Source organism: Amblyomma maculatum, chromosome 1, assembly GCF_055883805.1.
Source record: "Amblyomma maculatum isolate TAMU_Amacu chromosome 1, ASM5588380v1, whole genome shotgun sequence".
NCBI classification, from domain to species: domain Eukaryota; kingdom Metazoa; phylum Arthropoda; class Arachnida; order Ixodida; family Ixodidae; genus Amblyomma; species Amblyomma maculatum.
Window position 1 is genome coordinate 442286638 of NC_139344.1, and position 72089 is coordinate 442358726.

At 46.0% G+C, this 72089-nt stretch overlaps 1 protein-coding gene and 1 long non-coding RNA gene across 2 annotated transcripts; one reads left to right on the forward strand and one right to left on the reverse strand.

Annotated features, from left to right (window-relative positions):
* The first annotated feature begins 26752 nt into the window (after positions 1-26752).
* Positions 26753-27622, forward strand: LOC146209581 (uncharacterized). Its single transcript, XM_084580541.1, has 2 exons — positions 26753-26999; positions 27120-27622. The coding sequence occupies exons 1-2, from the start codon at positions 26753-26755 to the stop codon at positions 27620-27622; spliced, it is 750 nt and encodes a 249-aa protein (XP_084436667.1).
* Positions 27623-37598: 9976 nt separating this feature from the next.
* On the reverse strand, positions 37599-47109 carry LOC146209582 (uncharacterized). The gene is made up of 3 exons (XR_014703455.1): positions 46957-47109; positions 46112-46321; positions 37599-37818 (listed from the first exon to the last, which is right to left on the reverse strand). It is a non-coding gene; the product is annotated as an uncharacterized LOC146209582 (long non-coding RNA).
* Positions 47110-72089: the final 24980 nt, after the last annotated feature.

Consider the following 72089-nt stretch of genomic DNA (forward strand, 5'->3'; position numbering starts at 1 on the left):
TTATGACTAACGGGGCCGACAAGTACTGCAATACTCGTTTCGAAACGCAATCAAAACAAAGAAAATAGAACGAATGGCATTGCCAATCAATATGCAACTTGAGTCCCTATCAACTTTATTTCCTTGGTAGTGTACTGAGTATATATTCCCAAGGCACGAGTTGGTGATACATCATCAAAAAAAAAAAAAAAACAGCGCGAACAAACGGGGACGACAGGAAGAAACAACAGGAACAAGCGCTGACTCTCAACTAAAGTTTAATCGCAGAAGACACATTTATATAAGGTACAGAAACAATAAAACACCAAAACCAGACCGCACGTGTTACTATGTGATGTCCAGATACGCAACTTCGCAGTCACGCAGGAGCAGGGAAGGTTTGCTGACACACAATCTTTCTTAAATTTCTGGCTGTTTACAGAAACATTTGGCAGCTTTATCTATTAATGATCCTTTTAAGGTACCAAACTCTGAGTGTGTCGTCAAGTTGTTACAGGAGCAAAACCCAGACTCATGCTCAGCTTTTAGCATAGACGTGGTAGATTTGTTCTACTCTCTGCCGCACAAGGAAATGATGACTGTAGTTTTCGATTGCATCACTTCGGGAAATGATGAGTAACAATTCAAAAGCTTTTGCGGTATTTCAGTGTCTGGGTTCCTTGAGCTGTTGTCGATTTATGTGAACTCTAGTTTTGTTGAATGGGAAGGCACACTCTATACTCAGAAAGCGGGCGTTTGTATTGGGTCTAGAGTAGCGCCTGCTCTTAGTGAAAATTTTTTGTCATTCGTGGATCGAGGTATCCAGAAAGATTTGGTTCGGATACAGTCCCAAATTTTCAGATACGTTGATGATTTTTTGATTCTCATTAAAAAAATGGACTTTGCTAGGCACATGTGTACAGTGTTAGAAGTATTCAAAGCTAATTCGTGGGGTTTGCAGTTCACCACTGAGGTACCGGTTGATAACAAGATACAATTCTTAAATTTGTGTTTGACTGAAGGGAAGGGGCGCATGTGTTGGAATTACGCACCACGGGCCAATAAACCGCTGCTGAACTATAAATCGCATCATTCTAAGGTAGTGAAATGTGGAATTGTTGTTTCATCATTGTCTTCTGCGTTCTCAAAATCCTGTCACCATGTTATGAAACAAAGTTTCGATAACCAGGCTAAGAGACTTAGGGAAGCAGGTTATCCCGCTGAGCTTATAACTCTGGGTTGCAATAAAATAATCAAAGAGCTTAAATCGCCGGCATTGCTGCCGCCTTCACAGAAAGAATAGAAACGGAGAAAGTTCGCAGTCCTTCCCTATGTTCATCGCCTTTCTCATGGTCTTAAAAATGTTGCCCATAGGTATGAAGTTGATGTTTTTTCGGCCCCTAATAAGCTCAATAAAATTTGTTCAGTAGTAGAAAATAAGTGCCGCAATCCTAATAAATCTGAAGCGTGTTGTGCTGTTAAACACGATAAAATATTTGTGCCGTGCTCCAAAGGGGTAGTTTATAAAATTCCCTTGTCCTGTGGTCAGATATACATTGGGCAAACGGGACGATGTATTAACACACGTCTCAGAGAACATCTCAACTCATTAGAATCTAATCGCTCCACTAATCTAGTTGATCATTGCCGTGAGTGTCAATCCTGTTTTCCGTCTTTGCATTTTACTGACATTTTGTACAAACACCCCGACCAGTTGACCAGGGAAATCATAGAGGCGTATATTATGGCTAAGAAAGAAAGATTGTGTGTCAGCAAACCTTCCGTGCTCCTGCGTGACTGTGAAGTTGCATATCTGGACATCACATAGTAACACGTGCGGTTTGGTTTTGATGTTTTATTGTTTCTGTACCTTATATAAATGTGTTTTCTGCGATTAAACTTTAGTTGAGAGTCAGCGCTTGTTCCTGTTGTTTCTTCCTGTCGTCCCCGTTTGTTCGCGCTGTTTTTTTGCAAGAATTTAATTCTTTTAAAGTGGTACACTGACAATTTGATCCCTTCGATGCTTCGGTACCTTCTGAAGTACAATGATGGGAATTGATTTTCATTCATTCAAGCCTATCACATTTTGTTTTCTTTTTATTCAGAGAATACATGCCGCCTACTGCGGTATCAACTGTCTTAAGCTGGTCTTCTTTCGATGTTTCCATAATATTTATTTTGGTGAATATATCGTCTTCTTGCTGGCGCAGCATCGACATGGTTTGGTTTGGCTTGTGAGGTTTAACGTCCCAAAGCGACGTTGTAGTGGAGGACTGCAGAAATTTCGACGACTTGGTTCTTTAACGTGCACTGAAATCGCGCAGCACACGGGCGCGTTTCTTTTTGCTACAATCGAAAAGGTGCCGACGAGGCCTGCATCATTTCTTTGTAAGCAAAATGTGATGGATATGCGTGCCTCATTCTTCTTTAAAGTATGTTTTACTCTGCTCTTCCCTATACCTTGTTCTCAGGAGCTAGCATGCTCTGTGAAATGGCAGAAAGTAGCACAAAAGTATGCAGTAGAGAAAAGATTGCATATTGGCATATTTTGCAGGGACCACGAAAATGACTAATATCGAAGTGCGATAGCTCCTGTGAAGTCGTTGACTCGGCTGGAACTTCACGGGGCTTCTAAGCATGAGCCGTTCTCAGCGGCTGAAGATTGTCATGTGAACAACGTCCTGCCGGTCCTTTGTACATCCCTCCCCTTTCGGCGTGCTCATTTCGGGCAATATAAGCCCGTTCTCGCATGCTTGTTCGTCGTTCCTGCAGGGAAGTTTAGCATTTCGCCCTTATCGCACTGGCTCCGCCCGAGTAGCTTGCGATGAGGCCTGCCATCCATCTTTATTTCGGTGAGAGTGAGTGGTGAGAGACCAACGTACGAGTACAATAAACAACCTTGAGTAGCACTGGCGGAACTTCTTGTTCTCAATATTGGGACATGAATAACGGTAAGGAGGATTCGTGCGATGATTTTATTTGAAAGAAAACTATACATGTTATGAGGGATGTGTGTTTATTTGAGCTTATTTCGCCTTATGATGTACTTTTAACCGTTTACTGCAGGTGATCATTCCATTTCTCCTGTTTCATTTCGCTAGCCACTGTTATCATGCGGCCTTTTAAAATACCGAGGGTACGACTTTGTGCTTGGTTTTATTTTATTTTCTTGTACCACCAAAGATGCCTCCGCTTCCTTAAACTTCGTGCGCCCTTCAAGAAGATGTAGTGGTGCAAAGCCATATTAAGACTCATAATTGAGTTCGACTTCGTTTGTTATAAAAAACTGTTTTTTAATAGAATATCGAGTGGTTCATTGTGTATTGCAAAATTCGTTAAAATTGGGAGAGTCAAACAAAACAGCTATGATTTTAGCAAATGCTCTTATTTTTGGCAGATGTAATTTCTTTAAAGATCTAATAATTTGTAGCAAATTGATTAAAAGTTACTGTCTGAACGAGCGGGGGGGGGGGGGGTGGAGACTGCTGTCTATTGGGAGTACGGAGCGCCGAATAAGGCAGTGCAACACCAACAATTGCCGGCAGAAAGAAACATTTTTGAAAGCCCATGCAGCCCGAAATACAAGCTAGCCCTTTTCAACATGCAACTAACACCAGATGCATTCGGACCACAGCAAGCTCGCTAATAACGGCATGTCCACTGCCGACGTCTTACAACCACTCTGATGTTTAATCCTAATCTGCCTTCTCTGGTGTGCGCTGCAATCCACTTTCTTCCGTCGATCTGAGAAACGAAGAATACATAATCGCAATAACTATTCTGTTCTGTGCTATACGTGACGATACTCGACACACACAACAGTAATTATTGTGATCATTTGCACAATGTGAAGACAAGGTAAGAAAACTTTTGTAGTAAAGAAACAAATGACAGAGTAGTTCATGCTCGTATTCAACAAAAGCTTGGACTACGTCGGAGAAAAAAATAATCCACAAAATATTAGGAGCTAAAGCAGCCTACAAGTCTCTTAAATGTAAAAGACCACGGTGTCAAGTCTTGTATCAAATACTCGCGGAAGCCGGTCTTCCAAAATTTGAAGACCATATGTTGTTCAGAATGTTTTAACATCCAACATATTTTATTGCTTGTCTTGTAATATTCTTCGCGCTTGTTTATGCCTTCGAGTTTTTTTCAATGAAAGATGCATTATTCAAGAGTTGTTGCTTAAGTGTTAATGTGAAACAATAGCCATACAGTTTTGCTACTGGAATAGATTTATGCTTCAGAAAAAATTTCCGTGTGTGATGCTCCCTAGGCAATTTTTTAACAATACTCCGGGCCTTTGTGCATTATAAGTAATTTATTCACATTTTCCTTTCCCTGATAAGGCTACAGCAATTAGGAGTAGATTGAAATAAAGTATATTAGGCTAACAACACGACTGAAGACGGCAAGGTATCACTGCTCCGGTAAAGAAGACCAGTAATTTGTGAAAACAGAAATAACGTGGGACAAGCGGTCATGCCAGGACACATGCTGCCTAAATACAACGCCAAGAGTATTCAACTGCGGCCCTACTTCCAGTTGACTGGAACTAAAGTATACATGTTATGTTGAAGTAACCTATTTATTCTTGTCTCGGAAAATGACTCCTGTTGTTTTGTTTACAACATTCTCCTCAGTGCTTTTTTTTGTTCATTCGTCTAGATGTTTAAGCATACAATTTGCAGTATCTAACAAATAATTGACATTTTCACCGTCTAAAATATGCTCGTGTCACCAGCATATATCATAAATTTTGCGAGAGGAGATATATTGATATCATTGTGCTGATGATGTCACTGCGATGAATTTAATAGCGCCTGCTATTCGAGTTGTGCGCCTTGCTTATAAAACAGGTCAATGTGCCAAACAGAGATTTCATGAAGCTAGTGCGTAACAAATCATGAGCGAATGGCAGGCTAATTGGAAAAGTCAAGCAAAGAACGAGTTACACTCCGTAAAGCCCACATTAGGAAAATCGCTATCATGTAAACATCAGAAGCGATTCGTCGAAATAATGTTTTGTCGTCTAGGCATAGGTCACACAGACATCATCCATAATTTCCTGCTAACTAGAAAAGATAAACATGTATATGAAATGTGTGGTGAAGAGCTCGTAGTTAATCATATTTTAATCTCATGCTCAAAACTTGAAGAACACCGAAAACATATTTTACTGTATTTTACAACGAACGCATTCTTTTTCCCCCTGCATTGCTTTTACGCGAATAAGCACTCGTAGATTTTTCTATGTTTCGCGCATTTCTGAAGAAAGGCAATGTTTTATATCAAATATAATATCACAACTTTAGGCATCTGATAGATCATCTAACCTTATGTTTGGCGCATGATAGCTACTGATGCTTATGCGCTATAAAACTCCATATAGCTAACTAACTAAGCTTATTGTCACCCATCATCTTGTGTTGTGTATCTACTGAGCTACCTGTACATAAAATGCGCCCAGTTTCACTGTTGTGCAAAAAGAAACGCTGCATTTCCTTGAGCTGCTAAAGTCTAGGAAATAAATTCTCCTTCATTACAAGAACTTATAAGGAACTGCCTTGTCCACGGCTTCCAACTCCCTTTTGGCACTAGCCGCTGAATCCAAAAAAGAAAACAGTTCAGCTTAGAAAGGAGTATTAGTTACTAGATGCCTAATAAAGATATTTTGCAAACTAAGAAGATTGTAACCATCGCTCCCGTAGAATTTTCTCGTTGAAATATTTTCTTTGCATTTCGAAGAATTTGTTCAAGATTTCAGTTTACCACATGAGTTATCAAACAGTTGGTCTAAATTCATCTCCCCCCCCCTCCCCTAAGGAAAAAGAGAAAATAGCCTGTCTCGCTGTTTCATTTGCTATGCTGTGGTGGTGAGGTTAAAAGGAGCTGTTCACATAACAAGGAATCAATGCGTCTCTAAAATAGTCATATAAAAGCTGTAACATTATGTCGAGCATGACGACTTCAAATCGTCAACACCTAAAATCTTCACGCATTCTACGCGAACATTTATCAAAGGTTGGCACCGAAATTAACATCGTTTTTAACTACACTATTGTTTTTTTGCTTTCTGCGTGCTTTTTAAGATTAGGCATGAACACATGGTAACGCTAGAGCCCTATAAGAATGGGCTCTCGACTAAATAAGGTGATAGAGCACGGAAATGAATTCGTCTGAATCACATTTTGGGTGCAGGTGCGACTTTAAAGCGAAAAGTGATGTCCCTGTAACTTCAATATGTGTTGTGTACAGCTGAAATAAAGCCCGCTCATAATAAATGAACAAGAAATATTAAGGCGAATGCCTTTAATGGCTCATCGTTCTCGTCACTAAAAGTGTCAAGCTTTTGCAGCGGCTCTGATACTTAAAAATAAATTTATAAACTTTGTCTCCCACCGGGGAATCGAACTTCCATCCCTTGGATACCATAACGGAAGGCAGGAACGTGAAACAGTAGTCAACCTCTTTACTCGAAGCATTATTCACCGCCACATTCACAACTAAGGCGTAGCAGAATGCGGAACTGAGGCTTTCGCCTTTTAGCACTTTAGTCGCCAAAGTGTCTCGTAATTTCTTTCGTTCTTGCATTAATGTCTACGCATATTTCTGACTGTTCTACAAGGGACCATGCTGTTAATTTCGGGCATGTTCAGAAATAGTTGTGCAAAACAAGTAGGAACTTTATAAACTTCTGCGTTTATAAATGAAGAAGGGAGCACTGACTACAACCAAATATATTTAAGCGGAGTAATCGGTCTAAGAAAGGAAGCAAAAATCTGACCCACGACTAAGGTACTTAGTAATAGACGTTCGAGCCCAGCTCTTCTTTACATAATGAAATATGTAATTTAAACTTCCGCTGACATCCTAAACCTGTGCTTGAATCCTTGAATTGGCTACTTTCGGAGGTCAGCTTATATTCCCTCATTGTGTCAGCCGCCAAGAAATGCGATAGGTGAAACGTGCCACATACTGAAATCTTTTCTGAATACACATAACCCGTCCATCTCATATAGGGGCACCATAGCAATCTGCTGAGTGGTCGTTTTCGAAAGTCCTCCCGGCTCACCTCACGGGGTGCCGTTGTTCTCTCACCGCGGCGGCGATCTTTGTTTTTGTTTTTTCAGCGCCTGCCAATTGCGTTTATGGTAGCCTGAAGCATGCAATATCAATGAATGATAGTGCATTTATCCAGTTATCTGCTGCTAATTTCTATGCCATTTTTTTTTCCTTCTTTTTCTTTTTTTTGTGTAAGACAACAAACGAATCAGCTCCTCTGTCCATGTACTTTTTGAGGCTGAGATGAACTTATTAATATTATAATTAATATTATTATAAAACAAAGATACTCTTCAGTGAAAAGGCGAGAACTATGGTGCCGGTGCACGTATCGGCGCAAACGCACGAGGTGCCTCCTAAAGACAGGCGCTAAATGACCAGCTCCAAAGCTGGGTCCAGCAGCATTGCGAGTATGCTGCATCGAGTGAACAAATACTTGAGTACAGGAATTCGCTGTTTTATTTTTCATTTAGCCTGCCTTTGCTTTCCAAGCTAATCTGACATGCGCTCAAACTGACGCACCTCAACCCATTAAGATAATTGGCTCTGCCCGCCAACACAACATGCCGGCATACCGCTCTCTTACTTATCGCTGCATCGGCCGAATTAGCTAGACTTTAGCGTGACGTCGCATAGGGTTACCGTTTCGCTGGATATCCGGCGGCGTTTTCACCTTTAGCGTTAGCTAGAAATCTCGATGGAACATAAAAATTTGGAGGACGCTTAAGCTTCGCCTTCAAGAGTGGAACGCGATAGCGTTATTGCACCTCGTCGAGAAAACTTATTAAACGCAAGTGTATTTGGGGGATCCTCGCACCGGTACCCGCGCGGCCCGAAGGGGAGAAGCGGGTGAGCGAAGATAGTGATCTAAAGAAAGGAAAGATGCTTGATTCTACAACCTGTGAGGGTGCACGGCGAAACGTCAGGGGCGAGTGGCGCGCCACGTGTCGAGCAGCGCCGCATATTGCGAGCAGGGGTTCTTCTGTGTTTGCCGCAAGATGGCTCTGCATGTGCGCAGAGCGCAGAATTGTAGCGGAAACGTACTTCGCTACTCGTGTAACTGCGACTTCTGTAAGTAACATGCTCATAATTACCGATATACACCGTAGTATAACGTTCTACGGCACGTTTCTAAGGCAACACCGCATTCACTAGAAGCGCTTTTGTGCCGCTTTCAAGCATCGAGAGGCGAACGAATTTATTTTTTTCTTTAAAAAGCGGAGGAGTCGGTTTGATTCATTTGTTTCTGCGCCAAGTGGTATCGCGCTTTTTCTTCGCGACCAAAATGACACCTTTTTAAGAACAGTCATGCAAGTGCGGCTGCAAAGGCTGTTACCCGGATTTGTTGTCTCCTCAAGTGAAAACATGCGTGGTGCTGTCACAGGATATTTGCGCGAGGTAGTTGTCTCTTACAAGTTGTTAGAGGTGCGTTTTTCCCTTGAATATTTGTACAGTTGGCAAGAAAAAGCTGTATAAGAACCTAGTGGAAATCATGCTGCCGGCACCTTTGTATCGGGAGCCTTACCGTGGAGGCCTAGGGCAGGATATTTTAAAACGAGCGAAGAGGATACCAGTTCGACCGGCTGCCAAAACGTTCTTTTTTAAGTTGCACTCGAACACTCTACCCGTCAAAACCTGGCTTCACGGAAAAGGAATCTATGTCCCTTGGACGACAAACTGCCAGCTTTGCAAGAAGCCAGAGACAATCGAACACATATTCTTAGACTGCTGGGAAGCAGTATTTCATTGGGACGTGCTACAAAGAACAATTAAAAAAGAGCTGCCACTAAACCCTTATGGCATCCGGTTTTTACCGGTGGAGAACGAGGACGTACCCTATGATTTAATAATGCTTCTAGGCCTCCACAGCTTGTGGAAAACACGAATGCAAGTAAGGCATGAAGATATTAACATTCGCAGTGTACGTGAACATTTTGTTGAAAGTGCTGTTTATCTACGGGAATGTATCTGCGCGCTCCCTGACCCACCTCAGTGGGCAGAAGTTCTGGATGACCTGGTAGAATTGAAGAAATTTTAACCTCACACGCGTCAGCTCAAGGGCAGCTGAAGCGTTTTATTAAGTGTGACCATTTGTTGTTCATGTATACTTCGGAAATAAAGAAAAAAAAGAAAAAAAAACTCGTGGCTGAGTGGTAGCGTCTCCGTCTCACACTCCGGAGACCCTGGTTCGATTCCCACCCAGCCCATATTGGAAGTTGCTTTTTATTTATGAAGTGCACCTTTATTTATGAAGTGCATGCCGTGATTTATCGCTCACGGCCAACGCCGCCGACGACCCCGGCTTTTCTGCGACACAAGCTCCTTAACACTACCGCGTTAAAAATTTGTGTGAACATATAAAGATAACCTGTCGATTGACGTTGAATTTTTCAAAGAAATCCCGTAACCAAAGGAAAGTAATAGAGCGGAAATAAAAATTGAGTTAACATTAACGTGGAGTGGAATGTGAACCAGGATATTCGGGTTGCGAGACAAGACACGCTGCTCAAAACCATGAAGGCTTGCGGTTCAAGCTGAATAGAGGTAGACCTAATTAACGCACACGCAATGCGAACCGATCTGGACAAAGCAATAGTGTTCTTCTGTGATATGTTAAAGGCGATACTTAATTAAACGCCTCTGTGTCTAAGAGTACCACACATCGGCTTAGCAGCGACGATAGATTGATTCGTGACACCGGTTGGGTGCTTGAAATGCTGGCACTGGAGGAAGCTGGCCACATGACATTGAGTAGTTTGACGCATCGTTGGCCAATAAAAACATTTTATAGTCCTGTGCAATGTCATGGCAGAATCCAAGTGTCTAGCCGTGGCATCGTCATGCATTACCCGAAGAACCTGACACTGAAGACTTGTAGGAACTACCAGAGCACACCGCGCAGCTACTGACGAGTAGTTCTTCCTGTATAGTAGACCTTCACGAATGCAGAATGAGGTCTCAGTGTCCCGGGAACTTGTGGCATCAAAACGTAAGCCAACACGCTGTTGTTTTACTGTGCAATCGTGGAATCACCAACTTCGGGTAAGCATGGTGTGATAGCATCCATATATTCATCCATTAGCACATTGTCGCAATCAGTAGTTTCAAGGGGCAACCGTTGCAGGCAGTCAACATCACTGTGCTTACGAACACTCCTAAAAAACGGAGTAAAATTGATATTTTGTAGGATCAAAGCCCACCGCACGAGGCGTCCTCAGGTGTCGCGAAGATTTACAAGTCAAGATAACGAATGATGGTCTGTCACAATTTTAAATGCACATCCATCACGATATGACTGAAGCCGTTGCACACCAAAAACAACAGCTAGGCATTCCTGTTCAGTTATGTGTAATTGCGCTCAGCCTTACTTAAAGAACGGCTTGCATATGCAATGACATGTCGATTGCCATTGTGATTTGAGCACTGCACCAACTCCGACTGCTTTGGCGACAGTGTTGAAGTTCTGTTGGAGCTGATGAGCAGAAGTGGCGTAGTACAGGTCCTGATCTCAGATAAATTTGAACTGATGAAAGGCAGAGTCACAATCGGCAGTCCACTTGAAAGGCACCTCTTTTTGTAGATATTGATACGTGTCAGAAGGTTAGCTTAGGAAAGCAGAACAGCTGATTACAGACATAGATTTGTTATCCAACGTTGTCCACTTCAGTGGCATATAATAACATTAACTTGGCACGAAAAACACAGTCCCGGTGCGTACTACATCTGGGAACTACAGCTGGAGTGGTACGGCTTCAATCGAGCGACATGAGCGATTTCGGTACGTTTCATACTGAGCTGTCGTGGATGCACAAGGCTGATCTCGGATGTCACGGAAGTGACTGGCCGTAAAACACGGTCGAGGCCTGTGTAGCGCGGCAAGAGCTTCTCACAGAGCAGCTTTACGAGCGGGAGTCCAGAGCAAGACGAGAGAGTACGGAGAGTAGAGGACATTCCCATGGCGAGAATCATGATGGCCTTCAGAGAGTTTTGGAAGGAAGCCAGTCGGCGGCGAGCACAAACACTGGCGGCGTCAGCTCGCGATATAGGGTCACGAACATGGAAACTTGTATTAGTGGTGGGAAGCAGTACGCTGTCAAACGGAAGAGAAGGGTCACGGCCGAACAGAAGATAGAAGGGAAAGTAGCGCATTGCCGTGAAATCTTCAAAACTGTATTTGTTGTTTTTTAAAAGCCACCGGCATGCGGGCTTATCACTGTGATCCTGGCACGCGTATCAATTCTGTATCCCGTGTGTGTTCGTGCTCGTTGTCGCGATAACACGCGTTATCATTTTCTTTGCCGCGAACGATGCGCCGAGATCTTTCTCGAAGATTCCGGTCACTTGAGTATGTTTCTACAATGTTCCAGGGGGTATAACGCACCGCTCTCAAACGGATCGCTATCAAAATCGCTCTCAAAGGCCTATGTCCTATTGGTCAGTTCTGACCGGTCAGTTCTGCGTCACCGGTGGACGTCAGCAGACGTCATGAACACGAAAGAAATGATGACGTTGAGCACCTAAATATGGCCGCCAATTGAGAGCGTTTTTTTGACAGCGACAGAAGCAGTCTCAAACGTTTGAGAGTGAAAATGGCGGCCGCGTAAATTGCGATGCGCCGCTTTGAGGCATTGTACCGGCGATCCACAGCGAAAAATGAAGCACGAGGACGCGTTTGACTTGCCGGACAAGTTACTCCGGCTCTGTTCAACTCGGGAACAAGCAGAAAGTGTAGTGACTGCGCGACGATTGCCGACGAACATCGATGAACGGCGGCTTGCGGGCGAGTGCGTCATCACCGCGGCGGCAAGCGCACCGCATTTTTTTGCTACCGGAGGCTTCCAACCACGATTATACCGTGCTTCCAACGTACGTAGGGAATGTAAGATCGTTCGCATCACGCAGTGCGTCGGTAGCGGAAGCCATCGGGCGGAACGATGATTGCCGTCAAGGATACGGAAACAAGTCGCTAGGCAAGGGGTTCTACGCACGTTGTGAACATCACAATAGTGAGTAGATTTTGTTATTGACTGCGTGTGTTTGCCGAAGAGTTCTGAAGATCATAGTAAACTTGTATTGTGCCTGCTTTATCTCAGATCTGCGAAGCGAACACGCGCATTTCGTGACCCTGGCTGCCCCGCCGGACCAACGCCTCCTCCACGGCGCGTTCGTCTAGCGTTTGTGAATGCGCCGTAAAAACGCCTGCTTCTTTTCATTTCATCCTTCTGTCAATTATATATGCGCGGATCAAAAGCGTCCAAAATAAAGTTGTAAGTTCAGTGCAGTTGTGTGTGTCCCTAGTCTTGTCCTTGTCTGCCAGCGCTGCGACACCATAATGTTTGATAGCGGTGCTCCTGTGCACCGAAAGGTGATCGAAGGTCTGCTGAACACCTGCGTCTTTTTCCTGATTAAGCTCTAAAAACCCGTGTTGGTCATCGAACGATCTTGATTATATGCATTGATGTGTGCAATACCACTTGCTGTAAGTTGGCTTCTCTGCAAGGCTTTTTTTCCAACCAAAAGGTCTCGTTCCCACTCGCGCATTGTTTTTTAACAGTTGTCTTCAAAATGACCTAGCGAGAGCTGTTGAAAGGGTTCTGTATACCTGCCCTTTATATGTAAAGCACAGGATGAAGGGACTATTGATTGTCCAGCGCGCCTTGCTCCTCGATGACTGGTTTCGGGCTATTTGTCACGCTCCCTGCCTGCGACACATTCGCGGCTTGAAAGTGAATGCGCCGTAAAAACGCCTGCTTCTTTTCATATCTGCAAAGACCGGGAGTCTGTTCTGAGGACAAGACTTTTTTTTTTTTTTTTGAAAACAAGCCTTGCAGGGAGAGACTGACTTAGATTTCGGCTCCTGCAAGAGATACATTTCCTGAATATGCTGAGACGGGCTATATGCCAAAGAATGCATGTTGCAGTGAAATTTTGTTAATGGCAATAGCAATAGGAGACAAATATTTATAGTGTTTAAAATTATTTGCTGCCTAAGAAATCGGGGTGCTTCTGTTATGCAGGTAATCATCACTACCAAGTTACAAGGCTGTCCTTACAATGATGCTTGTCTAAACAGCATTGGCACACGTTGTAAGCATTCCTGCGAATGTTTACGATTCTGGCTGTGGGCTACATAGTATGGATCTTCAATTGAGTGCTAAAGCATGCTCAAAAGCTGTTGAGATTAGCAAAAGATGGGCCTAAGTGGATGTCATATTTTGGTTACCCATGAGACGGCAACTACCCACTGAAGTCATGGCTGATTACACCAGCGCCAAGCCATCCCAGTCCCAGCTCGCTGTCTCTTCTCTGCTACCGTCTTGCAGCCTGGTACAGTTGGCTATGGTCACCGTGGTGTAAACGTGCTTGAACTGAAAAGTGCAGTATTACAGCAAGGCAGTAAATGTTCATGATGCTGATTGTAATCAGAAAGTACTACCAACAAAGATCTTTTTTTTTTTTTTTTTTACTGCCGCCTATATTCAGTAGAAACACTTATTTCTTGGCAGCAGCATTTCACTTGAGTGTTTTTACTGCAAAAGAGGCAGCATATAGAGAAGCACATGTACCTTGATATAAATTGACCATACAAAATTGACATGTACATTCGAGAATAAATTACTAGGCCTAAAGAGGCCATTCCATTGCATATTGAAGCTACCTATACAAATAGGTACTGTATGCATGGTGCAGTATACAAAATGTTCATATATCAGATATAACAAAGGTGTAGCTGCTGCTCTGCTGTAGCAGCTGCTAGGAGAATAGTGCATTTTCCTTGGCTTCAGTGCCCAGAATGACTGCTGAATGACAAAAATCTTAGTGACAATAAAATAACTGCAATCATAACAAATCCATTGCTGGGGCTATGTGTGAATAAAGGTTATTTTACACTAATAAAACGTGTGTCGTGTTAGCCCAGGCAGGGGGGGGGGCGCCGTTGCACCCGCGCCGGAACGCTGCCAGAGAAAGCAGTCCAGACACCGAGCTCCCAAGCGACGAAATGAACCCCCGTTTATTCTCGCACTCCGGTTTTTTACACTTGCGCCACACTTGCGCCACAGATACACTAGCGCCACTATCGCAGTCGCAGCTGCCAGCCAAGCCAAACCAAAACAGATGATAACAGCACATCCCCCTTTTCAAGCACTATTAACTTTACATGCATACACTTCAAAATAACATTGGAACACACCCAAGAAAACACGACAGAACACAGTCACTCCAGCATCAGTCGTCCACGCCCAGCCTTATGGGTTTGCGAACAACTCTTCCAAATCTGGGTTTGCGAACAACTCTTCCAAATCTGATTTTAGAATGAGATTCTTTACCGTCTTTACCATACGTTCGACTTCCCCGTTTCCCTGGGGGTGCCTCGGACTCGAGGTGACATGACGGAAGCCATACAGTTTTGCAAATTTCTCGAACTCGGCACTGACAAATTGGGGACCATTGTCGGTCACCACACACTCGGGAATGCCATGTCTCGCAAAAATGCTTTTCATTCGGCTTATCACGGTAGCAGACTTTGTTGACGGAAGAATGGCAATCTCTGGGTATCGCGAAAGATAGTCTACTACGACAAGATATTGCCGTCCCTGAATTTGGAACAGATCGACCCCTACTCTCTCCCAAGGAAAAGAGAGCGTTGGCGATGCAATCATCGGTTCGATCTGTTCTGGCGCATGCCTCGCGCAAACGCTGCACTGTTTCACGAATGACGCTATCTCAGTGCTAAGTCCCGGCCACCAGACAGAACCTTTAGCCACACTACGGCATCGCGAGATGCCTTGGTGACCGTCATGCAGTTTGCTTAGCGCTTCCTTGCGAAGGGTCTGAGGAATGATAAGCCTCATACCTTTGAGCAGAAACCCGTTCACCAAAGTAATGCATGCACGTTCCTGCCAGTATGGCAGAAGATAACAGGGAACATTTTGTTTCCTGGGCCACCCCTTTTTGCACACTGTGCGCAAGCTTCGACACACTTCGTCTTTTGCTTGACCTTCTTTTACTCTTTTCAAGAAATCGTCGCCTGTTTCTAAACCCAGTAAACAAGCTTTCGAGTAAGCGGTTACCTCTGAGACAGTTAAACAGCTTTCCACTTTCGTACGAGCTAACGGCGAACGTGAAAGAGTATCAGCAGTGGTTAGCGATTTGCCTGGTACATATAATACAGAAAAACTGTATCCCATCAGGCGCAGACGAAAACGTTGAATTCTTGGGGGCATAGCGTCGATTGCCATGTGACCCAACAGCGACACCAAGGGCTTGTGGTCAGTTTCAAAAACAACTTCCAGACCACGTATATACTCATCAAACCTTTCCGCTGCCCACGTCAACGCCAGCGCCTCCTTTTCGATCTGGGAGTACCGTTGCTCGGTTTTGGTGAGCGAACGAGAAGCGAATGCAACTGGTCTACGTTGCCCGTCTTTTTGCTTTTGAAACAAAACTGCTCCCAGACCAAAAGACGATGCGTCAGCTGAAAGAGTGGTTTGTAGCGAAGCGTCGTACAAAGCCATGCATTGCGCTGAACAAATGAGCTCTTTGAGTTCTTGGAACGCTTTTTCCTGATTGCTCTCCCAGACCCAGTCCCTATCCTTGTGCAAAAGAACACGCATGGGAGCAGTCACTTGGGCTAAATGTGGCAGGAAGCGGCCCAAATGATTCGCCATGCCCAAAATGCTTCTAAGCTCAGTAACGTTTCTGGGAGCTCTTAAATCTTTTATAGCCCTGACCTTCGCTGGATCAGGATGAATACCTTCCTCATTCAGAATGTGACCCAAAAAACGCACTTGCCTAAACCCGAATAAGCATTTCTCTTTGTTTAATGTCACATTTGCCCTTGCTAGGCGTGTGATCACGTTACTTAAACGCTCATCGTGTTCAGCTTTGCTTTCGCCAAACACTCGGACATCTTCCATGAGATTAACGACTTCCGGCAGGCCACCTAGTATCTCAGACATTCTCTTTTGGAAGTACTCCGGAGCGGAGGTAATTCCAAAGGAGAGTCGCGTGAAACAGTATCTACCGAAGGGTGTTAAGAACGTGGTTAGCTCTTCCGAGTCTTTACTGAGTCGCACCTGGTGGAAGCCTGAGTTGGCATCGAGCTTTGAAAACCATTTCGCTCCCGACAGTGACCCTAGAGCTTGATCTACAGTTGGTAACGTAAATCGCTCTCGAACTACGCATTTGTTCAATTTAGTGAGGTCTACGCAAACTCTCAGGTCGCCTGAGGGCTTCACTACCGGAACTATTCCGGCGCACCATTCGGTGGGCCCATCCACTTTCCTGATTATGCCTAAACGCTCCATTTTATCTATTTCGCGCTTCAGGGACTCCCTCAGGGGAATTGGTACCCTGCGTGGAGCGCTTATGGCATGCGGGGTAGCGCCAGCTTGTAGCCTGATGGTGTACTGCCCTGGCATCGTACCTAGACCGCGGAACATTTCTGGAAAACGCGTCTCGTACTGCAGGTTTCCCGACTCGACCGCGTCTGCAAATTTCACGATACCTAAGACCTCAAGTGCAGGTAATCCTAGAAGGACGTCGCGTAACGGACTGACAACGTAGCATGTTTGATACACAGTTTTCTCTTTCCATGCGATCTCTGCTACGAATTTGCCTAGTACGTTAAGCTTACTGCCTCCTGCACCTAGCAAGATTTCATCGGTTTTTACCAGTCGGGACGGTAATCCCGGAAACGTTGCTGGTAATACTGACACTTCAGCACCTGAGTCAACCTTTGCAAAAATGGGCACAGAATTAATGCGCACCTGAACAAATCGTGCTTTTCTGCATGCATCTATTGATCCCACGAAAGTCTCTCCAGTTTCCTGGTTGACCGCTGAGACGCGTAGCTCTCCAGTTTCCTGGTTGACCGCTGAGACGCGTACCTTTCGTTGAGCGGAAGCCGTTGCTTTCTTCAAGCAGGCCTTTGCGAAATGTCCCTTCTTGCCACAGTGAAGGCACTTGGCAGCTCTGGCTGGGCACATTGTCCTGGGGTGGGCGTCGCCACTGCAGAAAGGACACCGCACCTCCGGCGTTCGTTGCCCATGCAGACGTCCCTTGTGCCTCTGTTGAACCACCGCGTCCACATTGGGGTCCTGGTCACGAATTTCCGATGACTGATGGCTGTGCTGTCCTCGTAGAGTACATTGCTGCTGTTGGACGCTTTCCTTTAAGCGAGCCTTCGACAGCGCCGAAGCCAGCGTTAGCTGAGAATCCATTTGCAAAGCCTCCGAGAGCTTTGCGTCGCGGAGCCCGACAACCAGTCTGTCTCGGATCATTCGTTCTTTTAGTTCACCGTAGTCGCAACGTTCCGCCAAGCCGTGTAGCGCAGTGACGAACTGGTCTACCGACTCTCCTGGCATTTGTACGCGTCTGTGAAAACAGGCGCTTTCGTGCACGATGTTCCTCTCTTTTACAAAGTGCCCGTCGAACTTTTTCTTTACGGTTTCATAGTTCTTGGCGTCTTCGTCAGATAGTGAAAACGTCTTGAATATGTCACGAGCTTGCCTCCCCATTGTGTACAACAGCGTTCGTACCTGAGCCTCCCCGGAGCATTCGTTGAGTCCCGTTGCATATCGGAAGTCGTCGAAATGTTCGATCCACGCCGGCCACTCTGACGTGCGGTCAAAGTCCAGCGGTGGCGGTTGCTGCAGTCCATGCAGCCGTATTGAAGGCGTCTTCGACATTGTGGATGGAAGGTGCCTGGCTCAGTGCGAAGATTCTTGACCATCTGACATCATGTCGTAGACGGCCACTTCTGACACCATGTCGTGTTAGCCCAGGCAGGGGGGGCGCCGTTGCACCCGCGCCGGAACGCTGCCAGAGAAAGCAGTCCAGACACCGAGCTCCCAAGCGATGAAATGAACCCCCGTTTATTCTCGCACTCCGCTTTTATACACCTGCGCCACACTTGCGCCACAGATACACTAGCGCCACTATCGCAGTCGCAGCTGCCAGCCAAGCCAAGCCAAACCAAAACAGATGATAACAGCACAACGTGCAGCACTGTCAAGAAGAATGCTAAACAGCTTGAAGACAGTAGAGGAAGCTAAACTATAAGCATCCAATAAATGACTACGCCATAAATGTGTGACATACACATTTTGCACAGCTACTTTTGTCATTGGCATTTATTTTCTAAGTCTTTTCAACAAATAACCAAAAAAATTCATCTTCTGTTCAGACTGATATTTTAATAGAAAAGGCTTGTACATAAGTCACACAATATTGAAAGAGAACGCGCAATGTGTGTAAAATGAACGTATTTTGAAACACTAAAGACTCTTTGATGGAGATAAAGGCACTTGAAAGCTAGTTGTCATAGTGCGATCGCAGAAATTGAGCCGATTTCGAGCTCGCTCGCGGCATCACATGCATGATACGCTTGCTTTTCCTGCCGACAGAGTGGACACCGTCTAGCACGAACAGAAACTATGACACCGTCAGAGAGGCCTTGCAACAATGTGCGACCAACACCATCACTCTTACCGCTGCTTGAAATGCAACATACTAGACAACCCTGCTGAGGCCTACCTTTATCGCCTCTAAACTGAGGTCTGGTAGAACAAACTCGTTCTCGCCTCGGTGACAATTAAAAAAAAGTGCTTTCTTTCTCTTGAACAAACCAAAACGGAGCGCAAACGTCGGTTTCTGTACCTCACACAGAACATCAGCTACTGAACATGAACGGAATGGAGCAGCAGTAGCATCAATCGCAATATGAAGAACCGAGCCCAATGGGCCTGAAGTCAACTGGTTGCGAAGCACAGCAGCGAGTCACTGTGGCTTGCACGACAAGTCAGTGGTTAAGGGTCGTGCGTCGTTTCTCGTTTCCCGCACTGCAGTCGCGAGCTCTTGCATAGCGGCTGACACCTACTTTACTGATATTGTCAGCTTCCATCTATCGGCAGAAGTAATAGTGTAGCCTTCATTTTCCTCTTGTATTTTCAAAAGAAACAACACTAGATCACATGGCTACCGCTCGTCGCTCTTGTCATCGCTGGTAAGCACTGATGAAAAACACTCTTCAGCAAGCTAATTTCGTGACAAACACTTTCACCAAGCTGTTCACTGCAGGTTCGTAGCCTTTACTGCTTTCAGTCAGATTTTTCCGGCAACTAGCAACATCCGCAGAGGACCTCGATTTTAAACTACGCGTAAAAAGCAGCAACTAGACGGGAAAATCAGCTGTTTCTTTGCAGGCCGGCATGTTCACGCCTCGCTGTCGTCAGCTGACCCTCGCGGCGAAAATCGTTACCTAGGCGCACATTTAATTGTAATACTGAAAATGCTTCTATTTTTAGTTGCCGTATTATAGCTTCGAACAACGTTTCTTAGGTAAATAGAACATTTATACTTTTATTCGCTGCGTTTTCACGAAAAATGTTTGCACACGGCCCCTTTATCGTGCAAATAAAAGTTTCCGGGGTAGGGCTTTGCTATTAAGCACCCTAGCCTGCTTGTAATTGGCTAAAGCCGTGATGTCGTCACACTTCACATGTCTGAGCCTCGTCATTTTGACGTCACGCTCTCAAACTTGAGAGCGATTTTGAGAGCGGTGCGTAGTACGGCCCCAGGTTGTGCTAGTAGCAGTTTGCAACGTTATCCAAGGTAGATCTACATCTACGTTATCTACATTGTTCTGAGCAGCCTTTATATAGAGCGTTGAGGAGTGTGACGAGCATTCTTTGTTCGACGATCGACGAGTACGTTTGTTGCTATTGCCGCCGCCGAGCTGCTTAGTTCTTTTGCGGGCGCAAGTCAGCCCAATAAAAAGTTAATTTCAGTACCTTCAAGACTGTGTCTTCTTTTGGTGTCAACGGCCTTGTCACCACTACCTGACAGTATCGTGACAGGAGGAACTATACTCAAAGGTTAAAGTAACATCGCAGTCATGGTGATCTGCCGATACATACATTGACAGCATGTCCGTGAGTGTTCGATTGAGGCGCTCGGTGGGGCCGTTCGTTTGTGGATGGTAAACGGTGGTGAAGTAGTGCGTCATTGACCAGTATCGGAGAATTTCTTCCACTACTCGGGCAAGAAAGCAACGGCCACGGTCAGTAATCAGCTGACTTCTAGCACGGCGGAGCAGGATAACGTCGTGGAGGAGAAACGCAGCCACGTCAGTTGCGCAGCTGGTGAGTATCGCTAATGTGACGGCGTAGCACGTAGTATAGTCAGTAGCCACTGCAATCCATTTATTCCGCGAAAACAGAACGAGGGAAAGGCCGGAGGAGATCATGGCCAACTCAGGAAAATAGGTCTATTGGGATGTAGATCGGCAGTAGGGATTCAGCAGGCACAACCGAGGGCTTCTTCCGTCGCTGACACTTGTCACAAGAAGCTACGTAAAGACGAACAGAGCGGTAGAGGCCTAGCCAAAAGAAGCGCCGGCGGACGCTGTCGTACGTAAGAGGTACGCCAAGATGACCCGCCATGGGCGTGTCGTGAAGCTGCTGAAGAACAGTAGCACGCAGGCGGCCGGGTGCTACGGTCAGACGCTCAGCGCCATCTGATCGCATATTCCGCCGATATAAAGTGCCGTTGTGGAGCACATAAAAAGTAAGGGTTGCATCGGCGTGATCAGTGCTGAGGCGGTTGATAATGGTGCGAAGTTTGGGATCTAAACGCTGCTTTTGACAAATGTTTAAAAGGTCAGATATGGACAACACACAAGTGCCGTCGTCACACTCGTTTTCAGGCGGCAGATCTACCGCGTTACGGGACAGGCAATCGGCATAAGTGTGTAGGCGGCCCTACCTGTGGACGACAGAAAAAGCGTAATCCTGAACACGCAGCGCCCAACGCCCGAGAGGACCGGTAGGGCCCTTAAGCTTAGAAAGCCAACATAAGGCATGGTGGTCGGTGATGACGGAGAACGGGTGGCCAAACTAGTAAGGGCGAAACTTTGTAATGGCCCACGCGAAGAATAAACACTCACGTTCCGTGATCGAATAATTCTGCTCAGCCGCTGAAAGGAGGAGATTGCTATAAACAATGACGCCAGTGCGGCATGTCTGCTGTTGGGCGAGTATGGAACCGATATCCGTCGGTGCGTACCTGCGTTGGTGCTGAGGGGTTGACGTTTAGCAGAACAGGCGGATTGGTGAGGGCTGCGATGAGTGTAGAAAAGGCTAAGATTGTTCTTGGCCTCAGCAAAAGGGGACGTCGTTCTTAAGAAGAAGAGTTTCTGGACGAGCCGTCCTCGGAAAGGTGGGGACAAACCGCCAAAAATACGAGCAAATTCCAAGAAAACTACGAACGTCATTGATATAGCGTGGTGTAGGAAATGAACTTAAAGAACGAATATTCTCGGCCTCGGGTTGAATGCCGCGGGCGTTGACCAAAGTAAACGAGTACCTTGCGTGGACGTCAGTCAAATCGACACTTCTTTGAATTCCGCAGAAGGCCAGCTCTTCGCAAGACTTCACGAATGGCATCAAGGTGCTGAAGATGGCTCTCGAAGGTTGAAGAAAAGACAATAACGTCATCGAGATAACATAAGCACGCCGTCCATTTGAAACCGCGTAGAAGAGAGTCCATCATGCGCTCGATTGCAGCGTGTGCATTACACGGACCAAAAAGCATCACACTGAATTTGTATAGGCCTTAAGGAGTGACGAAGGCGGTCTTCTCTTGGTCGAATTCGTCGACCGCGATCTGCCAATAACCAGAACGTAGGTCAGTCGAAGAGAAATAACTGACACCATGCAAGGAGTCGTGGGCATCATCTATCCTGGAAGTTTGTTGAGGTGTCAGCAATCAACGGAGAACCTCCAGGTATTGTGCTTTTTTTAACAAGCATGACAAATGACGCCAGGGGGCTGGTCAAAGGCTCTATAACGTGTCTTGCCAACATCTTGTCCACTTCATTTTGTATGACGGACATTCAGAAATTGTGACTCGGTAAGGTCTTCTGTGAACTGGGCTGGCGTCTCCAGTATCGATGCGATGAGTAACGAGGGCCGTTTGTCCCAAGGGCCGGTTGCCAAAATCGAAAATGTCACTGTACGAAGTCGGCAGGCTCATAAGTGCTTGAGCACGATCAGGACACAAGTCAGGAGCAACCATTCCCGATATGCGGGCCTCCGTAGGCGGGGATGGTGCAGGTCGTGTCAATACTTCAGCAGTAGGGTCCAGTAAAAGTGAAGATACAATAAATTCAGACAATGGGGTCAATTCGGCGAGAGAAATACCCTCAGGAAGAACTTGTACAAAAAAGTTGAAGTCATGACTGGATTACAAGTATGGTTATTCGCTACGTGCACGATATTGTGAGGGAGAGCTCGCTACGCTGCACAGTCAAGCTGTTTATGGGGCAGGCGACATGAGCACATACACAGCGATTTCAAGTGGCAGGCGAGTAAATGCAGCGGAGTGAAGATGGAGCGCTGAAGTTTCATGAGCTTGTTCGTCAGGTTGCCAGGACAGAGCGGCAGGTCTAGATAAAGAAGTCCACAAGGGCAGACAATTAGAGCGGAGTGTGCAGTTAAAAACTCGAGGCCTAATATAACGTCTTGATGGCAACTTGTGAGGACTGTAAATAAATCGGGGTTGTAGCGGCCGGCAATGCTAATTTGGGCTGCAAACGTACAAGTCACAGTATGTTGCCATCCACAGCACGAACGGTGTTGAGGCATCGGTGGAGCGAGGAAGTGAGGACAGAAATCATAGTGCTCGTGTCAAAGTGTGAAGTAATTGGGGCTCCATACACAAGAATGTCATTGAGGTTACGTCTAGGTACGGTACGGGAGTCAGTACTAAGTTGGCAGTCCAGGTCAGTTATGTAGCGGCACTACAAGGCGCTGCATTCGCTAATTTTCAGACTAGGTGCTGGGTTCCGGCGTATGATGGGGAGGAGCTGCGACGAGGTACCAGTGAACGTAATCGACGACTTCGGGGAGATGGAGATCGGCTGGAGCGGCAAGCAGTTGCGACGGTTTCGGTACGATGCTCATCTGGTTGAGGAGGAAAGTGTCCAGGTTCATCATGGGCTGGGCGGGGCTTCTCTGGTTGGGCAGCAAAGCGGCGTCGAGGTTCATAATAGTAAAAGCGGTCAGCGTTGTAATAGGTGCGAGGGGTGGCGAAGGTACGTCTACGGCAATAACGCCAAGTGTGACCGGCTCGACAGCAATTCTGCAGATTGGCGCACAAAGTCTGAAGCACGCCAATCTGCAGAATTATGACCAAGGTAGCGACGTGGGGAGGCTGGGCTGGTTGTTGCAGCAGCCACTAAAGGAGCAGGGTGCGATGGTGGCGAGGGCGGCACACGATTGCAGGAGAGGCCGACGTTCGCTAGTTCCTGGCGGACAACGGCCTGTATCATGGCCACGTTGTTCGGCAGCGGAATCAGGAGTGGTGCAGGAGTTAGGGCGTCGAGTTCTCTCCGGACGATTCCAGCCACGGTCGTGGGATTGAAGGACTGTTGCAAAGGGGCCAGTTCATCGCAGGATGATGCTACCCTGTGTTCGGAAGACGCTCAAAGCGATGTACGCGACGTCTTTGCTTAGCCTGCTCGAATTTTCGGCGGACTTCAAGCAACGAGTAGACATTAGAGCAATACGCTCAGAATAGATTGTTGAACTTATACCATTGAGGATATGCCCTAGCTTGCCACTTTCCGGTATGGAGCTGTTGGCCTTGCGACACAACACAAGCCTGTCCTGAAGACGAGATGACAGTTCCGTTTTCGCAGCCTGAGCCCACCCAATGGGTTTCTCGAAGAAATTCTGAAGCTTTTGCTTGCACATGTCCCAGGTAACGAGCTCTTGTTTGTGATTTTGGAGCCATGTTAAAGCTGTTCTCGCCAAATGGAAGATGATGTTAGCAAGCATGATGGGTGCGTCCCAGTGATTGTTTCTGCTGCAACGCAGCAAACTCATCTAGCCAATTGTCAACGCCTGGATAGTCGTCGCCATTGAAGGTAGAGGGTGATGAATTTTTACGAGTACTATGCGCTGAGGCGATGTTCCCACGGTGGTAGAGGCTGCCTCAGAGGTCCTTGTGGCTGTTTTTGACATCGTTGTGATGCCAGGTAGATGGCAGCCGCTGCGCAAATCTAGCTTTTGGAAGCTTAAATGGGCTAATCGGTGCGCACGGTTATCTTGATTCACCTCCATCACGATGATACGTGGTAGAAAGTTAGCTCAGAAAAGCACAACAGCTGATGACAGATGTAGGTGTTCTGGAAAATACCAACCGTTGCTTCAGCTTCGTTGTCTCTCTCTTTCTCTGCTGTCCTACGTCATCCGTTTCAGTGGTAGATACGTTATATTATGCTAGGTCAGCAAACCTTAAAACAAAACGCCGGAAAGAGAAGGAAAGCCCCAAAATGCTTCTGAGGTGTGTTAACAATTTCGGCGGATTAAAATAAGTGACAACTTCAATCGTTTTCGGATCCGGCCTGACTCCATTCTTGTCTACGAGATGTGCATGTACCACTGCCTGGCGTTCTCTAAAATGATATTTCTTAGAATTAAGTACCAAACTAGCTTTCTCGATACGCTCCAAGACAATTTTTATCAATGTTGTGTTCACGAAAAGTAGTTTCAAATATTACAACATCGTCCAAATAACGCATACACATATGGCACTTCAGTCCCCGCAAAAGTGTATCCATGATTCTTTCGAGGATTGCTGGAGCGTTACATAACGCAAATGGCATCACTATAAATTCCTACACTCCGTCTGGAGTGATGAATGCTGTCTTTTCTTTATCTTTGAAGTGCATGGAAATCCGCCAATAGCCTGATTGCATGTTAACTGAGGAAAAATAGGAGGCGAATGTAAGCGTCTTCATTACGTGGCAGAAGATACACGAGCTTGGTAACAGTATTCAGCCGTCAATAATCGACACAAAATCGCCATGTACCATCTTTCTTTTTGACTAGTATCGCAGGGGCAGCCGGGACTAGACGATTCCTTAATTATGCCCTTACGCAGAATATTACAAACTTGAACTTCGATAGTCTCGTGTTCTCATGTGTATGCACGATAAGGCTTCTGATGGATTGGATGAGCAATCCTAATATATATTCACCCCTGAGTATGGGAAATGGTAATCCATGGTGGCGAGTCCCGAGAGAAATAGAAAGCCGCTGCATATTTTGACAGAACGTCTTCTAAACTGTGATGGTCACTTACTCTCAGGGATTTGTTGACCATGACAAGAAATTTGGCTTATCTACTTCTGGGCATGTGGTAGGCTGGGACTTTTCCGTGCTGAGCACTGTCACTGATTCAGAAGTCTGTGTCAAATTTCGCAAGTTTTAGACCACGTGGTAATACAACGGGTTCATTAGAGCAGTCAGTCGTCCGCAAAGAATAATAGCCATTCCTGACTGAAATGATGCAACAGGGAATCAGAACACTTTTCTTTGCGCTGTTGAGGCTGTGTGGTTCAACTGCAGCTTTGAACGCACCACTGGCACAACTTCAATTAATCACTAGTATAACCTATGCTGACTTTGCAGAAAGGACTATGCCGTCCGACATCGAAAGCATGCTAGGATTGGTCGACGAATTTCACGCAAAGCAAATTCAATGCAAGTAATCAGAGAAATATCTTCGTTGCGAAAGCCGACAGTAGCCCCCCATTATTCAAGAAATGGAGACCAAGATTGGCGTTATGCTTTGGTTCCCAAGATTGGCGTTATGTGCAGTAGAGCATCGGATGTCCCAGGCAGATGTAACACAGGCAGCATTGCAGGCAGAAGATGAACTATTGTCTGCAGGGGAGGTGTGTAAGTGCGCGGTTGTATCTCCCTCACAGCGGACTGAACGAACGCCGGTTGGAAAGACTTCTTCATGTGTGTGTGTGTGTGTGTGTGTGTGTGTGTGTGCGCGTGCAAACGAAGCGGCCGTGGCTACCGCCTCCCTCTCAACTGTCCGAAATTGGAAGGAGGTCCTGCGGGCTGGCGCATCACGGACGGCCACTGATGTCGGCCGTAAAAAAGCATCGCTCCTGAGAGGACACCCAATCCTCCCTTAAATATCCCCAGCCGAAAAGACGGAGGAAGAAGAGGACCCGGAGAAGGATGGAGAATCTTCGATGAGTCTGAGCGACGAAGCAAGAGATATTGGTTTCGGGTGTCGTGACTACTGGCCGCACCCTGCCAGAGGAAGAGTAGTGTTGAAGTCTGTATATAGCTGCAAATAAATTTTGGATTCTATAGTTAGAGTGAATTCTGGTCTAGGTTATTCCGAAGAGTGAGTAAAATTAAAGAAAAGAAGAAATAGAAAGGAAACGTCTTTTCTAACTAGGTGCCACTGTAGACGGGATGACGTGGCCTCTAATATCTTGATGGCTGCGAAGCTCTTCCCGGAAGATCTGTCGAATTGTACCTGCCATGCTCGTCGCTTCAGGCACATCCATACTGATGACTATAGTGATATTCGGCAACCAACCAAACTTCGAGATAAAGCGTCGCTTCAAACCTTCAACTGTGGAACAGTGACAGTGTCGTGTTTCATCAGCGGTAGTATCGCATGGCCTGCCTCATATACAACAACAAGGAAAAGACCTCGTTTTCAAGAGCCTGGAGGCAACGAATTTGCCACACACGCCAACGGAAACCCACCCGCCATACTGGGGGCTGCCCAATGCGTGGATCGACCCAGACATTACCATGTCAGAGGTTCGGGTAGCGCTGCACAAGCTCAACACCCGCTCAGCAGCCGCCCCGATCTTATTACCAACAAGATGCTACACAACCTCGATTATGAATCAATCGAGGCCCTAACCCACTACTACAACGAATGCTGGTGTTCGGGCAAGCTCATCCTACAGTGGAAAACGGCAAGAACAATCCTAATCCCGAAGCCGGGCAAGCTATCGGACATCGAAAACATGCGTCCTATCTTGCTCACGTCCTGCGTGGGCAAGGTACTGGAGCCCGAGGTTGCCAACCCGTGGCAGGAGTACCTAGAAAAGGAAGCCCTATATCCGGGTACGATTATCTGCTTCCGGCGCAGACGCAACACACAAGACGCCATGCTAAACTCAAACAAGAAATAATCAACAACAAGACACTAGACAGCAAAATAATTCTGGGACTTGATTTGCAAAGCGCATTCGACAAAGCCACTCAGCCATTTTAGCACAAATGTCGAGACTCAACATGGGAGTAGCAAGCTACAATTACATCCAAGACTTCTTGACCAACGCGCGGTGGAACTGAAGGCCGGAGACTTTAAGCTCAACATACACAATCTCGGCCGCACGGGTACCCCGCAAGGTTCGGTCGTCTCGCCGTTACTCTTCAACCTCATCATGATCGAGGCAGTGAGGGCCGTAAAAGGGAGCGGCGTCCGGCATACAATCTACGCCGACGACATTACCCTGCGGGCGGCAGGCGGAACCGACGCCAGCATTGAGCAGAAGCACCAAGAGGCTCGTATTACCATCGAGCAACACCTTGCCGGCACAAGCCTAGTGTTCTTGCCCTCCAAATCTGAGTTGTTCGGTCTCATCATTACGACCGGGACAGAAACGCGCTCCCCTTCGGGAGAGCGATCACATAAAGATCGTGACTGCATCGGGGCAGCGCATTACCAAAGTTCCCAAGATTAGGGCCCTGGGGCGGCTACTAAACAAGAACGGCCGCAATGACGAGACCATCAACAAGCTTACCACCAAGGCAATGGACGCTATTCGGCTCATGCACCTGGTCTCGACACGACGGGCAGGTATGCGTGAAGACAGCCTTCTTCGCCTCGTCCACTCATTCATGATCAGTCACATCGCCTACGTTGCGGCCTACATCAACTGGCAGGTCACTGACAGGACAAAGATAAACACGCTGATTACACGGGTTTACAAGGCTGCGCTGGGATTAATGGGATTTATGAGTACCAATTGGCTCCTGCAGCTCAGCGTCAACAACGCCATAGACGAAATAGCCGAGGCGCAGCTCACTGCGCAAATAGAGCGCCTCTTGTTATGACCGTGCATGGCCCGCACTTGCGCGCACTATTGTTCGTCTGTGGGCATGGATATGTGCTGTTGGTGCAAGGGCTCTAAGTGAGCCTGTTTCCATGAATCCTTTTGTGTGAGCCTGTTTTGCTTTATCGAGACCCTGCAAATGCCAAATTAATTGGCCCTGTCAAGGGAACGTCAAGAAAAATGCAAAGAAACGTCGCCCTGTGAGAAATAGCCGAATGTGCTTTTGTTCAATTGTTCACCCTTCCCGTCGAGAAGCGCTATTGTCAAGTGAGGAATGCCTATTGTGCAAAGGAGACGACACAGTGACACCTCCGCTGACGTACAGGACAAGAAAGGAGCATGACGAATGCGGCCATTAGAGGAATTCCCGGGAATGCAGGAAAGATTTGCAATTGTCGGAAAGGGACAATGCTGGGAGCAGTATGTGGCGCGCACGTGCACTTGGGTTCCTGAGAAGGAAATCCACTTGCCGGAACCACCATATCGGATCTTTGCTGAAGAATAGAAATCTATCTCCTCGCCGTTCCCAAGCTCTACCCGCCAACAAGTGACCACGCCCAACGAAACAATACCGGACCAGTCAGTGCATCAGACCATCAGTGCAGTGATGTGTTCGATTGGATGCCGATATCTGAGGGGCGTGTCCTGAAACTGGTTGGTCAGCATTTTCAGAGAGGGGCTGAACATAGGGTGTTTTAAGGACGTTGCAGAGCACGAAATGAGGCTCTGAGCCCTGGGTAAACGGCTCATCCAGACGCTTCTCGCTATGAACTCTTAACGCTTGCCATTTTGCTGATATACCCTTCTTTTTCATGTAAATAAGTTTTCTCAGAGTGCCATTAAACCTGCTTGTATATATTTTACCAACTTCGAAGATTCAATCCTTCATCAACCCCGAGTCTGCACGCTACCAAGTGAAGGCGGGGTCGACTTAGCCCCAGCGTCACGACAACTGGTGACCAGCGTTGGGATCTGAATCTACAAGCCACAACATCTGGTGATTGGAGGTGGCATCTGAAGCTACAAGCCACGACATCTGGTGATCGGAGGTGGCATCTCAAGCAACAAGCAGGAGCAACAATCGGCCAACAAGAGAGCAGCTCGGAATATCGATCGCATGTGTGGGTGAGTGCTAGGCTTTTCTTCTGATGTGGACCAGGGTCTAGAACAGGGTTAGATTTTAGAACTGGTAAAAAGTGTTGACACGCCTTTAGGTTTGGTAGTTTGCACTGTTGTTTTGGAAGTAGCCGAAACTCGGAGCGATCATGGACCTACAAAAGCTGCAGAAACAGGAACTGTTGCTATTGTGTGAGGAATTGGGAATTGATACAAGTGGTTTCCCCTTCATGGATCAGTGCCTTGTCGTGGCGGAGGGACTTGCGAAACTCGATGAAGTCGTGAGCTCTGCTGTGTAGGGCCACCCAAGATAGACAGGTCACGGCAGAGAGTTCTGACAAAATGTGATTCACTGGAGAAGGTAATGGCAACCCACTCCAGTATTTCTTGCCAAGAAAACCCTATGGCCAGTCACAATACCATTAATGATATGGCGCCGGAAGATGAGCCCCCCAGATTGGAAGGCGTCCCACATGTTACTGGGGATGAACAAAGGGCGATTCCTAGTAGCTCCAGGACGAATGAAGCGGCTGGGCAAAAGCCAAAAGGACGCTCAGTTGTGGATGTGTCGGGAAGCGACCGGAAAGTCCGATGTTGCAAGGAGATGTATCACATAGCAACATGGAATGAAAGATCTATGACGCAAGGTAAACTGGATATCGTCAAGCGAGAAATGGACACATTGAACATTGATATCTTGGGTATCAGCGAGCTCAAGTGGACCGGAATGGGAGAATTTAACTCCGGCGACCATTATGTCTTTTATTGTGGGCACGAATCCAAGAGAAGGAATGGGTCGCTCTCATAGTAAACAGAAGAATGGGCAAAGCAGTGCTAGGGTACAACCCCAAAAACGACCGAATGATTTCACTTCGGATCCAAGGTCACCCTTTCAACATAACAGTTATCCAAGTCTATGCACCGACCACTACTGCTGAAGAAGCTGACGTTGAGAGATTTTATGCGGACCTACAATGCTTTTTAGACCGCACCCCATCATCAGACATCGTTTTTCTCATAGGAGACTGGAATGCTAAGGTAGGGAGTGAAGAAATATCCGGAATTACAGGCAAGTTCGGTCTTGGTGAGCCAAATGAAGCTGGGCAGAGGTTAGTAGAGTTTTGTCAAGAAAACAACCTGACCATAGCGAATACTCATTTTCAACAGCACAAGAGGCGCCTGTACACATGGACTTCACCGGACGGTCTGTACAGGAATCAGATCGATTATATTATTTGCCGGCAGAGATGGGGAAGCGCTATACAAGCAGTAAAAACAAGGCCTGGGGCCGATTGTGGCACCGATCATCAGCTTCTTGTTGCCAAGATTAAACTTCGATTGAGGAAAACGCAGAAAAATAGAAGGCCTTTCAGGTATAATCTGGATCAAGTTCCATTAGAATATGCTGTGGAAGTGAGGAATCGATTTCAAGAATTAGATCTAGAAGACAAAGAGCCCGAAGAGATGTGGACTGATGTTCGCGATATAATACAAGAAGTTGCTACTAAGGTAGTTCCAAAGCAAAAGAAGTGCAAAAAAGCAATCTGGTTATCTGAAGAGGCTTTGCAAATAGCTGAGGAAAGGAGGATGGCAAAAGCTATGGGGGAAAGAGAAAGATACAAGGTTCTCAATGCGGATTTTCAGAAAATAGCAAGGAGAGATAAGAATGCCTTCCTGAACATACAGTGCCAAGCAGTTGAGGACAACAGCCAATTAAGGAACACAAGAGCTCTGTATAAGACAATCAAAGATATCAAAGGAAGCTTCTGTGCTAAGCTGGGCGTGATAAAGGACAAACAAGGCAAGGACCTCACTGAAGCCGCAGAGATAAAGAAGAGGTGGCAGGAATACACAGAAGAACTGTACAAGAGGACCCGAATGTGGAAACCCAACATAAGACGGTTGTGATCACTGATCTCGAGCCGGGCATCCTGAAGAGTGAAGTTGAATGGGCCTTAGCCAGCCTTGCTAAGAACAAAGCTAGCGGAATTGATGGCATTCCAGCTGAGTTGCTTCAAAACCTCAACCATGACGCTGTTAACATTCTGCATACATTATGTCAGAAGATTTGGACAACCCTGCAGTGGCCACAGGATTGGAGAAGGTCAGTTTACATACCCATTCCAAAGAAAGGCAGTGCCAAAGATTGATCCAACTACCGCATGATCGCGCTTATTTCGTATGCTAGCAAGGTGATGTTGAAAATCCTCCAAGGTAGGCTGCAGCAGTATGTGGATCGGGAGCTTCCGGACGTGCAAGCTGGGTTTCGCAAGGGCAGAGGAACTAGAGACCAAGTTGCCAACCTTCGCTGGATCATGGAAAAAGCAAGAGAGTTCCAGAAACCCATCTACTTCTGCTTTATTGATTATGCGAAAGCGTTTGACTGCGTAAATCACAGCAGACTGTGGCAAGCTCTCCAAGAGATGGGAGTTCCAATTCACCTCATCTGTCTCCTCAGGAACCTGTATGAAGGGCAAGAGGCCACAGTCAGAACTGGGCATGATCTTACTGATTGGTTTCCGATTGAGAAAGGAGTGAGGCAAGGCTGCATACTGTCACCCTGCCTATTTAACCTATATGCAGAGTGCATCATGAGGAAAGCCGGTCTGGACGAGTCTTCAGCTGGAGTGAAGATTGCTGGAAAATGTATCAACAACCTTAGATATGCGGATGATACCACTTTAATGGCAGAAAGTGAAGCGGAACTCAAGAGACTTGTGATGCGCGTACAGGAAGAGAGTGAGAAGTTTGGGCTTAAACTGAACATTAAAAAGACAAAGATCATGGCGTCTTGCCCTATCAAGTCCTGGAGCATCAAGGGACAAGAAGTGGAAGCTGTGACAGATTTTCTTTTCTTGGGCTCCAAGATTACCTCGGAAGGAGACTGCAGCCATGAAATTAGGAGACGCCTGCTCCTGGGAAAGAGAGCAATGGTTAGCCGTGACCGCCTAGTAAAGAGCAGAGACATTAGTCTGCCAACCAAGATCCGTATAACTCGTGCTATGGTCTTTCCAGTTGTGATGTATGGATGCGAGAGTTGGACTGTGAAAAAAGCTGACCGCCGAAGAATTGACGCGTTTGAATTGTGGTGCTGGCGAAGACTCTTGAGAGTTCCTTGGACTGCCAGAAGATCGATCAAATCAGTCAATATTGTCGACCATAAACCCTGACTGCTCACTGGAGGGTCAAATTCTAAAGTTAAAGCTCAGCTACTTTGGTCATCTGATGAGAAGAGAGGAGTCGCTGGAGAAAGATTTGATGTTGGGAAAGGTTGAGGGTCGCCGGAGAAGGGGTAGGCAGCGAACGCGATGGTTAGATGGCATCCTCGAGGCACTGCAGATGAAGTTATGTGATGTTAGGAAGATAGTGAGAGACCGGAAAGCGTGGCGTGACATGGTCAGTAGGGTCACAAAGAGTCGGACGCGACTGAACGACTGAACTGACCTGACAAGTGGTTTGGCACGAAAACTCTTGATTTTAAAGGCAATCACTGATTTGGGAACCGATGATGAGGAGCTCAGTGAAGCATGGAACCTCATTGGACAAAAAAAGGAGGAGCAATTCAGACAGCAGAAAGAGCGGGAAAAAGAGGAAAAGAGGCATGAGCGTGAACTTGAGAGGGAAAAAGAGGAAAAGAGGCGTCAAAGTGAGCTTGATGAGACGCGGAATGAGGACCTTCTTGAGAGTAACCTCATGCCGCCAATGCCTAGTAATCTCAGGAGACTTTTAAGTGGAACCCGAGAGGACTTAGCTATGGAGCAAGCCAATGATCCGAAAATACAGGAGATAAGGGAGCGCCACCGCGCCACTAAGCCAGCAAAGAATATTTCTTTCGAGATGAGAAAGAGAGTGCTGTATCGCTTATTCAAGGATAAGCGCGGAGTAGAGCGGGACCAATTAGTCGTTCCCCAAAAGTACCGCGAAGACTTACTGCGACTTTCCCATGGCAGCTCGTGGTCATGTCACTTGGAATAAGGAAAACAAAGCAGAGGCTGTTGCAAGAATACTATTGGCCTGGATGTTTTAAGGACACGGTTAGTAATAGATGTAGTTGGGCCACTTCCTGTGACCGTTATATCCTCACTATGTCATGCCCAGCCACAAAGTTTCCAGAAGGAGTTCCGCTCCGCGAGGTGACGACCGAGAGTGTAGTGGATTCGCTGCTGTCAGTGTTTGCACGAGTTCGATTCCCTTCCGAGGTCCAAAGTGATCAGGGTAGCGTTTTCACAAGTGTCCTCACCACCTCATTTCTCGAGCGATGCGGCATTAAGGTAGTGCATAGCTCGATCCACCATCCGCAGAGCAACAGCGTAGAAAGATGGCATTCTGTTCTCAAACGAGTCCTGAGGGGACTGTGCTATGAAAACAAGCGCGAATGGGATACCTGCCTGCCTGCAGCACGTTTCGCTTTGTGGTCAGTGCTGCACGAATCCACTAGATTTAGCCCAGCCGAGTTGGTGTACGGAAGGTCACTGCGCTCACCTTTGCGAATGGTGCGCGAAGCCTGGGAGGGGCGCGGAGAAGACCCAACAGTAGTAGAATTCATTCTGAACCTTTTCAATCGCTTTCATAACACTAAGGAACTCGCTGAGGCCAGCATAAAGTCAGCCCAGGCTCGTTCCAAAGTGTACTATGATAAGTTAGCCCGTCAAAGGACGTTTCGTATCGGGGACCAGGTGATGTTGCTGAGAGATTCAAGGCAGAATAAGCTTGAAGTACCGTGGGAAGGACCTGCTGAAGTCGTTGCAAAGCTTTCTAACACTAACTACGCAGTTAAAATCTCTGGTAGGCGTAAAGAAGTGCGCATTTATCATTGCAATCTTATGAAGCCTTATGTGCAGAGGGAAGCCGTGGTAAATCTAACGTTAAACGTTCCCGAAGAGGTGGGGGACAACTTGATTTGCCTCAGCGGAAAAGAAAGCAACGCTCAGGAGCTTCTCAAAAAGACGGAGCAGAGAGGAGAACTAAAGAAATCCCAGCTGTCCGATCTGGGCGAGATAATAACAGAGTTTGAGGCCTGCTTCGTGGACAGGCCAGGCAGGACTGATTTGACTGAGGACGATATTGAGCTGACTTCAGACGTGCCAGTGCGATCAAGGTGCTACCGATTTTCTCCAAGGCAAAGAGAAATTCTGGATAGGGATGTAACTCGCATGCTGGAATTGGGAGTAATAAAACCCTCAGAAAGCGATTATGCTTCGCCTATGATCTTAGTAGAAGCTCCAGGTAAAGACCCTAGGCCTGTGGTAGACTACCGAAAGCTAAATTCTCTCACCGGGGATCAAGTGTATCCTATTCCGAATATCGAGGAGAGAGTAGAACAGGTCGGTAGAGCGGCATATGTGACTACGCTGGACCTTACTCGAGGATACTGGAAAGTGCCGCTCACTGAACGCGCCAGCAGATACGCGGCTTTCGTCACTCCGACGGGCAGCTACCAGCCAACAATGATGAGTTTCGGGCTCAGAAATGCTCCATTTTGTTTTTCCCGACTCATGGATAGGGTTTTAAAGGGGTGTGAAACATTCGCGGTGCCTTATTTAGATGACATTGCGGTTTTTTCCGACTCATGGGCGGACCATATGGTACATCTAAGAGCTGTACTGAGCCTTTTGCGTCAAGCTGGGCTAACCGTAAAGGCCGAGAAATGTTGCCTGGCAAGGGCGACCGTGGACTACTTGGGTCACAATGTAGGTCAAGGTTTCAGGTAACCCAGCGAGATTAAGATTTCTGCGGTAGCAGACTACCCGCGGCCGAGCACGAAGACGGAAATTAGGGCATTACTGGGGCTGACGGGATACTACAATCAGTACGTCCCTAACTATTCAGCTTTGGCTAGCCCTCTGACCGACGCTCTCCGCAAGACAGAACCGACAAATGTAGTCTATGACGAACAAAAGGAAGGCTCCTTCGTAAACCTGAAGGCTGTGCTGATTAGCCGTCCGGTATTGCGAGCTCCAGACTATGACCGAGAATTCATGGTCCAGTGTGATGCAAGTGATCGAGGGCTAGGTGCTGTTCTCTGCCAGAGAGATGACGACGGTAATGAGCACCCCGTGCTATACCTGAGCAGAAAACTGAGTTCTAGAGAGGGCTTATTGCGCGTCAGAGAAAGAGTGCGCTTGCATTGTATGGGCCATTCAAAAATTGCAGTGCTATCTTGGAGGGGCCAAATTCACCGTAGAGACGGACCATTGTCCCCTGGCTTGGCTGCAAACTGCGACATCGAAGAACAGTCGCCTTCTGAGGTGGAGCTTGATTTTACAGCAGTACAATTTTGAAATAACCTACAAAAAGGGGAAGTTAAATGGGAATGCGGACGCGCTTAGCCGCTGTTTCTAAGCGGTCCGAGGTGCTCCTCACCATGTATCCAAATTGATACTCAGGTTCTTTTTTTTCTCTCGTGTGCTTGTATATGTGTAACTATGTGAAGCAGCACGTTTGGTTTTCTAGGCATAAGTGGGTCCTGGACGTCTTGAGTGCGGGCTTTTCTCGGACAACGATGGCAGTTTTCTTTTCACCTGGTCTCTTCAGACGGGAGCCGAGTGCTGGCTTAGACATGTGGCTGAGTTTCAGAGACAGCTCAAGCAATTTGGCCTACGACAATCAAGACAACGCGACAAGCAACAGCGAGCTTCAAGCGTTCATGTGCAGGCCATTAAGTCGTCTCTTCAGGCAGCAGCTGCGACTGCTGCCCTCCGTGACTCTTCTGGCGGGGGAGGAGGCTGTTATGATCGTGCATGGTCCGCACTTGCGCGCACTATTGTTCGTCTGTGGGCATGAATATGTGCTGTGGATATGTGCTGTTGGTGCAAGGGCTCTAAGTGAGCCTGTTTCCATGAATCCTTTTGTGTGGGGCTGTTTTGCTTTGTCGAGACCCTGCAAATGCCAAAATGGCCCTGTCAAGAAAACGTGAAGAAAAATACAAAGAAACGTCGCCCTGTGAGAAATAGCCGGATGTGCTTTTGTTCAATTGTTCACCCTTCCCGTCGAGACCTCTACACCGAATAGATCCCACTTGCGTCTTCCGAATTCCTCACAATTTGAACAGGTGGCATCGAAACTGTCTACACCGAATCCGCTTGAATGTGTCATACACAAACTACTTCCTACATAAAATAGGCATAGCGAGCAGTCCTCTCTGCTCTACATGTGATGCGTGTGAAAATTTTGAACATTTGGTAACCTCCTGTCAACGGTTTACTGCACATCGCAGGATACCGCGCAATAATTTAGGCTTACCTAAAGACACAACCTTGCGCCTTGAACATGTCCTGGGTCCTTGGTGCGACGGATCGTCTTCTGCGCGAGCTACCAAGGCCTTACTAACTTTTCTGAAGGACGCAGGGTTGATTAATACCCTTTAAAACTCATCTGTGTGTGATTATGTGCGTGTGAAAAGTAACTTTTCTTAAGGACACAGGGTTGATCAATACCCTTTAAAACTCATCTGTGTGTGATTATGTGCGTGTGAAAGTGTGCGACACCGATTCTCTTTTTTTTCTCATTTATTTCCCCTTCCCCACCCACACTCTGTCACCCTCATCCCTCAACCCTCATCAGGAGTAGCATGCTAGGCTTACCACCAGGCAGACATCTCCTGTTGCCATTAAAATATCTCTCTCTCTCTTCCCATCGAGAAGCGCGATTGTCAAATAAGGAATGCCTACTGTGCAAAGGAGACGACAGAGTGACACGTCCGCTGACGTACAGGACAAGAAAGGAGCATAACGAATACGGCCATTAGAGGGATTGCCGGGAATCCAGGAAAGATTTGCAATTGTCGGAAAGGGACAATGCTGGGAGCAGTATGTGGCGCGCACGTGCACTTGGGTTTCTGAGAAGGAAATCCACTTGCCGGAACCACCATATCGGATCTTTGTTGAAGAATAGAAATGTACCTCCTCGCCGTTCCTAAGTTCTACCCGCCAACAAGTGACCACGCCCAACGAAACAATACCGGACAAGTCAGTGCATCAGACCATCAGTGCAGTGATGTGTTCGATTGGATGCCGATTACTGAGGGGCGTGCCCTGGAACTGGTTGGTCAGCATCTTCAGAGAGGGGCTGGACATAGGGGTTTTAAGGACGTTGCAGAGCACGAAATGAGGCTCTGAGCCCTGGGTAAAGGGCTCATCCAGACGCTTCTCGCTATGAACTCTTAACGCTTGCCAATTTGCTGATATACCCTTCTTTTTCATGTAAATATGTTTTCTCAAAGTGCCATTAAACCTGCTTGTATATATTTTACCAACTTCGAAGATTCAATCCGTCATCAACCCCGAGTCTCTGCACGCTACCAAGTGAAGGCCGGGTCGACTTAGCCCCAGCGTCACGACACTCTCTACCATCAAGAGAAGCCTCAGTATACTGACGTCCCTGGGTTACAATCCCCGAGCTCCCAGTCGGCAATCGTGAGAGATCAGCGATGAGGCGTGGGCCCACATCCACTTGGACCCCATCCCATTTTACCATTTTATTTGACCTCTCGAATTGAAAAAAAGAACAAAAAAAAGGGAGAGTGAGCCCGGGCCAGCAAAAGCTTTGCCAGGCTTAAAACCAATTAAAAATAAGTAAAAGGGAGCAGAAGCTCGAGATAAAAAAAAATTAAGTGAAAAAGGTATTAAAAAAAACGAGGTCCTTGTTGCAAGGTGGTCCACGCTGGCTGAAGAAGAATAAAAATAAAAACCAGAAGGTAGCATCCAAACCTGCAAGTAAAACAAAAACAGGAACCAGAAAAGAAGGGAACAACAGCAAAACAACAGTCATACAAAATGACAAGTAACGTACGGAGTCCCTGGCTGACATACAAAACCCAAAACATAAGAAAAAGTGAAACTGAGGAAGAATAGTAAACAGGACCGTCCCCAAGCATGAAATAAAAATCGGGTGAACAATAGAGAATTGCAGTCTTCTACAGCATTTTAATCGTGGGTCTACAAATTCTCAAAGACCCCATCCCGAAGAACGTGCACCCCGAGTACAACCAAGAACGGCGGCAGGCGCGGGCCAAATTCCTCGTCGAGCAACACGCCCAGGAGCAGCACGCCCGGTACGTGGACGCAGCGAAATACAAGCTAGACGGATTCGTGGTAGTGGCCGTTGCGGCGGCTACCGGCATCACGACAACGCAGCGAGCGTACGGTGCACAGACGCCACAGACGCCGATGATGTTGCCATCGCTCTGGCGATCTCGGAGGCCGAGTATTGCACCGTGCTCAGCGACTCGAGGAACGCTGTGCGCAACTTTGCCAAGGGGCGAATGTCGCGCCGGCGGCCGTCATCATCAGTAAGCTCCAGCTCCAAGACCGCGGCAACACTATCCGCATCAAGTGGTTCCCGGCGCACGCGGGAGATTGTGTATCCTCACCGAATCACAACTAGACGGCCCATTCAGAGGCGCGAGCGCTTACCTTCCGCGCCCCCGAGAGGGACCGTTACGAGTGGTGGTTCGAAACAAAAGACCAGGTACGAGGAAATGACTGAGTGTTACTGCCTAGCTCGACGAACAATGCCACCGCCTCACCCGGCACTTAGTCGGGAAGAGGCGGTCATCCTAGGCTAATGCAAACTGGGTCACTCCTCGCCCCGGCAGTGCTATACGTCCTCCACCCAGACATCTACAGGAGTGATATGTGCAGTGTATGTCAAGTGGGTCCGGCGGAACAATGGTATATCATGTGGTGGTACTGTGCCACCTTCCCGACCGAAGCTGCATCCAAGACATACCTGGCGGAACTTCAAGGTGCTTTGCAAAGTACAGACAAGGACATTCAACTATGGGCCGTCCAGCAGGCCCGGGGTGCGCTCGAAAAGCACAAGCCTCCCAGCCCACCACAAACGGGCCAAATGAGGTAGTACAGGTTAGTGCAAAACCCCGGGTCAATGCTTGGCCAGCGTTACGACGCTTTAAGCCTGTCTTTTGCCGGCTCAATAACAACGTTAAACATATATTCAAATCACCCTTGCTGATGAGAAACCTGTGGACGTCTTCCACTATTCCCTTGAGGAGGTGGCCCACTTTGTCTTCCTCAGTCGTCCGAGCATTAACTATTTTCACACATTGAGAACTCCTATACAAGTTGCGTATATCTCGCCCCTTACTAGCGCTCGCTGAGCCAGATCACTTTAGGCGCTCTTTTTTCGAGCATCGGCATCGCCAAATCCCCCTCTCATTTCTTCCATGAAGCGATCCCAGGTGGTAAGGGATGCTTCATAATTGTCAAGCTATGTTAGCGGCGCTTCTTCAATAAAGAATACCATATTTTCCTACTTGGTCTTCCCATCCCAGTGGTTGTATTTGCTCATTCGATTGTAGGTGGTCAGCTAGTCATGAACGTCTTATCTAGGCTTGCTAAAAAAATGCCGAGGCTGCCGATAAGAATGTGTGGCGGTTGGTTGTGCTGCTGGCATTGGATGCGCTGGAACATCTGCTTGCGCAATCTCCGTCTGTAGAGAAGGTAGCCCAGCTATTGTTCTGCTTTGGCGTGTTAGGAGAAGTTCAGTGGTGATCTACCCCGCAAGCTCCACCGGAGTTGTTACGAGCATTATTTGCTGGTTGGATGTTAGGATGCGATGAAGGCACATCTAAAGCAGACAGACTCAGCTTCGTGATCCTCTTCTGCCTCTCCCGCCACAGCTTAACTTCCTCCAATACAAGACCGCAAAAAGTGCATGACATTATGTTTTACAGCCTCTACACAAATAACTTCGTGAAAAGCGATAAACGGGCATTATAAGATTCGATATGAATATGCATATGCGCATATGCATATGTATATGCGCTTCGGTACAAGTCCAAAAATATTTACTCATACGAGTCCCGATAAAATCGCGTATATATCATTAAATTCCTGTGCTATGCGCATGGAGAATTGTGATTTATTCACTAAGTCGCGTATCTCACGGCTATCATGTCCGCGGTTATTTTGCTCTCAATGCCTATGAAAAAAACTGAAAAAAAAAGACCACAAAAACATGCATCACTGCTCTAAACAAGACAACTACAACAGAATAAAACAGTAACTAACACTTACCTTGCATGCAGCTAAAACGCGAATTGCAGCGAACGTCATAAATTATACGATTACGCGGTGAGATTGCTTCAAATATTTTGCTAGCAAAATATAATACCGGAATAAATAGCGACTTGTTAACGCAAAATGAGCTGGAAGAGTGCGCTCTCGGTCATGTTGGTTACGAGATGGGACGAGTAAATAAAACAACTACTCGTTTTTTGTTTTGTTTTGCGTTGAAACATTTTACCACAAAAAAAAACTATTTCTGGAACTGCCTGCAGTTTGTGTCACAGTGCATTAGCAGCAGTTGCTGTTTGTGCGATACAAACGCCCGGGAAAATAAACTCATGCCGCGACGACTGCATAGCAGCACACGGCTATCAGACGACGCAGCCGGCTCCAGTCCCATATGTATTTAACAACTCAGCCAGCCGCACGCCGCGGATAGAGTCCAAGAAGTTGTAAGCAACAGGAAATGCGACGTTTGGGTGTTTCCTTCATCCCTGACGTATGCAGATCAGCGCACGAACGCAAATTCCCCCGCAAGCAGTTTTCCTCATGTATGGAGCTCCGTTTGCAGCACACCATTCGTTGTGCTAATGAACATTCATGTCAGATCCCTCTCTTTATATAACATTTCGGAAATTATTGGTGATATATTTATATGTGGTTTCTAAAGCTTTCAAAATTTTCCTTGAGGTTCGCGTCAACGCGAAAGAAATCTTCAGTTACTGACAGCGAGTCCTAGAAGTGCGCCGGACGACATATCTTCATGTGAATTGAGTGAATAGGCAGATAGTATTTTATTATTAGACCGAACACGTTAAAACCTTGCGTGCTCTACTGGATACGCCTACATATCACTGCGGCTGTGTTCTTGCTTCTTCGGAAAGACCTCGAGACTCGACGCTACTTATTATCAAAGACTTCAAATTTTAACACAGGATCCTGTCGCCCCGCTTAGCGCTTATTTTGTACCAGGTCGCTTTCTTGAATCCTTAATTTACAAATAACAATCACTGTCCTAGCTAAAATCCACGGAAAGGCTTTTTCTTCCGGAGCTTTCTGAGGCCCTGCAAAGGCTTCCTTTCTTTCTTGACATTTTTCAGTCAGAGCTAATTACGAAGCGCAATTAAGTCCGGCGCACAACTTGACACAAATAATCATATGTAAATATCACGATATTGCGAAGTTGATGCTTTCTGTTGCAGTATACAACAACGTGGCTTACCACGGTTACTTGGAACAAATAAATTTTCACTCTTGCGCCTAGGCGGCTAACCTTTGCTTCCTGATAATGCATTCCCATAGTTTTCAAATTCGTCTGAAGTCTTTTCCCATGAGACTCAGTAACCAAAACCGAAGCACATTATTCAGTTTTCTTACGAAATGGAAACTAGGGTTGTTCCTTATTATTGTCTTTTTCCGCTATTGCATATCAAAGATAACAAAAAATGTTCCTTGCAGATGTTCCATGCTTCGAAAAAAAGATTGAGAAATAAAAGACCGCAAAAATATGCAGCACTGCTCTAAACAAGGGAACTGCTACAGAATAAAAAAAATAACTTACACTTATTTTGCGTACAGCTAAACGCGAATTGCAGCGAACGTCGTGAATTATGCGATTACGCGGTGAGATTGCTTCAAATATTTTACTAGCAAAATGTAATACCAGAATAAACATAAACTTGTTAACGGAAAATGGGCTGGAAGAGTGCGCTCTCGGTCATGTTTTTTACGAGATGGGACCTGTAAATAAAACATCTAGCTCGTTTTTTGTTTCGTTTTGCGTTGAAACATTTTACCAGAGAAAACGTATTTCTGGAAGTGCCCGCAGTTTGTGTCACAGTGCATTGACAGCGGTTGCTGTTTATGCGACGATACAAAAGCCTGGGAAAATAAACCCATGCCACGACTGCTTAGGAACACACGGCTACACTCAATCTGGTTCCACATAAAGTTCCAGTTAGCAAGCGCACTTTCATTAAAAAAAAGATCCGCTTATATATGTGGTGCAGCGTTCCAGATAAAGCTAGACTTTATATGCGGAACAACGTTCCCGTTAAATTTTAAGGGTTTTATGTGGAACACGCATGTAACTGGAACGCCGTTCCACGTATTCTGGACGTTGTTTCAACCTATCTGCTGCCTTCTCTCCTCGACATCGATGCCCGACAGGGGTGCTCAACTTGCTTGGTGGTTGAGCTATTCGATGGCTTCACTTTTTGAAGTCGCTTCCCGGCAGGAGTGTCATTGGTTTACTTTCTCGATTGCTGCTCGTCATCACTGCTGCCTAACAGGGGAGCCAAACGTGCTTGGCTGTTGAGTGCAATTACACTGCAGGTTTTGGTGTGCTGGGGACAATGATACTGATGCAGTATCAGGCTGAAATTAACTGCATTACAAGAGCTCTTGTACATGTGAGACAAACGTTTCTACCGTCGACCTTACTTTTAAACTGAGAGGTACACAGTGTTTAGTGAGTACATGACCTCACATCTGCTCAGAATTGTCTTATGTTAGCTGCTGCTGGAGTACTTGCAATCACTGGAAACTAACTTGCAATTAGAATTATGCTGATTAGGCAGAACGATCAGCAGAAGACAGTACACGGTATGAAAAAGTGAATAATGGTTCAAATTGAGCCTCAGTTTACGAGCCAAAGTTTAGACATGACTTCTCTTCAGCTGGGCATGACAAATATCACGGGCACAGTTCATGTACGTTTTGCCTCAATAAGAAGAAATGTGGTCAAGAGCAGACGAGCAGAGCAAAGAATGAAAGAATGCTTTCTTAAGGATGGTTTTTCAGTGCTGAGAACCCATGGTACAATAACTTGCAAAATAAATTAAGGAGGCAACAGCAGGAGACAAAAGTGCAAGGCTAAGCTGCACTGCTGATGTACAAGCGCCCATAAAAACCTACAGAACAGCAAAATTAAAATAAAAATTAAACTATCGCAAATCTACGCATAGAGCAAGGAAAGGAATGGTATTTTGATCGCTTCCTTGTTTGACCTATACAATCCACCCCTCAACGCTGGGCAGAGCTTTTAAATAGAAGAAATAAATTTGGCTTTCCATTGTTTTAGACATTCAGAAAACATTTGACATTTCCCTGCTGCTGTTGCCTTTTTATTTTCCTTTTCAAGTGATCAGATTTCTCATCCCGCGTAAGGTAAATTATAGTTTTTGGAAATACGTTTTTGAGAACGTCTGAGACCAAAGTATACAAATATTACGAACCAGAACTTGTATGTGTAGTGAGACACGCGATTTCGACATAATGAAAGCTGTACAAATGATGCCCTTTATTAAAAGATATGCGGACACAAATATTATGTCCTATCACTACTAATGCTCGTATGCGATTAATACAAATATCAGTAAACAGTTGATTGAATGCAATCATAAATATTCGTGATCTCCGCGATTTGCAAAGATAAAGAGGTTACATCAGGAATAAGCCTTGAAATGGGGTTCGCACAGTAATGTGTGCATATTTTTATTCCCTAATATTTATTTTATCATTTAATTACATTATGTTTTCTAAGCGATAAGCGATATTTACGATATGTTTCGTGATTTTAAGAAATGAGATGCAATATCATTGAAAATGCACAAGCAAGATGGGATAGTTGCTTAACAATGAGCGGAAGAAATAACATGGAAGTAATAAGTGAAATAATAACATGAGGAAATATAAAAATTAAGCAAACAATGGTGATAATTTGTAGTGGATAGCTTGCTGGTTCATGATATACAGTGCAATAGTGGCAGGGACAAAAAAGTGGATGCAAACACAGTGCCTGTGTATGCGTCCCCATTTATTGTTCCTGTCGCTAATGCGCTGTATATTTCTGGACCAGTAGGTGACAAGAATTTTTAAAGTACCTATTCTTGAAGCAATTTGAGTAAGAATACAAAAATGTGTGTGTCACAGAATTTGGCCACAAGGTATGTCACAAGTATCAGTTGATTTCTTGAGCATTTTCAAAAATTTCTCTTCACATGCGATTATGGTCATTAGAGGTTGCCATATTGCAGAGCAAAAACTGCTTTTGCACAATAATCATTAAACCAAGTTGTTTATGTTAACAGACAAAGCAGAGTCCAGGAACTGCTCACATAGGTTTGCAGTTCGTGCCCTTTTTGTGGCTCATAAAGCAATCAGTACTTTAGCCACAGCATATCAGTTTGTAGACCTTTAATAAATAAAACATTTAACATAGCAAAAAAACTGTGTGACTAGCTTTCATGATAATACTTCAGTGGCACTTGAACGTTTCGTAACAGGCTCTCACCTTGCACCTAAAGTAGTTCTAGCTTCTCCAAAACAGATTTCAGCTTTAAAGTCATGAAATTCATTCACAGAGTACGGTTTCAAGTAAGCCCAAAGGCTGGCCAGAAGAATTGTGGTATGTCAAGCCGAGGATGTAGTGCGTCGTCAAACACAAGAACAAAGCTTGTTCCATGCTAGTTCCTTCTGTTAAGCGAACAACATGTTTCGCACATATGACTTAGTTCTTCCTCTGTCACAGATATACACGATCCAGGTGAAGCTCCATCCGAGCTTGGTCCCTTCAATGAAAAAAATAGAAATGTTTTTTTATTGCTGCTATATTAATGGAAATACGATCATCAATTACAAGCATTATTTTCGACAACAAAGTGCTTGTTTATATATTATACAAGTCAGTATATTTGTATATGCTGTCTCTCGTACATGAAACAGATATTGAGTTCATATTTATTCATTGCACTTCTACAGAAACGTTCTTGCTACTACTAAATTTAAGCAAGAAGAATCAAATATTAGCGTCAGAGGATTAGTATTTATGCATTGCATTTTCTATAGCAAGGCTCGGTGCCAGCCACTTGGAAGGGAGCACATTGCAAAGTAATATTCGTGACATTTTCCTTTGCATGCAATGATTTGTGTGTATTGCATTTCAAACCTTCAATAGCCTTATTGAATTTAATACATTTGTGATGAGATGGAACGCACTACTTCCGAGGCAAAGGTAGCTGCCAGAAAGAAGTCTTCAAGCTGTAGCTTTTGCTTCCCTTCGATGAGATTGGTTTCCAATACGCCAACCGTAGTCTCAAAACGAAGTTCTCGCTCAAAAGTAAGCTGAAATCGAACAATAATCATGGACAGCAGTTTACCAGCTTTTGAATAATTGTTTCTGTACTAGAAATATGTATTCCTTGCTCTCAGCAGAACATACACCTCCCTGCTATCACCTATTGGCCATGTTTAGAATGTCTCCATTTAGCAAACAAAATTTGATAATTTTGTACCTTTCTTTTTGTATTTCATAAATTTTGTTCTTGTTGTTTATTATTAAATACTGTACATCGATACTTAGCATCAGGAACCATTAGCTTTTCATTCTGTGCAATGTGACATTATGAGTAATATTTCTACTTTGAATAATCAAAATAATTATTTCATCGATTACACACTATTTTCTTCATTAGCATAATGAAGCATTGCCTTTTCATTGTGAGCATATTGAACAACTTTGATCTCCCTTTTTGAAAGTTTTCATTTCATCAGCTATAAGAATTATTGATCCATTACACATTCTAAATTTTTTGTTTAGCATCATTAAGTATCGGCTCGACAACTTGACAGCTTCGAATAACTCTTTTTCAGTTATTTTATTAATCAATTAGACAGTACAAATATTCATGATTACCATCATAATAATCATTGGCTTTTAATTTTGGGTATTTTGACACAGTTGAAGAACCCCTTTCAATTTCTTACCTTAATTTCCTTAATTATTCCATATAATGATTTCATTAAATCTTTATTGCATATCACACAACAATAAACTAACAATAAATTACTACGATAAATGTTTTTTTTTTCAACGCAGCCCCTGGTTATTTCCGACAAGCGTTGCCGAAAACTACTACGCCGACGGCTTTTCGGCCGAACAAGTTGTACAAGCTGTCGCTTAAAAATTACTTACCTCGCCTGGTAAAGTTCCATGCGCCACAGTCGATTGTCCTCATGAAATACACCATTCCGAGGGCAATGTTGCATTGGTCAACAGTTCCATGGTGCTTTTGAAGCCACATGCATGTGTGTCATTCAGTACAGCGACCTCTTCGTTGCCCACCTATATCTCTTGCCAAACTTGGCCAACACATTCTTTGAAGAATGATGTTAGAATGACGGACTGTAACGAGATATAAAACACAGCTGTGACAATGTACATAACGACAACCACATGCACACAAATTATTATATATACATGATCAATTCAAAAATAGACTAAGATCTGAACGGGGTACATCTTTAATTTTATAGACCTAATAGTAAATTAATCATAGTAAAATCAGCCCGACAGCATAGGTAATATGTCTACACAATCTGGTGTTCTTTTTGTATTTTATGGACTAACACAGCAGTGCGACACAAGTTATGAGGGATGCCTTTGTGGGCATCTCAGTAAATTTGTACCATGAGGGGTTCTTTAACTGACTTCGCGCAGCGTATGGGAGACACGATTTTTACCTCCGTCGAAAATCGGCCGCCGCCTCCAGGATAGAAGCTGCGTACTTGCATCCGGCAGTTTAGTTCATTGCAAGCACAGACTTCGCTTGCTGTATTGCTGCTTTTGCGAAATGTTTGTAACAATGAACAAAAATTAAAGCAATAAGCAAAATCAAAGACTTGCATCCCACAGCATATCATGAATGTGGGCGACGAGTCTTGGCTTGCGCGAGTTAGGGCAACGATACTATCTGTTTGTGACGAGCCATCGCGATTTCAAGCAAAGCGCAACGTTTTCAAGCAGTCAGCAGCACTTACCTAGGCACTAGGCCTGCTGCAGGGTGTCGTGCAGGCACAAACCTTGCGTGCTCTTCATTCGCTTCTGACATCAATTATCTGCTGCCTTCTGGACCATAGGAACTAGGTGTCGAAGTCGCAATAGTACGTTTTAACGAAGCTTCGAAATCAGTGAGTTTTCGTCTGATTTAGGTGCAACAAGAAAGGAAGAGCACTGATGAGCACAACAAAACGAAGCAGCACGGTTGATAAGGCGCCCTATATCGTTGCATCGGGAACATGGCCATGACTTATCGTGATGATGCGCTTCGCGCCGCTTTCGTTATCACGCGCGGGTCGCCCTCCTGCTGATGCATATACTGCGTGTGAACTGTCGAGTTTCGTTCGCTATCTTGAAATATTCGGCGAAGCTCCGGCTCGTCGTCACGGAACAAAGCGCACGGTCATGTCTACCTGATGGCGGCAGGTATGCTGAATGTTTAGCGTGCTTAAGGAGATTGAACTTTATGTGACAAGCGTCGTGACGAGCTTTTTCGAAGCGAAGGCTCACTCACATATGATAGGTAAGGTGACTGGCACGCACGTGCTTTTAGCGTGAATCGCATGGTTGCAAAAACTTGTTACCAAGCGTTCGTTCACGCAGCGTGCTGAACAGGAACTTGTGGAATAGAGAAATTTCATGTTTTCGCCGGCGTTTTGCACAAAAAATTTCATTTAGTTTTGCTTATGAGCGTTAGCAGTGAAGCAACTTGGCCTGCAAAATGGAGGGTTTCATTTCCACCCATGCACGCGGCGGCTTGCTTTAGCCTGCATCGATGTTGAGAAAGATCGCCGCTGCGGCGAATGTGATATTGAAGGCGTCGTACACAACTCTCAGAGTGCCGCAACCGGAGTACCAATCAATGTTCGAACCCAACCGTGTCAACCGAAATTGCATATAAAGGCAAAACGTCAAACGGCGCCGGTGTGCTGTGGCGTTGTCGCCGCGGTTAGCTCCGGCAGCGCGCTCGCAGCTGACCGCATATGCCATGACTCTACGGTGTGCCCGAATATATATCGAACCCAGGCGGTGAAATGAGTGGCGCCCATGCATTGCTGTGGGCCTTCATTATTTTAATGCATTAGTATAATAGACCTTATATGCAGAATCTTTCTGCGGAACGTGTCATAAGAGAGTTTGCCCGCATCCTCAAAATTCGGCCGCATGGAAACCCGAAATTTGACCTCGCCCGAATTTAACCAAAAGTAGTGTTCAACCTACATTTATTATTGCCAATTCAATGGTGATCTTCAAATGTGGGCGACCAACCGCCAAACACCATTTCTCTAGTGCATGAAATTATGTGCACGAATATTTTGTCCCTCAATTCTCGTTTGACATGTATATTTGCTTAGCCTTCTTCGACATTATATCATCACAGAATTACGGGTCTTACGGGTCGGGTCGTCTGGCAGTAATATTGGAAGACGAAAAAGTATTTAAATTCAGCAATCGAAGCGGCTTCTTCAAAAGCAGAGCTCCTTTTCCGGTAACGAACAGCCGGAAAAAATGAAATGAAAATTTATGTAATAAAAATCTGCAGCCCCAGAATATACGAGACACATACATCAGTGTACGGAATTAGAATTTTACTAATAATCAAGATAAAAAGAAAGAATCCAAATCAAGCTTAATATTTTCATCTCCTTTGCTATAGCCCTCGTCAGTGTCAAATATTAGGCAGATGTCGTTACTCTAAATATCAAGCCAATAATAAAAAATTCAAACTTGGAATCAAATGTATGCAGTAGACTGTGTAATCATAAACACATGTCGTGCTCTACTGTAGCCACCCAGTCAAAATACGGCGTCTGGTTTGAAATGGAAAATTCCCAATTGCGTTTGCTCCTTGTGTTGCACCAGTGGGCACTAATTACTGTTTGTTCCATATTTCAACTATTGTCAACTGCTCTGAGAGAAAAACACAAGTAGAAATGTTTCAGTTGAATCAACTGTTTCTTTACAACATTGCCGGGTTTATCTGGAACGCCACAGTGTTTCTTTCGAACACTTTGCAGGTAAGTGGAACGTGCTGAATTTGGAAAAACGACTGTTCCATTTAAATAGAGTACGTTCCAGTTAACATGCGTTGGATCCAGTTACAAAGGGGCCAAGACGTGACATAAGTGTAGCGTTCCACATAGAGCAACCTCATATCGTCTGGTTCCAGATAAATTATCTGGAAAAAGTGATTTATGTGGAACTTATGTGGAACCGGCGACGTTTACGTGGAATCAAAATTAAGAGTGTAGCAGACGACGCAGCCGGCTCCAATCTCGTATGTATTTAACAACTCAGCTAGCCGAATGGTGCGGCGGGTAGACGCCGAGAAGATGTAAGCCACAGGCACTGCGATGTTTGCGTGTTTCCTTCATTCCTGACGTATGTTGATCAACGCACGACCCCAGAATCCTCCGCGAGCAGTTTCCCTCATGCGTGGAGCTCCGTTTGCTGCACATCATTGTTTGTGCTAATAAAGAGCCGTGTCAGATCCCTCTTTTTATATAACATTTTGGAAAGATCGGCGATCTATTTTTATGCGGTTCCTATAGCTTTAAGCATCTTCCTTTAGGTTCGCGCCAGTGCGAAAGAAATCTTCAGTTAGTGAGAGCGAATCCTAGAGCTGTGCCGAAGTACATATCTGCATGTGAATTGAATAGGGAGATAGTATTTTATTATTAGACCGAACACGTTAAAACCTTGCGTGCTCTACTGGATACGTCGACATATCACTGCGGCTGTGCTGTTGCTTCTCGAAAGACCTCGAGACTCGACACTACTTATTATCAAAAACTTCAAATTTTACCACAAGATCCTGTCGCCCTGCTTGGCGTTTATTTTTTACCAGGTCGCTTTGTTGAATCCCTCATTTGCGAATAGCAATGTCCTAGCTAAAATCCACAGAACGGCTTTGTCTTCCGGAGCTTTTTGAGGCCCCGCTGTTTGCACGTCGGTCGCGATGATCTTCGTGGCATTTCTAGTGTCGGCGTTAAATCCGCGCGTTCATTCCTCGATATCTGAGGTCGATGAGGAGTCTTGCCTCGCTTTTCTGAATTCTTCCCAATCTGTCCACTTGAAGTACTGTTTTAATGATATGGGCTTATCAGAGTTAGGGAGGAAGATCTCCAGAACCTTATAATCGCTGCCCAAATCAACCACCGTGTCTCTCCAAGTGGTGTTTTTGGCGTTCTTAGTGAAATTGAAATCGGGTGTGGTATCTCATGTAACCGAAGTTCCCGTCCTTGTCGGGTTAGTGGGATTGGTGATGAGCCTGAGGTCGAGATCTAGGAAGTCTTGGTACAGTGTAAACACAAGTGCTATTTGTGGCGTTGAAATCGCCTCCTATCATGAGGACATGTTGCCGACTAGTCGCAGCGTTTTCTTGAAGAGAGAAGGAAAGCGCTGCTTCTGGTGAGTCGGATTACTATACAGATTGAGGAGAAATTTATCTTCTATCCTAAACTTGTTTTGTATTAGCTCGATGAATGAATGCTCAATTTGGACTCCCTTCAGTTCATAGACTATGGTCTTCATCTTTTTGCCAACTAGAGTGGATAAACCCCTGCCATAAATCTTGAAGAAAAGTTCCTTGTAGCCAGGGACGGTTGCCGGAGTGTGTAACGCTTCTTCTAGCAAGATGGTGTACGGTTTATGCCTTGCTTTTGTAATGTACTGTTGTAGGACCGACTTTTTACCAAGCAGTACTTTATAGATCCATTGCCATATGATGGTTTCTTGTTTATTGAGGGCCATGTTGATTGAGAGGGGAGGCGCCTATCTGTGCATGGGCATCATGGTGGATGTTTTTCCTTCCTGCATCTGAGAACTGCGGCGGGTGCTGCTGGTATACCGTCACCACAACGATGTTCATTTTACATCGAGGCTCGTGACTCTGTTCGCTAATCCAAGCACCGTTGTGTGCAAGTTCTCAATGGCACCGTGTACGCTAGTGAGTATGTCCTTGATTTCCGATCTGACTTGGCCCGTCTTACTTTCCTCATGTGGTTGTAGTGCTTCCTTCTTAGGTGCGGGAGTTTCCGACCCCCTTACCGGATTGGCAGTGGGCATCATTAGTGGGTTGCCGTTAGGGGTAGTGAGTAAGGCATGTGTGAGAATACACCGCATACGGGCGGTTTTGAGTTGCTGTACCTCACGCGTTAACCTTCGGATTAATTCCCGCATGACTGCGTTTTACTTTTTTCAGAGTTTCTAGTGCCACATTCTCATCAGATTTCTTAGACCTTGGGACTTTTATTAACACCTCTCGCGAGGTGCCTTTAGCCGCATCTGCCCAGCTCATTTTGTCGACTGTGTTGGACGGCCGCCTTGTTGAAATGAACCTGGACTTAGATCTGGGCCTATACCGGTCTGGAGTGCTGCTGCGGGATATGCTCCTCGTCCTGGAATTCGATCTTATGCGGAACTGACGCTCGAAGGCTGGGAAGTGATCGGCGTCGAGGATCTGTTGCTCAGCCGCAGCTTTGTTCCCATATTCTCCTCCTAACGACGTAGAAGGTCTTGTACCTACCTCTACACGTTCTGTCGGCGGTGAGGTGTGAGGGCATCCTACTGGCTTTAATGACCAGCATTTTAGTGTTTCTCGTCTTACCCCTTGACGATTTAAGCTGGCATGGTTACTTGTCGGATTAAATTCGCACTGTGATGCGTCGGTGCCATGTAGCGTTTCCGTTTTACGATATCTGGCGGTACTTCATCCCGCCTCTTCGGTGAAATCTTATGTGGAAGCGTCCGTTCCACTCACTAACACATGCATTTTCTGTTTTTTGCGTACCAATCATCGATGTGGCAGGAAAACACTCGCCCAGCGAGCATGCACCTGGGTTGAGGCGCGCAGTGGACGCACGCACCTGCGCGTCGGCGAAGCCCAGCGTCTGTCGTTCGCGGCTGTAGGCCTAGCATGGCGGCGGCGGGGTTGCGGTAGAAATGTCCACGTAAACGCGTTGGAATTACTGACTGACCTCGACGTCTTGTATCCGTAGATTCCTCGTTACTTTACGAAGCTGATGGTGGAAGAATCTCGACGAAATTCGATTAAAATTGCTGCGTAATCATGTGTGGAACACGGAGCCGATCTGAACACATCCATGCACCTCGGCGATCACAGCGCCCTCCATCCACAATCGAGTCAAGAATACGCAAGATTTTTCCCACCGCAGTACTCTGCAGATGGCCTAGTGCCTAAGTACGTGCTGACTGCGCGAAGACCTTGCACTTATTTGAAATCGTAACGGCTCGTCAGAAACAGATGATGTCGTTTCCCTAACTCTCGCAAACCAAGCCAACTCCCACACATTCATGGTTTGCTGTGGGTGTCATGATGCCCTTTTTTTGCTTGCTGGTAGAACCTTTTCGCAAAAACACCTTTAGAGGAAGCGCAGTTCTGTTATAAGCAAAGAACTAAAGGCTGCTGGACGCAGGTACGCACGTTGAATTCTGGCCGCGGCTGCCGATGGAGGCAAAAATCGTGGCTCGAATGTGCTTCGCGAGGCCAGTTCAAGAACTTCTGAGGGTCTAAATTGCCGGAGATGTATGCAACGGTATCCCATAGCCTGTGTCGCTTTGCTGTTTTAATGCTTATAAGACAAAAAGAACACCCAATTGTGCCCATATATCACCGGTACTATGGGGATCATTGCACTTTAATTTATTTACTGTTGGGTCTGTAGGATTAAAGTTGTATCTTGTTGGGATCCCAATCTCTTTTTTAATTGGCTATATAGCTCTCACGTACAACTAGTCATCTTTGTAATTGATTATTGAAGTTTTCCTCTGCCATATGTATACATGATTTTAACAAGGCCGACTCCAAACAAAGGGAAGCTATCCCTCTTTTACCAGTCTTTGAATGGGCTGAACCATATGGAAGTAGCTCTTTTTTGGCCATGGGAAAATACTTCCAACACACTTCCCCATTACAAATTTTCATATTTAAATCAAGAGACTGCAATTTCTTGTCCACCGGTAGCTCATGAGGAAAGGTAAGTCCTTTTCCTTGTAGCTTAAAAATAGAAAGAACACTTTCCACACTTTGATTCACTGCAGAGCCCTTATCCACAATGGCTCAGAAATCGTCAACAAATCTAAATATTTTAAAACCTGAACCATTAAAGGATGTATAAATTGCTCTGTCAACAGAGGATAAAAAGATGTTGCATAGAACTGGGGCAATACATGACCCTTTACAACTAGCCCCCCAAGCCGTTATTTTGAATGGCATGATCAGTCATGATTGTCGTATAATACGAAACAAGTTTTTAGAGGGTCCTAATTGGTTTCAGAGATCATAATGTATTCATATGCACGAGGGAGGATTTATATTCACTCCAAATATTTTCCGAGACCCGCATCTTTTGAACCGTGCTGCCGTTTCTGTAAGCGTGTCCGCCAGCCTGGCAGAATAATCTTGTCGTCAGTGTGGCATCTTCGCAGCAGAATTAACATTAACGTTACTTTACATCGCCCACTGCATCACAAAGGCTCCGAAATGACGAGAATAATACCCGCAGGCACTTAATGGTACACAGCGAAGGGACGAAGGCAGGGAAAGCCAAACTGCAGCGCGCGGTGCAGCATCTCCAATCCGCGCTGCTACAAAGGTAGATGGATGAAATATAGGAGCGCCCCCTTTTAAATGTGGTGGTAGCTGCAGCTATCATGCTCATTTTTTTCCCTATATCTTAATTATTGTTTTAGATGGGTTAACCATAGCATCATTCTATTTATTGAATTTTTGTTTCTACATTACTAACATTACATTAAGTCACTTTTCTGCTTTTAAGCCACCAATCTTCCAGCCGTTTTTTGCTAGCTTCCACTGCCAGTTTATTCCCTCGGCCACTGATATTTGTAAAGCCCAAAGAAGAGTGACTGTGCCTGCATCGACTTCCGTATGGGTACCATAACATTCCAGTATAATATGGTCAATTGTTTCGCTGGAATTACCACTTACAGCACATGTGTCATCATTGGTAATTTTTTTTGTAGCTGCGTGTTCTAAGGCACCCTAATCTAGCTTCAAAACGTAGGGCACTGCCTCTTGAGTTATCAAAGAAAGCTTCCTTCCTGATCTACCTTTTCCACTTTCGGCATAATTCCACACCACCTTTCTCTTCCATCAAATGCATCCAATTTTTTACTTTTTGTGTTTTTCACCTGTTGCTTAACGCTCTTTATTTCCTCGTCCCTGTGGCCAGCATACTTACTGATTCGTTTCCTAGTTCTTTTCCTCTATTGTGAGTCTATGCTGTTTATGTATAGGTATTGAAATACTTTAGCTGCCCATCTGTTATGTCCAATTTCCTCAGGCATTTCTCATATAACATTTTACTCTGAGCTTCCCGTACTTCGAACGATGCCCAGCCCATATCTCCTTGTACAACCTCATTTGTGATTTTGCCGTGGGCTCTTAGTGCTAATCGCCCGACGGCTCTCTGATTTATTTCCAATGCCGACTGTACCTTAGATTTTAGACACAAAACCGCATTTCAGAAAATAAGCCCAGGCACCATAATTCTTTTCAAAATACCTCTCAAAACCTCATACCTATTGTATCCCCACAATGCCCTACGCTTGATTATTCCGGCATTTCTTCGCCCTTTGACCTTAATTGATTGCTCATGCTTTCCAATGTATGCCAATCCTTCGTTTACCCATACCCCGAGATATTTATATTCTGCTGTTCTGGGTATTTCATGGCCTTGTATTTTAAGACCCTGATCAGTTGAGCCATGGAAAATCATCCGACCCGACCTAACGGCGCTATAACTGAAGCCTAGAGCATCCCCTTCGTCTCCGCAATATTTAAGTAGAGTTTGAAGGAGCACTGCACAAGGGTAAATGTGGTACGCCTCAGTTCGCAGGTCGAGCCAATGTTTCGACAAATGGACTTGTAAGACAAGTCCACTTGTCAAAACGTTGGCTTGACCTGCGAACTGAGGCGTACCCCATTTACACTTGTTCAGGGCTCCTTCATACCATGTAAACCATATTCTTTCTCTCGTTCTACCTGGATCCTTAACTAGAGTTTGCAATCCTTCCTGACCCTCCGCTAGCAGCAAAATATCGTCTGCATGCATCAAAGCGGGAGGCATGCTCTACCACCTTTCCACCAAAACTATATGACAGGTTAAAACCTAAGTTACTTTCTTGTATCCTCCGTTCCATGTTTATCTTATAATCTTATAAAGCATGAACAGCAGCGATGATAGGCACAACCTTGTCTTAATCCTTTGCATACCTTGACAGCTTCCGTACTTCTTATAAGTTGTCATATAATTTCTTCTTTGTTATCCCGGTATATTTCCTGTAGGAACTCTGTCATCTCATAAACGATACCTTCTTCTTTTATTATGTTGCACAGGAGTTCCCTGTTTGCGTTGTCGTACGCCCCGTTTATGTCCAGGAAGGCCAAATAGAAATGTCTATTTTCCACTCTTGATATTTCGTTGCATTGGGTAAGCAAGAACAGGCTATCATCTAAGCGTTACCATTTCTAAAGCCGTTCTGAAGTTCTCTGAGTATCTTGTTACTTTCTACCCATGCTTGCACCTTTAATTTCATTGTCTGCAAGGCTAACCTGTACATAACAGATGTTATGATAATTGGCCTGTAGCATTTTAAGCGCATTCTTTCTCTTTTCCCCTTATAAATCAAAATCATTTTACTCTGCCGCAAGCTGTCCAAAATTGGCTTATTCGTAATGACTGTTTCCAAACCTTTTAATAACGTTTCGGTACTTCTTGGACCATGTTCATTAATGAGCTTGATCGGAATTCCATCTATTCTTGTAGATTTGTATTTAGGAATATTTTGTTCGGCCTTTTGTCAGTTTAGGTTGGTCAGTTCTACGCTGCTTTGTATTCTGCTGTCTTGTGTTGCTTCCTTATTTGCCGAGATTACCCTATCGTCGCTCCTAAGTGACTCGGCTATACCTGATGTAATGTAGTTCACTGCTTATAGCCCATTAAACAATGTCCCTCGTTATCTTGAATCCGGTCCTGCTACCTTTGATTCTTTTTACCTAGCTAGCTTATATGGTTCTACAATTTCCTTGGTATAGTGTATAGTGTATGTCAGCCATTCAGCGATCGGTGGACTGCTTTATTTTACTTTGGACGAGGATCTGTAGATCAAGTTTCTTTTGTCGATATGATTCCCGTTTTTGGTCGATTTCCTCCTGAGATGCCTGTGCTTTTTTCGCCACTCGGTGTTCCCTTGAAGCAGCGCGTCGTTGTTCAATAGCGTCCCTGATGCCCTTTTTCCAGCTGCTGTGTGGCTTCCTCTTTCTATTCCAGCGGTTTGCTACTTTAGCCTCCTAAATATTCCTCCTTATAAGAAGTTCTACCTTTTCATAATCTCTAGTCTTTCACGGGCTTTTCTCTATTGCTTCCTCTATGTCTGCTGCTATCAGCGCTATTTGATTGTCGTTTAATTTTGCGGCTACTTTTTGTCTAAGTTCCATTCCTCTTTTCATCAAGGGCCCCATCTGCAGACTAATACCTTTATGATCACTTTCCAGACTACACTCCCCTTCTTCATCAATTTCCATTTTTTCAGTTCAGTCGTTCAGTCGTGTCCGACTCTTCGTGACCCCATGGACTATGTCACGCCACGCTTTCCGGTCTCTCACTATCTTCCTAAGATCACATAACTTCATCTGCAGTGCCTCGAGGATGCCATCTAACCATCGCGTTCGCTGCCTGCCCCTTCTGCGGCGACCCTCAACCTTTCCGAACATCAAATCTTTCTCCAGCGACTCCTCTCTTCTCATCAGATGACTAAAGTAGCTGAGCTTTAACTTTTGAATTTGACCCTCCAATGAGCAGTCAGGGTTTATGGTCGACAATATCGACTGATTTGATCTTCTGGCAGTCCAAGGAACTCTCAAAAGTCTTCGCCAGCACCACAATTCAAACGCGTCAATTCTTCGGCGGTCAGCTTTTTTCACAGTCCAACTCTCGCATCCATACATCACAACTGGAAAGACCACAGCACGAGTTATACGGATGTTGGTTGGCAGACTAATGTCTCTGCTCTTTACTAGGTGGTCAAGGCTAATCATTGCTCTCTTTCACAGAAGCAGGCGTCTCGTAATTTCATGGCTGCAGTCTCCTTCCGAGGTAATCTTGGAGCCCAAGAAGAGAAAATCTGTCACAGCTTCCACTTCTTGTCCATTGATGCTTCAGGACTTGATAGGGCAAGACGCCATGATCTTTGTCTTTTTAATGTTCAGTTTAAGCCCAAACATCTCCCTCTCTTCTTGTACACGCATCAGAAGTCTCTTGAGTTCCACTTCACTTTATGCCATTACAGTGGTATCATCCGCATATCTAAAGTTGTTGATACGTTTTCCAGCAATCTTCACTCCAGCTGAAGACTCGTCCAGACCGGCCTTCTTCATGATGCACTCTGCATATAGGTTAAATAGGCAGGGCGACAGTATGCAGCCTTGCCTCACTCCAGTTCTGCCCAGTTCTGACTGTGGCCTCTTGTCCTTCATACAGGTTCGTGAAGAGACAGATGAGGTGAACTGGTACTCCCATCTCTTGGAGAGCTTGCCACAATCTGCTGCGATCTACGCAGTCAAACGCTTTCGCATAATCAATAAAGCAGAAGTAGATGGGTTTCTGGAACTCTCTTGCTTTTTCCATCATCCAGCGAAGGTTGGCAATTTGGTCTCTAGTTCCTCTGCCCTTGCGAAACTTAGCTTGCACGTCCGGAAGCTCCCGATCCACATACTGCTGCAGCCTACCTTGGAGGAGTTTCAACATCACCTTGCTAGCATGCGAAATAAGCGCGATCGTGCGGTAGTTGAAACAATCTTTGTCACTGCCTTTCTTTAGAATGGAGATGTAAACTGACCTCCTCCAATCCTGTGGCCACTGCAGGGTTGTCCAAATCTACTGACATAATGTATGCAGAATGTTAACAGCGTCATGGTTGAGGTTTTGAAGCAATTCAGCTGGAATGCCATCAATTCCGCTAGCTTTGTTCTTAGCAAGGCTGGCTAAGGCCCATTCAACTTCACTCTTCAGGATGCCCGGCTCGAGATCAGTAATCGCAACCGTCTTATGTTGGGTTTGCACATTCGGGTCCTTCTTGTACAGTTCTGTGTATTCCTGCCACCTCTTCTTTATCTCTGAGGCTTCAGTGAGGTCCTTGCCTCGTTTGTCCTTTATCACGCCCAGCTTAGCACAGAAGCTTCCTTTGATATCTTTGATTGTATTATACAGAGCTCTTGTGTTCCTTAATTGGCTGTTGTCCTCAACTGCTTGGCACTGTATGTTCAGGAAGGCATTCTTATCTCTCCTTGCTATTTTCTGAAAATCCACATTGAGAACCTTGTATTTCTCTTTCCCCCATAACTTTTGCCATCCTCCTTTCCTCAGCTATTTGCAAAGCCTCTTCAGATAACCAGTTTGCTTTCTTGCATTTCTTTTGCTTTGGAACTACCTTAGTAACAACTTCTTTTATTATATCACGAACATCAGTCCACATCTCGTCGGGCTCTCGTCACCAAATCCTGTTCCTGTAGTGGCTGCTGCAACCACTAGCCAAGCTCCCCCACGTCGCTACGTTAATCGCAATCCTGCAGAGTGGCGCACCTCAGATGACAGGCCAATTTGTTTTATTTGCTGTCGAGCCGCCACACTTCCCGTTATTGCCGCAGTCGCACCTTCCCCACACCTCGTTCCTCTTACAACGCTGACCATCGGTACTACTACGGACCTCGACGCTTCCCTGCCCAACCTGAACAGCTCCGCCCCGCATATGATGGACCTGGACACTTCCCTGCTCACCCAGATGAGCCTCACACCGAAGCCGTCTCAAGTGTCCGTCACCCCAGCCGATCTCCATCTCCACGGTCTCGTCGATCTCGTTCACCGCTGCCTCGTCGCAACTCCTCCCATCATACGCCGGCGCCCACTCGGGAAACTAGCGAGTGCAGCGCCCGGGAGTGACGCAGCATTACCGACCCGGACTGTCAACTCTGAACTGACCCTCGCACACAGACGTAACCTCATTGACATTTTTGTGGACGGAGTCTTAGTTTCTGCCCTTATTGACACTGGCGCCCACATTTCGATCCTCAGTTCCTCGCTCCGTCAACGCCTCAACAAAGTCCTCACACCCGCTTCCTCATCTACCGTTCGTGTTGCTGATGGCAATACAGCTACTGTGATTGGTATGTGTACTGCAAGAATTACCATTGCCGACCGTCATATCCCTGTCCTATTTGCAGTCCTCACCAGTTGCCCTCACAACGTTATATTAGGACTCGACTTTTTAACTGCACATTCCGCGCTCATTGACTGTTCTTCTGGACTGCTTCATCTGGACCTGCCACTTTATCCTGACAAACAAGCCTCTGATACTTCAACGCTCCGTCTCCGCTCCTCTACATTTACTCGTCTGCCACCAGAAGCTGCAGTGTATGTGCTCATGACGCCTTTCCCCGCCGTTCCTGATGGCGACTACGTTGTTTGCCCCATAACCGACGTGACACTGCGGCGTAGAATCGCTCTCCCTCATTACATCGTGCACGTAGAAAATAACAACGCTTATATTCCAGTCTTGAACTTCGGCCTTTTGTCCACGTTCTTCCTGAGGGCATTACTCTCGCCGAACTGACCCCACTGTCTGACGTCACAGTTGCCGCTCTTTTGCCTGACCATACTGCTAAAGTGTCGACACGACCTGCAACGTCCCCATCTCCGGAGGCTCGCATATCAGAAATGATTGCACCTAATTTGCGCCCTGACCGTGCTACTGCACTGACGAGTCTTCTGAATTCGTAGAGCGATATTTTCGATTTTGGTGACCGCCCCTTAGGACAAACGTCCCTCGTTACACATCGTATCGACACCGGAGACACCCGCCCAATTCACAGAAGACCTTATCGAGTCGCTATTTCAGAACGATGCGTCATACAAGATGAAGTGGAGAAGATGTTAGCAAAAACATTATAGAGCCTTCGAGCAGTCCCTGGGCGTCGCCTGTCGTGCTTGTTGAAAAGAAGGACAATACCTGGAGATTCTGCGTTGATTACCGACACCTCAACAAAATTACAAAGAAAGAAGTTTACCGGCTCCCCAGGATAGCTGATGCCCTCGACTGCTTGCACGGTGCCAGCTATTTCTCTTCCATTGATCTTCGTTCCGGTTATTGGCAGATCGCAGTCGACGAACGGGACCGGTAGAAGACCGCCTTCGTCACTCCCGATGGCCTGTATCAATTCAAGGTGATGCCTTTCGGCTTGTGTAATGCGCCCGCAACATTCGAGCGCATGATGGACTCTCTCCTGCGCGGCTTGAAATGGACGACGTGCTTGTGCTATCTCGATGACGTCATTGTATTTTCTTCTACATTCGAGAGCCATCTTCGTCCCCTTGATGCCATTCTTGGCGTCTTCCGAAGAGCTGGCATTCAGCTGAACTCGAAGAAATGTAGCTTCGGCCGACGTGAACTCAAGGTGCTCGGTCACGTGGTCGACCCCGTCGCGTTCAACCCGATCCAGACAAAATACGTGCTGTAAAGGCATTTCCTACACCCCGTTGTACCAGTGACGTGCGTAGCTTTCTTGGGCTTTGCTCCTATTTTCGGCGGTTTGTACCTAACTTTGCGGAGACGGCTCGTCCACTCACCAATCTTTTGAAGAACGACGCTGCATTTTGCTGGGACCAGGAACAATCCGAAGCCTTTTCTGCGCTCATTGCAGCCCTCACCAACCCGCCCGTCCTGGCACACTTCAATCCTTCGGCACCAACGGAGGTTCGCTCCGACGCCAGTGGTCACGGTATTGGTGCCATACTCGCCCAGCAGCAGATAGGTCGCACTCGCGTCATTGCTTATGCCAGTGGCCTCTTTTCTGCGGCTCAGTGCTTAGCCCTCAACGTGAGTGCTTAGCCCTCGTGTGGGCCATTACAAAGTTTCGCCCTTACTTGTTTGGCCGCCCGTTCTCCGTCATCACCGGCCACCATGCCTTATGCTGGCTTTCTACGCTGAAGGACACTACTGGTCGCCTGGGTCTTTGGGCCCTGCGCCTTCAGGAATACACTTTTTCCGTCGTCCACAAGTCTGCCGGCTGCACGCTGACGCCGATTGCCTGTCCCGCAACCCGGTAGATCCCCCACCTGCGAGCGAGTGCGACGATGACACATATGTGTTGGCCATCTCTGACCTTTCAAACATTCGCCATGAACAGCGCCTAGATCCCAAGCTTTTCAGCATAATCAATCGCCTAGGCACCGATCACCTTGATGCTACTCTTGCTCTGTTTATGCTCAACAACGGCACTTTATACCGACAAATATGCGACCAGATGACGCCGAGCTTCTGCTCGTAATCCCCGAACACCTGCGTACCACCGTTCTTCAACAGCTGCACGACGCACCCACAGCGGGTTATCTTGGCGTATCTCGTGCATACGATAGCGTCCGCCGCCGCATCTTTTCGCCAGGCCTCTATCGCCCTGTTCGACGTTACGTTGCTTCTTGTGACCGGTGTCAGCGACGGAAGAAGCCCTCGGCTATGCCTGCTGAATCCCTGCAGCCGATCGACATCCCAGTAGACCCGTTTTCCCGAGTCGGCCTTGATCTCCTCGGGCCTTTTCCACTTTCTGCTTCGGGGAATAAATGGATTGCAGTGGCCACGGATTATACTACGTGCTACGCTGTCACCCGAGCGATACCCACAAGCTGTGCAACTGATGTGGCTGCGTTTCTTCTCCACGACGTCATCCTGCTCCATGGTGCTCCACGCCAACTGCTCACTGACCGTGGCCGTTGCTTTCTTGCTCGAGTAGTCGACGAAATTCTTCGGTATTGCTCCATTAAGCACTTTTTTACCACCGCTTACCATCCACAAGCGAACGGCCTCACCGAACGCCTCAACCGCACGCTCACGGACATGCTGTCTATGTATGCCTCGGATGATCACCGTGACTGGGATATTAATTTGCCGTTTGTAACGTTCGCGTACAATTTCTCTCGTCACGGCACAACGGGCTACTCACCGTTTTATCTTCTATACGGCCGTGACCCTCCCCTTCTATTTGACAGCGTTTTGCCTCCCACCGCTAACGCCAGTTGCTACGTTCGTGACGCCATCTCCCGAGCTGACGCAGCCAGTGTTATTGCTCGCAGACGACTGGCCTCCTCCCAAAATTCTCAAAAACGGCGCCATGATTCTCGCCACCGGGATGTCCACTACTCTACGGACTCTCTCGTCTTGCTCTGGACTCCTGCTCGTTAAGTTCTGCTGTGTGAGAAGCTCTTGCCACGCTACTCAGGACCCTACCGGGTTTTACGGCTAGTCACCCCTGTGACATACGAGGTCGCCCCTATACATCCGCAGCGACAGTCCTCTATGCCACGCACCGAGATTGTTCACGTCGCCAGAATGAAGCCGTACTACCCCTGCAGTAGTTCGTTCTAGCTCGCACCGGGACTGTGCTTTTCGTGGGGGGGTAGTGTGGCATATATGCCCTGCATCGCTGGACGCTAAAGAAGACAACGATCAGAAACAGTGACACAGACGACGACAAAGTGGTAGCAACGTTTAGTGCTAGAAGAAGGTTAACGCTGTTGTGATTCTGTGCTTTGTGTGCTGCGTCAACCTGAACTAATCTTCGTGCACTAACCTCGCCACGTATCAATATCTTCTAGCACTTTCACGTACGGCTCGTCTACCCCCTGATTTCGCAATGCCTGCATCACCGCCGAGGTTTCAACTGAGTCAAATGCTTTTTCGTAATCAATGAATGCTATGTTAAGTCCTGGTTATATTCCGAGCATTTTTCTATCACCTGATTGATGGTATGGATATGATCGATAGTAGAGTACCGTTTCCGAAACCCTGCTTGATCCTTTGTTTGATAGCTGTCCAAGGTTGTCCTGATTCTATTAGCGATTACCTTAGTAAATACCTTATACGTAACAGACAGTAAGCTGATTGGTCTGTAATTGGTAAAGGTCCTTAGAGTCCCCTTTCTTGTGAATGAGGATAATGTTTGCATTCTTCCATGGTTCCGGTGCCGTCGATGACACCAGGCACTGCGTATACAGGGTGGCCAGTTTTTCTAGCACCATATCCCCCCCGTCCTTCAGCAAATCTGTAGTTATCTGATCCTCTCCAGCTGATGTCCCCATTTCATGGTTTCTAGTGCTTTCTTGACCTCGTCCTTCGTCACTGGTGGAACGTCTGACTGTTTTTTCCTACCGCCAATATCATTACGGTCCTGACTACTTTGGCTACTGTAGAGATCTGTATAGAACTCCTCGGCTACTTTGACTATCTTTCCCATATTAGTGATGACGTTGCCCGCGTTGTCCCTTATCGCATACATCTGGTTTTTGCCTATGCCCAATTTCTTCTTTACCGCTTTAAGGCTTCCCCCGTTCTTTACAGCATGCTCAATTTTCTCCATGTTATACTACCTTATATCGGCCACCTTGCGCTTATTGATTAGGTTTGATATCTCGGCCAATTCGATCTGGTCTGCTGGATTGGAAGCTTTCATCCTCTGGCGTTTCTTAATCAAAACTTTCGTCTCCTTAGACAGCTTACCGGTATCCTCTTTAACTATCCTACCGCCTAATTCTACCGCGCACTCAGTAATGATATCTCTGAAATTATTGTTCCTTGCCTCTAGGGTAATGTCGCCATCCTCAGTTAGAGCTGAATACCTATTCTTTAGCGAGATCCTGAATTCTTCTGCCCTCCCCCTCACCGCTAATTCGTTGATGGGTTTCTTTCTTACTAATCTGTTGCGTTCCTTCTTCAGATTTAAGCTAATTCGGGACCTCACCATCCTGTGGTCACTGCATCGCACTTTCCCGATTACCTCTACATCTTGCATAATGGCGGGGGTTGAACACATTATGAAGTCGATTCCATGTTTAGTCTCTCCGTTAGGACTTTTCCATGTCCATTTCCGGTTCTTCCGCTTGCTCAAGAAGGTATTCATGATTCGTTTGTTATTGCGCTCTGCGAACTCAACTAGTAACTCCCCCCTGCTATTCCTAGATTCAATGCCATAGTCACCTACTGCCTTGTCTCCTGCCTGTTTTTTCCCTACCTTGGCATTGAAGTCGCCCATTAGTACAGTATACTGCATCTTTATTTTTCGCATTACCGATTCTACATCTTCATAGAAGCTTTCAACTGCCTGGTCATCATAACTATATGTAGGGGCATAGGCCTGTACAACCTTCAGTTTATACCGCTTATTAAGCCTAATTACGATGCCTGCAACCCTCTCATTAATACTATAGAATTCATCTACATTACCCGGTATATACTTATTGACGAGGAAACCTACTCCTAGTTGTCGCCTCTCTGGTAAACTTCGATAACACAGTACATGCCCATCCGTCAGTACAGTATATGCCTCATTCGGCCTCCTAACCTCACTAAGCCCTATTACATCCCATTTCATGCCCTCTAGGTCCTCGAACAGCACTGCTAAACTAGCTTCAATAGATAGGGTTCTAGCATTAAACGTAGCCAGGGTCAGTTTCCAATGGCGGCCTGTCCAGCGGTGCCAGGCTTTCTTAGCACAACATACTGCGTCACAGGTCTGACCGCCGCCGTAGTCAGTTGTTCCGCAGCCGCTGGTGACTGAGGGCCGGGGTTTTATGCAGCTTATCATAGGAGGTTGCGGCCAATTACTGCGCCGGAGGTGTTCACCGGCATCAGGTCGCACCCCAAACCTGTTTATGCAATTCCATCGACACGCGGATTTTTTTTTTATCCGGTGGAGAATTCCGTGGCACCGGGATTTGAGCCCTGGTCCTCTTGCATGCGAAGTGGATGTTCTACCGCTACGCCACCGCTGACTTCTTAGTAGCTGTTTCTAAATAACTCTGTCGGTTCGGATCTGACTGAGCTACTTTGCTTATGCCATCCATGCCAGTGCTGGTCCCAGCCACGTGGCTCGCACTGGAATGTCCATCCTCGTTGTTTCCAAGGACAAAGTTGGCCATTTTTTTTCCATTTGAGGAAGGTGTCCTAGCAGTTTCTGATTTTCTGCTCTTAATAAACCTACTTCATTTTCTAAATCATCCACACAAGACACTAAAGTGCCCTTTTCTCGTTCAAATCTATCTAGGCGCGCACTCAGCACGCAACACCGACACAAAAAGCCCCTGCTCTCCCCTTCATCTACAGAGTCAAAACGCGTTTCCTTGAGATTAAATACGCCTCACACTGATTACACTTAACCTTCTTTTGATTGCACATGTTAAGCATGTATCAACGGAGCTATTTTTACTACGAATACTAAGAATATACAAACTGAAAAAGGGAGACACAAAAACGACTAGCAAACACGCGTTCAAATAAATTCTGCGAATGCCAATATCCTCCAAAAAAGAATATTTATCTGAACAAAGTAGTTAAAGAATGAACGCCGAGAAAACCTAGTTGCCGGCATGAAAAACCAGGCCGCTAGGACAAGGAGCTAAAATCTATTTTTTTTAGGCTGCACCTATCCAGCTAGCTGAGAACAGAATTAATTTAATAAAAAAAAGAACTCATCTATTTGACGCTTTCCGAAGCTCCCGCTGTCGCCAGTCAGTCCGTTTCCGGTAGCCACATGCAATCGGAGGAGCGATGGAACACGCGTCCGCACCACACGGATGTCAAATGTCAACTCCCTACATTGAAGGCGGCGGTGGTGGCCCCCAGCGGAGGCGCGCAGAACTAGAATTTGTTCCCATAGGCGGTGTCATCGCAATGTATTTTGCCGGTTGAGGAATGAGCTCAGTACCCAAGTGTCATGAATTAGATTCAACTTGCTGAATTTTGCATCTTACTCCTATAAACCAACTGTAGTATGGTATGTTATCATACCCTCCCCGCCCCGTCGAATGCTGCTGGCTATACACCTTGCCCGCACAATTCTAGAAGACGCTCATATCTTTGTCTTAGCACTACCTTGTTTAGAACGGTTGAAACGTTTCCGAATACATACGCTGTAAGTCCAAAATAAACTAAAAAAACATCCCAATTCCAATGGAAGTCTGCCCAACATTCAAGATTGAAATGTAACTAATACTGGTTAAAATATCCATACCCACAATACACACCATCTTCAATATAAAAGTGCTTCCCTTATTATACCCGTCCCTATAGCCTTGTCGCTTTGGGAAGTTAAAGCACATAAACCAACTTGAGTACTTTATGTCATCACTTATTGAGTTGGCTGGAGTGGAAAATATTCAGGGATATTCATAATTCACAGACAATACTAGGAGCATTTATTTCATACCCACACCCACATTGATCAGGTATATTAAAAGTTACATCTTTCTGGAAACACGTGATTCATACAATAAAGGAGGAGAAATGACAAGAAAAGCGAAAGCACAACAAATATATTGCCTTGTGGGAAACGGAAGATTGTTCCAGGCCTCTTACAGGAATACTGCTATTGTTGCACCGCTGCACACAGCAGCAGTTGCCTGGTTCTAGCACCAGCGAAAACCTTGGTAGGTTTGATTTATGGGGTGAAGTATCAAAGCCGCTCAGGCTATTGGAGGCGCTGTAATGAAGGGCTCCTGAAATTTCGTCCACCTCGGGATTCTTTAGGAGAGTTTGCTTTGGATATGATTTGTTAGATTATTCCTGACCACGTTATAGCAACTGGTTTTTTGACTCGTTAACCCTTTACTAAATTCATGCAGATTTTGTCTTAAGAATTTTTGTGACTAGTTATTTTACTGGAAATGTTTATGGTTGCATAGTTAAACTAATTTAGACTCCCGCTTGGCGCCAGTCATTTTCTCTTAATCGCCTGCGGAAATTTTCTTGTGTACCGACTACACAAACCCTAAGATGGATACGTACCACATTTCAAAAGGTCAACAGCAACAGCAATGAAGGACGTTACATCAAAATAATAGCGGTAATCTAGAATTTTGAAAAATTGATAAAAAGCAAGATGGGAAGAGAAGATGACGAAGCAATTTGAAACATATTATAAAAAAAAGAAATTTAAAATCTTCACGCATTTACCACGAAGTCTTGGACAGTCCCCCCATGTGGGTATGTGCCATGTTTCAAAAAGGATAAGAAGAAGACGAAGAAGAATGATCTCTGCAATCAGAAGCAGCTAACGGAACGCAGCACAGCGAATGTTTCCTCGTGCGCACTCCTCACAACTGATGAACCAGACCGAGCCGCAGGACGACCAATCTGGCTTATGGACTAACCTTTTCAGCAGTTTCAAGACTGCAGAGAGCTCACCATCATTGGCGAACGAGGAAGCCTGGGCATACAGGGAACGAATCCCGACCCCAGGGAGCACCCCCAGGTGGACATCAGAAAATCGCCTCCAAAGGAAGACGTTAGAGCTTCATGATAGGGAACGGAAGGTGGTTTTCGTCACCGTCGGCTGGCTTGTAAGTGAATCGTTTCATTGTTTGCGGCCGCGTATTTTCTTTTCATTGGAAGCCAAGGGTGTTAACTGGACAAAGTTGACGACCTTATTTTTAAGTTGATTTGCTCACGACGAGCTGGTTGGAGCAGAGATTAGCACCCAAGCAAGCTAGCAGGAGGAGTGGAGGTGACAAATATCACCGTCAATTGAGCGTGGTTAGGCAAAATGGAAATACGTTGTGCTAACTCTTCGGTTTAGCATTTCAATGAAGCAATATAGGTGTGCCAGCAGAGGCTATAGGACTAGCGCGTGAGTCATATTTGGGTTAGATTTCTGTCTCAAAAGTGCTGCCATACTGTCAGGTCCTGCAAACGGCTTAATGGCTTCAAATTGATGTCAGCGAAATTGATGACTGGGAACTCCGGTTTTCTTCCAATAATGGTATCTACGCCACAACAGGGACAGTGCTAAGCTGCGCTGGCGAATAGGAACACAGGTTCATAGCACGCAGTGTGAAAGTCCGTATGTCACATTGCATTGGGGAGAAACAGGTAGCAGGACGCAGCGCTGAGAATGCTCTTGTGATAACACGATTTAGAAAGGGGATGTCGCTGAGTACTGCTGTTTTGGAAACTTTGCTTGTCTTTTTCAATAGCTGCGTGCGCAAACGCTTTTAAGGGTCTTTTTCAGCAAAACACTCGAATCTAGTACACTTTGAAAATCATAATGGCCTTCTCGCGGAGACTGTGCAGTAGTATACCAATGCACGAACCTAGAAATGTTGGAAGAATTTCGGCTCTAACGCGGCAGCTCCGTAGCTAGTCCGCTGTACTGGTGATGTTAATTATGAGTGTTTGATCTGCCATGGCAGCCGCTTTTGGATATAGACGAAAAGCAGACCACAAATGTTCCGTGGAATAGAATTGCGCGTTAAATTATTACAAGGGGTTGACATTTCGGACCCCTTCAATACGACGCAAATAAAAGGCCAAATCGCTCTGGGGTTTCAAACACCATAAACACAACTAAAATGAGGTATATATGAAGAAAGTGGAAAGGAAAAACGTCAAGTGCTCATTTGAAACTCTAGCACTACTTAGAATCTTTCTCGGCAATACTGACCGCAGTTATTCCCTAGCACATGTAGTAACCGAGAACGCTCATGTGTTTCTCCTGAATCCAGCTCAGTGTTGCTGGTGTGTAGCCGAGTTTATTAAAGACATGTGAAAACCAGGACCGGTGCCTTCCAGAACATGCCTCTAGTGATAGTCTTGCAGCTAAGTGATTCTGGTCAGTTCGCTCATATTAGCATGTTACAGCGCTGGAGGGCAGGCTATTTTTATCTTATTGCTGAAGAAGCCTCACGGAGGAAACACACTGTACCTGACTTTGTTTTTCATGAAATTCGCTCATCGTCTAAGGAATGTAGGGCATCGTAACTCCGCGTGCAATGACCACGTTGTCAACTGCATTCACATTTGAGAGATGTCGAGTAGCACGCTTGCTGCCCTCGTGACATTACTTAGCATCATTTAGGTGTTAGTGACAATAGGCAACAGGGCTTGATATTCGTAGTCGTCTCTACACCAATCCTGCTTACTGGATTGAAACAATCCACAATAAACGCCATGTGTATCTACTGCAATAAAAAATGTCCGAATACGGGTGAGCTGGTACAATCGTTAGGATGCGACCGTGAAACTAGCGGACGTAGTGTTCTTCTTGGAGGGCACTGCCCTGTTTTGGTCTGATAATCATGAAGACTCACTTACCAGCTGAGATTGATTCACAGAAGAGATAAAGGAGTGCTTTGGCGACGGATCCGCGAAGAAGAAACGCGCAGAGCAAACGCTGATGCAGCGGGCCCAAGTGCCTGGCGAGACTTGCACCGCATATATCGAGGAGGTTGTGAAATTGTGCAAGATTGTAAACCATCGAATGACCGAGGAAGATAAAGTGGGGCACTTGTTCAAAGGTATAGCTGTAGATGTCTATAATTTTCTTATCAGCAAAGACAATTTGAACTCTACAGCTGACTTCATCAGGCACTGCCGCACTTTCGAAACCTTGAAGTTGCGCCGCGTCACTCCTAAATTTGGGCGACTGGCCAACATCACATCAGTTGCGAGCGTTGATGTCAGTGCGCTGGAGTCCATGGCTGATCTGATACTCCGGATCGTGCGGGAAGAATTGCTGCGTGAAAAAGATTCTGCGTGCTGGGACCCAATAGGACGGTTGCGCGCTGCAAGCATATCCCACTACCCCATCAACTTCCTGGATTCCGGCTTTAAATGCGTCACGCTTTGGCGAGAGCAGATGGCATAACGATTTAAGCACTTCTCAACCACGGATGGGCCGAAAAACCACCTACACAGGCCAGGTGGTTCGTGAGCAACGCCGTCCCGATTACTACCGCCAACCAGAACGAGTTTCCGCCCGCATTTACTCGGACTTGTGGCGCCAGCAACTTGTGTCATGAACGAACACATCTCCCGGTATTGCCGTCGGCGGGGCCTGTTACTACAAGATCATCGCCCGCTGCCCAATGTTTCTGATCATTTCGACACTGAATTTTATCCGACACCGACTCTGGATACATACCGCCCTGCACAGATGCGAAGCGGATCGCCTGCTTCGGACAGCAGCTTGACGCCGCTAACCCAAAGAGAGCGACTTTCACCGTCTCCTCGGATCCGTTCTTCCCCTCCGGGAAACTAAAAAGAGTGGCCAAGGGGGGTGAGGTCACCGAAAAAATCAATGTTTCCAATACCTCTGCCTGTGTTTATGTCAAAGAACAAACTCGAAGTATTCATTGACGGCATCCGCATTAAGGCCCTAATTGACACTGGATCAACTGTCTCTGTTATGAGTTTAGCCTTCAAGAATCGATTAGGACAAGAAGTGATGTTTAGCGTGAATCAAGCTGTGGTAATCCGTGGTGTTGGCGGTGAATCATTGGTGCCTTTGTGTGTGCTATGCGAAAGTTGTGATTGGTGGCCAAGCGTTTCGAACCTAATTCACAGTCCATGATGGAAAATAGCGCGAAAAAGTACACGAAGGACGGAAGGAAGACACGGACAAGCGCTTGTCCGTGTTTTCCTTCCGTCCTTCGTGTACTTTTTTGCGCTATTTTCCATCATGAACGTTAACCAACTCGTCCAACTTTCGGCAGTACTAATTCACAGTGTTGCCTTGTTCCACGCATCAAGTAATTCTAGGTAACGACTGTTTGCAACACTATGATGCAACGCTAGACTGCCGTAGTGGACAGATCTCGCTTACTACTGTGTTAATGTCGGCTCTTGTAGAAACCTCGTCGCTCGATTTAGGAGCGTTTTTTTTTTGTCTGAAGATACAGTTGTGCCTGCGATGTCCGGATAATTCATTCAAGTTATTTCATCTACGAATTTGTGCGAGGATTTCGACGCCGTAGTGGAACCTCCAACACTGGCATGTGCAATAACAGTGTCTTAGTGCCTCATTGCATAATTTCTGTCACCAGAGGCCACACCTTGCTGGGGACTGTGAACTATTCAGACGCGCCAGCCGTGTTGCCTCATGGCATGAGGCTCGCTCATTACGAGGAAGGTGTGTCGAATTACGTGGCGGCTCTAAGTAACCATGCTCCTGAATAGAAAGCATCCCATTTTGCAGAGTGTCGAATCCTGGCAATGATAAACACATAGGAGTGCCGAATTGTGACTGACCTGCTTTCCATGCAAATTTCGCTTTTCGACTTTGCCAGAGATCATAAGCCACCGATTCCAAATTCTCGCATCCATCATTCGATTGATAATGGAATCTCTCGCCCGATCAGGCAGAAGCCCTATCGTGTGTCGCCGACCGAACGTCAGCTTAATGAGGAAGAAGTTCATTACATGATCCAGTGTGGCGGTATCCAGGAATCTTCAAGTCCTTAGGCGGCTTCAGTTATTCTCGTTAAAAAGAAAGGCAACACATGGCGTTTCATCGTAGACTATCGTCGCCTTAACGTCGTCACAAAAAAGATGTATATTCGTTCCATCGAGAAACAAGATTCATTTCCCCTTAATTGATCTGCTTGTAGCTTACGGGGGTCTCGGTTCTGGCAGTCTTGAAGCCATAGGTAGCGTAAGAGGGTTCTAGAACAGCTTTCGCCCTCACTCTTGATCACGTTCTACGTGACGCTAGCGCTAACAAAGGACGTTCCACGTCCGCCGCTATGGCTGAGGGTGGCGCTGGTGAACACTCTCAAGGTTCGTATTCTGACAACATAAATACCTAAGCAAGTAACAGGGGGGACAGCGGCCGATGTAGCTCAGTTGGAAGAGCACCGGACGCGATATTCGGAGGTCGTGGGATCGGTTCCCACCATCGGCACGTTGTTTTTTCTTCTACTTTGTGTTCAATTATATTTCCCCTAAACAGATTACATTACTAATTTTTGTGATTATCCAAGTAAACATTAAAAAAAAGACATAAAGTACCATCCCCAACGCTTTCTTTGGCCTCGCCGACTGTTGGCTTCTTTCCTTCATGTATTATAACGAGCACCCTCATTTCCCCTTAATTGATCTGCTTATATATATATATATATATATACAGTCCAGAACCACAATAAACATTTGTTTATAGCAGCGCTTGTCCTGTATTCCCGTCATCCTTTGTCTTTTCTTGTGCTTTACTTTAAGTGACAATGAACCAACATACCCAAACATATTTCCTTCTTTGTAC

Coding starts and splice junctions, on each gene's coding strand:
- LOC146209581 (XM_084580541.1), top strand. CDS start 26,753: ATGCTACACAACCTCGATTATGAATCAATCGAGGCCCTAACCCACTAC. Junction 27,000..27,119: donor AAAGGAAGCCCTATATCCGG/GTACGATTATCT, acceptor TGATTTGCAAAG/CGCATTCGACAAAGCCACTC.